Genomic DNA, 54699 nt, shown 5'->3' on the forward strand with positions numbered 1-54699 from the left:
GGAAGGAAATAAGCCAGTTCACGGTTCCAATCTGAGCATGTGCAGATTAAGGTCATTGCAGACCTTCTCTTGAAATTGATTTGCAACTGAGGTATTCAAAACCTATAGATAGGGCCTCATGACAACTGTGTTGTAAATGAACCAGGTGCAAATTTGTATTTATAGGTGATTGTGCATTTTTTCCAGCAACATTAACAGCCATTCATGCAGCATTGACATGTAAATTACCACTTCTGCATGTCTGTTTTCAACTGCTCTTCTTGAAGAGAATTCCATGTATAGCAAAGTCTGTGGTTAGAGAGGTCATTGCAGGCTAGTGCTCACTGTGAACTGGCTTATTGCGGTAGAGTCAGGGTCTCATCTGTATGCAATATAATTATTAAGAAAATATGCGGACTATTGAAAATCCGAAGCTTTAACTTCTAATTTAACCAAAGCTTCTATGGTTTTAGGTTCAATTTATGGTGAATCGATCAACCCAGCCCCCGCGAGCGTACACACACACACACACACTCATCCGGACAAAAGATTTATATGTCAGAAAGGCGCGTTCTGAGAGCGGAGGGCGAAAGAAACAGTATACTAGGCTCGAAACCAAAGAGGTTCCAGAACCTCTTTGGTATTTTAAAGAGTTTGTCTCATCTTGGCCTCGCCGCCAACCCTTGCCGCAAACATGCACCAGAACATTATGTAATTTTGCGGGCACCCGTGTGAAGAACATGCATAAATAATAATTCGATTATACAGAAATAACCACATTTTCTCATGGTCGGCACACAGAGTGGTTCGCCCCAAAACACCAGTCACAATTTGTGCTGGCACAAATGGAGATTAACGACATGCCCACGCTGACCCTGATAAGTTGTGCGCACAGTTTACGGGAATTTCGAAATCTCGTATTCAATGGGTTAAACGTAATATCCTGTAGAGGCCGCACCTCGGCGGGATCGAATGATGACCTTGTTAGTTTGACAGAAACCAAACCCTCACTCTGAAAGTACTCAATAAAACATGAATAAAGTTCCGAGTTTCTCGTAACGGTAGCGACGAATAGTGGTTCTACGTTAGAACAATATTATCAGGCAGCACACCCCCATGCCGACAATACATGTAGGCAGTGCATGCATGGTGCCTGAAAAGATTATCTGCCTCAAAGTATTTCTTTATTTTTTATCTTACTGCGACACGAGTGACATTTATTCGTGGCTTGTTTGTTATCTATCGATTCATTAATATATTCATTAATCTATTCATTAATCTATAGCTTAACCCTAAAAAGACTGGGGGGGGGGGGGGCTAAAAGGCCCCCCCCCTCGACATTTCGCGCGATTACTCAGCAGCACGCAATGCTCTCGCCGCGATGCTCTATGACTTTTTTCTTTCGAGTTTCCCGCACATTTTGACACCAAATTTGTGACGCCCGGGGGTACGGTTCTGAAGTTACATAACTTTTTGTACATGCACGTGAGACCGTAAATGGCTCAAAAATGTGATTTTGTGTACAAAGTCAATACAACAAATTGAGTTTTATCACATGGTTCATATAAATATGCTTATTTTTACTCTCAATGGCTAAAATCAATTTGTTTTAGTAGTATTATGCTTCAAAAAGGGTCTGCCACAAATTTTGCTGAAAAAACAACAAAAACAAAAGGTCAAAAAAACAAAGAAATACATAAGAAATTAATAAAACAATAAAATAAATAAGAAATTAATTTTGATACCGAATTTTTTTTTCAAGTACATTTGCTAAGAATGCTACAAAGAATATCTAGGCCAAATATGAGCACTTTTGGAGGTTTAATTACTGATTTAGATAAAAAAGTATGATTTCTCGCATAAATTAGCATAATTAATCAAAATAAAATAAAAGAAGACTATTTTGGAAAATTTGAATATACGATCTTGTAGATTACATCGCACACTACCATTGTGCAAATTTCCGCGGCGATCGCGCGATCCACGGCCGAGATCTTAAGGGGGGGCCCTTTAGCCCCCCCCCCCCCCCCCAGTCTTTCGAGCTACCAAAATAGCCCAGTCTTTTTAGGGTTAAATCTATTCATTCATTTATATATTCAATTATGTATCTCATTCATTTATCACTATTAAATTTGTCAATGATTCATTCATTACATATCTACTTTACATTTGAACATCTTTTCTCATCATTTTGTGTAATCATGTACTCATTTGTTCTTTCTAAACCTTACAAATGACATTGCAGTTTCTGCAAGAAGAGGAAGTGAACCCGTCGCACTGAAGTCAGGGATACCAAAGTCAGAGATTAGGTATGGTGACATTTTGCGGTGTGTTTGGTGTGGAGCGATGGCAACCAAGTTTGAGAGGATGCTATCCCACTTCCAGCGGTGAGGAGTTTTAGCATTTTTTTATAGAATATACGTCCAAATTCTGCGATCTGGTGCACGCTACCTATGATATTTTCATTGTTCTGATAAAAATAAAAATAAATATCTAAAAAGTGGTGGTTGTAATCCATGTCTGTGTTTTTTTTTTCATACACAATGTCATCGCAAATGTCACTGAAGTCTTGAACAGTATGAAGATTAAGCTTGCATTATGTCACACCTCTGAAGTGCAGTTTATGTTCATATCGACAAATCCTTGTTACACACCATCTCTTCCAATCAGTCATCTTCTTTCTCCTCAATTCATTGAATTCATTCACATGACTGTCGTTACATAACTTTTATGTAATCATCTCTCTCATTTTTCTTTGCATGTGGCAGAATTCATCATTGTAAAATACCAATGAACGGTCAGCAAACATACACACAGACCTGAAAGACAACACACAGGATGATTTCTCAGGCAGAAGAGAACAACGGAATCATGATGAGCACATACATTTTATTTATTCACTGCGGAGCAAGCATTACAATGTGCTTTGACAATCACATGATATGCACAGTGACCCTCAGAGAACAGTGTACAGGTGGTATCTGGTCAAAGTGAAACCATGAAACAAAATTTCATCTATATTGCCTTCAGACGTCTGAGTCTAATCATTGTTTCCCCCTCCCCAAATAAGGAACTTCAGATTGCGACACGGACGTTAAGACAACTGCGTTGGCCATTCTCCACTCCCTCTGCGTGGTGTTGTTGTAAATAGCTTTAGATTACACGGAGAAGCAGCCTATACAAAGTAAAATTGTGCCCAAAATGATCATTGCATCGAGTAGCTCTCTGCGTCGTGAATCGAGTGGGCGTGAAAGTAGCCCAAACGCGTTGTGAAAACTCAAGACAAGATATTGATTTTGATAAGCGATTTTGCGCATGCGCAGAATTTTTTTTTCCTCTGAACATCTGCGTCGCGAAAATCTAAAGCTCCCTTATAACAAAAGAGGAGGAAGAGAAATGTAATTCAAAATTCTTTTATCTCTCAACTTTCAATGTATTGGATGTGATCTTACTTACTATAGACAAACCACACATCAATTACTGTAATCATAATTATGAAAATGATATTGAATCCTATCAGAATAATCTCATACTATTCCTTTTTTTCACATAAGTATACTGTACTTCTCTAATCTGTCATCCAGATTAACTCGTCCATGATGAATATTTACGTTGAAGTTAGCACACAACATGATCACACCTCAAGTGCAGCAGACATCTTCCTTGTGACGGATGATACACAACAGATCACCTGGCAACCACTTGCTGGCCTTACAAATAAGAGGGTTGGCAGCACCATACATTTGCATATCAAGTAACCAAATTCGATCCATACGAATTTAGTCAAATGCCTGATATTCTTATGAAGCACCACTTGCTTATTGACAAAGGTTGTCCACTCCATCTCAAGACAAAAACATGATACCATTTTTTTCCAAGCGTTGCTTTGCTGGACTCTTGTGGGTCTAATGACCGATGGTCCAGATCTACACATATTTAACTCGAGGTCACTTGAATATCGAACGCACCATTACATGTATGTGGATGAAACTTAGCTTCAGAGAAAAGATGTCTTGCCATTATGGCTGGAATTTTCAAAGGTAGTTTTAAATCTAGTCCATGGACTGTGCAATTTCGACTGGTAAAATGTTCATCACAAATTATGTACACCAACAGCCATCCAGTACTAGTAATGAGCAGGCACACATGTAAACTAGGCCAATTTCATGCTTGCTTTAGTCAGTGGACTAAATCTAACAATGGATTTGATGTAAATTACCTTCGTGAACTTGGGCCAATGGGTCTTCATTACTTTTGTCAATAACGAAAAAAAAAAGAGGAAATAACATACACAAAAATAACAAACAAGTTCATCAGACCATTTTTTTTTCAAAATACCAATTCTGACGATCAATTCTACACAAAACATTAATACACATATCAGCACAAATATGTGGCATGGTAGACATGATATAGTTTGAACTGGCCAAAAAGTAATGATGATCCATAAAGTTTGATTCTTAATCATACGGTAACATGTGACCATATAAGTTTCTTCCTCTCTGCTATCTGTATGATAGTATTCTAGAGGTGACATATTCATTTGCATATAAAATACATGATGATCATTTGTTGCTACATCACAAAAATCCTTCAGAAATTCTTGGAAATTCTTGGTTGAAGCAGGCACAAAGTTTGACCACTCTGGTAAAGCTGTATTTCAAATTATGCACAGACAAATTCTGGACCATTCGATTCAAGGTATTGCCAGATATGCCCCTAAAGTATCTCACTTCTATTCAGCCTATTCACTTCAACAAGTCAAACCTGTTTATCTTTGATGCTCTCCACTTGCCTGGTGAAGTTCTGTGAAATCTTCAGCCTCACCTTTGACCTCTGACATTAACCCTATTTTAACTGGCCTATTTGAAACCAAGTTTTTACTGGGGGGGTCAAATTGACCCCCCCCCCCCCCCCCTTCAGATCTCGGCTGCCGATCGCACGATCGCCGCGAAATTTTGCCTAAAGATAGAGCTGCATGTCAGCTACAAGATTACATGGTCATACAATAGAAAACTATTGCCTTTCTATTTTTAATAAATTAATTATGCAAATTTATGCATGAAATCATATTTTCACCTATTAAAAAGACTGAAGGATTGCTAAATTTTTGTGTCAGAATTCCTCAAAACGCATCAATTTTCTTGTAAAAAATAGCACAATCAAAATCAATTTCTTTTGTTTTTATTGTTTTGTTAATTTCTTATGTATTTTATTGTTTTTTTACCTTTGTTTTTGTTTGTTTTTTGGCCAAAATTTGTTGCAGGCACTTTTTCAAGCTTATCTACACTAGAATTGATTAATCTCAATGATTAAAAGTTGAAATAATCTAATTTATATCAATTTAACCAAAAAACACAATTTGCTTTGGATTTGCACATGATATCATGAATTTGAGCTGTTTTCGGGTTGACATGCATATGAAAAACATTACGTAACTTCAGAACGGTGTACGTGGACGTCGCAAATTTGGTCTCAAAATATGCAGGAGACTTCAATGAAAAAAGTCATGAAACGACGCGGTAAAATATTTGCGCGTTGCGGAATCGTGGCGCGAAACGTCGAGGGGGGGGGTCAATTTGACCCCCCCCCCAGTTAAAATAGGGTGAAACCCGTTGAGGACAAGTTCCGAGTATACTCAGGCAAGTGTCTATGGGGAAATACATATTGTAGCAAAATCAGCTCATTCTCAATGGGTTAAGTGACATTTCTGCACCTGATAGGTAAAGTTTCATCAAGTGCTTCAACCTCACCTTTGACCTCTGACATTAAGTCAGAGGTGAATTAATGTCATTTAAATTTTAAGTGACATTTCTGCACTGATACTTTCCTGTCAAGTACTGCCATCTCAGTTTTCATCCTGACATTAAAGTCTACGCAATTCTGCACTTAGACAGGTCAAGTTCTGTCAAATTCTTCACTTTGACCTTTGATCTTTGACCATGAAGACAGCAGGAAATCATTTTAAGATAATATCCTGTGACCATCTCATAGTAGTCAGTTTCATCAATCTTAAGACATCACACTCCTTATTTGGTTTAATGAAATATCCCTTGCTACACATCTTTTCAATTGAAAAACTTGACCTCTCTTCAAAATGCTCTTTGCATGTGGGACTTCAGTCTTTCTGATCTTCTTTTTTTTTTAATGAGAAAATCAACCTTGTCAAACAGCTGACACTTCAGTCAAATGAGAGAGGATGTCTTTCGTCAGACATTAACAAGACCTTATTTTAGACAGTTTATGGGCATCTATAAACCAGTCACCTTTGCTTCACTGCCATCATTACAAAAAGACCTTTTTTTCATGCTGGTAGAGTCCTCATTTTAGCGTCATTCTTTCACACTACCAACATGAGAATGCACAACTGCCTTTGACAGGTATGTATTCTCCTTAAATGGATGCATAGCAGTATGATCACCGAGTTATTTAAAGAGCATCATATGTTTTAGTGAAGGTCACCTGCCGTACATCAGGTAGATCACTACAGCAAAATTGATCCCCAGACTGAAACCAAGGAGGCACGGCAGCAGGAAAGATGTCCAGCCTATCAGGGATGAGGGGGGAGACGGAGATGGGTGAAAAAAAGGAGACAAATGATGAGAATAAATACATCATTAACACAAATTTGTAAGGTAACACAGAACATCCTCAAATTGGCAACATTTACAAAGAACACACATAGCCACAATGCATTGACAGGCATGCCTTGTTACTGGTAGTTCATTGATTCAGCCAAGTCTCATCTACGTGCAACTGTGTGTGCTCAGCTTTTCTGAAACATGCCAGAAATATTTGGAGATGGGTCATTTGTCGCCTGCTTGACCTTGACCTTCTAGTCTTTTAACTCATGTGCCATGGTGTAAACCCCCTACATGCCGCGTTATTCTGAGACAGCAAACATAGTCATGCTTTGAAAAAAAATTCTACATTCTTCTAGATTTTCGAATCTACATGTAAGCCCTATATTACTTCCATAGATTTGAGTTACCATGGACATGTGACAAGCAAAACTAGAGAGGCTGCAAGGCTTTGCATAGATGTAAAGTGCATGACTGTTTTTCTTTCAAATGACCAGTAGCTACGTTACTGTACGGCCACAAAAAACAGTGACAGAAATTTACTCCCAAATCAATTAGGAAATAACACTTGATAGTTAATCACCACATTAAAAAGGCAAACTATATGTGACAGGAATGTAACTGGCACAAACGCTTCAATGTACTGTGGCATTTGGTGATTTAGCAATCAGTTTGGGGGCAGGTTTGTGCGTCTCAGCAGAATATGCAAACTTGGCACGCTGTCGACTTGAGTCGGAGGCGCGAACGTGTCACATAAAGAGTTAAGAGAGCACTGAATATCCAAAGCCAGTCAAAGGTGATGTAATATGATTCTCATCTTGGTACGAATATTGCCACATGAAACAAAATATTGTGTGGCACTTTTTATCTACCAGTATTTACTACAGCCACCTTAAACTTGGAGTGACATTGAACTGTGAAATCCTTTGCCAAAATTGACATGGCATACCACGCCATGCCACTGAAGTATTAATCAAGAAATACTAAAATCCTCTATAGTGTTGGTAAGAGACATTCATTAAATGTTAGTTTGCTCTTTATGTTTAACTCTGTTCTTTCCCACAGTTTCTTCTTTGTGAGGGCTCACAAAATCAAAAAGAAGCTATGAAAACTGGTGAAATACCACATAGAGGCAATAAAATTTGATAGTGTAAACGCACACAAACCTATAGAAGACAAGTACAAATAATTTCAAACCTTAAAAATAATTTCAAACACACTAATGATCATTGACAAGTACTGATACTGCTTTCAGTCTTTCCCCTTTAAAAGATTTTCCTCAGTCACCATTATTAGATTAAACACTCTGTGTGATACATTTTGTCACACATGACCTTTAATTTGCCATGATTAAAGTTCTGTGGTCTTTGCAGCATGAGTTTTTCCACAAAGATGTACAAGAGGGTTTCCACTAAACAGCAGAAGGGGCCTACACTTCTTGATTCGAATCAATCGTACATCCCAAAATCAATCATCTTGAAAAAACTTTGGTCTGAATTGATCGGAGAATTGCAATCGATCACAAGTTATGATCAACTGCAGCTTTCACAAGATTTGAAATAGATTTCTATCGCAAGTTTTATAAGATGGGGCTCAGTGATGCCAATCCTACTAAATAAACAATGGTGCAGTACTCTGAGGGCTGAAAAGGTGATTTTTTTTTCTGTGGAAAAATCAGTATTTTTACCTTTCCTGCAATAGACATGTGTATTGATACACTCTGGGAAAACAGTATTTTCATAAAGCCTTTGTATTTTGGGCAAAAATAAAATAACAACAACAACAAACCTGATAGCACAAAATAGTGCAAAAATTTGACAGTTGGCATCTTTGATACACACATGTCTTGCAAATATCAAAGAAAGCTCATCAAGGAAGGATGACTGGCAAATTTCCATGAGGTCTGCAGGAACAAAGACTACCAGTAAGTTCTTGACCTTACCTTGCACAGGAGACTTTTGTGCCTTGACGGGTGATTGAAGTGAGTTTTCCTGTTTGCAGGCACTCATTCCGAGCGGAAGAGAACTGTCAGAACTATTGTCTCCGAATGTCTGGATGCTGCTCCCTGTAGCAAAAAAAAAAAAAAAAAAAACTCGTATTTAAAACTAAACAAAACAATAACTAACAGCCAAATACCTAAAATTACATTGAGCTGATTTAATGACTTAAAAATAAAAGCTCATATGAACACAAAAATGTTGATCACTCATTCAATAAACTAATTGCAAACAGATCTTCACATGATCCCAATATGACTTAAAAATAAAAGCTCATATGAACACAAAAATGTTGATCACTCATTCAATAAACTAATTGCAAACAGATCTTCACATGATCCCAATATGTCTACAGTACATATTGCTAATGTGAGACAACAATTTCACACGATTGACAAATAATATCTGGTAAACTTATACTTACTTTCATTACAATACTATGAGCCACTTTCAAAATATGGAAAGCAGGTGAAATTTTAGTATATTTACTTGACCTTTGACCCCATGGCCTAAAAACTTTCCCTACATAATTCCTGTGTGGTCAAGCATGTACAAAATTGTATATACCAAGTTTAATTACACTAAGTGTATACATACAATTCATTCAAGGATATGGAGAAAACAGTAAAATTTTCGCATTAATTGGTGTAATTTTACCGAATGAACTTCACTTTTGTATCTTGACCTTTGACCTCTGACCCAAAACTTCCAAAGATAATCCATGTCAGGTTATATGTACTAAGTTTCATGAACATTCCATTATTGTATAGATACAAGTGGAAATACTGAAATTTAAGCCTTTGACCTTGACTTCTGATCTTTGGCCTTTGATCTTTGACCTTGAGCGAGTGTGCCCAAATGTTGAAAGGCACTGTGAAAGCCCCCTATGTTACTGATCTCAGAACCCAGTTACACACCTCTTCCGCTCTCTGCTTGGGGCTCCCTCGAAGACAGAGTCTGGCCTTCTTGTGGCTTCAGCAATGTCATGAAGGCACCGCTGAAAGAGGACGCAAACGACGACTGTGATACGGTTCGCTTCAGACTGGAGGGGTTAAAAGTCGCTGGCGATATGACCGGTCGGAACTGGCGAGAGGAGGGGCGCTCTTCAAAGAGAGGCGTGGTCGGCCGACTGGTGGGAGGGGTGTGAGCTGTCCACACATCTGCAAAATTAAAAGTCAAGTGATATTCACACATGGCACCTCTCTAAATCGATTTAATCAATACAATTTGCACATGAAAGTTAATATTGGTGTCCTTTTTTCCCCATGGGCAGTATATTTGCTAATGGCTATATTGTATGTAGCACTGCTATGTTATTACCTATCCCTTCTGTATGTAATGATAGTGCTAGGAATCACTGTCTGATATTACATATCAATTCGCTGTACATTCTTTATTCTTTTCTACTAATCTGTCACATGAGCAAAGAGCTTAATATCTTGTAAAGGGTCACAGTGAAATTAGCAATGATGCATTACAAATATTGCAACAACAATGAGAGTGAAAAATGAAGCAGAAACTTGAACTACATGATCAATAGCTCTATAATAAGTCATGAAAATCAGATGTCTTTCCAGGACTCAATGAATTGTGAGTCATTGAACTATAAATGAAGAATCCCTTCATCAAGTTAATATACACCAGAAAAAAGATTGAAATCACTTTTTTTTTCCAACCTTCTTTAAGGCATTTACCCTCCTTCTCATTGCAGTAGAATGATTAGGAGACCTGACACAAGCCCGTAAAACATAATTCACTTTGTGACAGGAATGATCATTTCAGCTAAAGGTCTGATACTGGAATCCCACCTCTGTTCCTAGGTTTGGTCATGGGCGGAGGTCCGAGACTCAGTCCCCCAATGTCCTGGTCCAGGAGAATGTGTTTGATCTCTTGGTTCTCAGCCCGCAGACTTTGGGTCGGCGATGCTGAGTCAATCTCGATGGGTGCAGACTCTTCTTGTATTTCTACCGGCTCCTCCTTTATCTCCTTGCGTGGACGGGGTGGGGGCTTCGTCAGGCTCTTGATCCTAAATACAACATTTATAGATATACATCATGTTAATCACTTGTTTGTCTAATAAGATATCAATTTTGTGGGCAAGATGATCACTTAAAGGAACCAAAGCCCAAAGAGAAAGGTGGATTGAGTGAAAGCAGCAACATTAGTAGGACACATCAGTGAAAGTTTGAGGAAAATCGGACAATCGATGCAAAAGTTATGAATTTTTTTAGTTTTTGTGTTGGAACCGCTGGATGAGGAGACTACTAGAGGTTATGATGTCATGTGTGGACAACAATATAAAGAAAATATGAAGGGAATTCCACAAAAATTCACTTTTCTAGCATAATGAAAGAGCACTTGACCAACCACTTTCAGAAAGCAGGGGGAATAATTGCTACCCTTAACATATGTCAGTATCAAATTGATAGAATGTGTAATTTTCATGAAAAATGAATTTTTGTGGAATTCCCTTAATACTTTCTTTATATTGTTGTCCACACATGACGTCATAACCTCCAGTAGTCTCCTCATCCAGCGGTTCCAACACCAAAACTTTAAAAATTCATAACTTTTACATCCATTGTCCAATTTTCTTCAATCTTTCACTGATGTGTTCTACTAATGTTGCTGCTTTAACTCAATCCACATTTCTCTTTGGGTTTTGGTTTCCTTTCAGAGAATTTGAGGAAAATGATCATCACAAAATACATTAAAAACAAAGCAACGTGTGCTGTTTTCTAAACCTCTCCACATCAGTTCAACTGGATTATTTGGGAGTAGGGAGTACATGGGGAGGGCAGCTGGCTGCAAGGATTTTGGCAATTGCTTGACAGGTAACCATGGCTACCTATATATGCATGAGAAGGTTTCATCAATGCAGTGATGAACTTGATTTTCCACATGATATAAATACATAAGAAATGTATTATGACATAATAATAAGCAAATATATTGTGCAAAACCTCATACTTAATGCCTGATATACTTGCACATGTTACTATTTTTCATTTGCAGAGTCATCCAAAAAACACATTTCAAAGGAAAAGGAAACTTTAAAGGGATGGTATAGTTTTGGTTGAGATGGGGAATCAGATTTTAACCTTTTTCAAGATAATTGGAAACCACTAATTCCAAATGTTTGAGAAAATACAATTCTAAGAGGAGTTACATGTTTATTTGATGAAAAATTGGTTTTGAAATGACTGAGATATCAAATAACAAAATAAAACAAAGTCATCCTAATGAAAGGTAGGACCCATCCTGTCTTAGGACCTATGTGTTTGGATATCTCAACCACTTCAAAGCCAATTTTCATAGAATAAACTTTTAATTCCTTTTAGAATTGTATACTCTTTAATATTTCATATAAGTGGGTTTCTAATTATCTTGTGAAAAGTTAAAACCTGAATCAATCCCCATCTCAACCATAACTATCATCCCTTTAAAATAACATTGAATCAATAGGTAGAACAATAATACTGCCTCTTTATTTCAAATGATATCAAACTTATTTCTCATGTAACCACATACACAAGTTATGAAGAGTCCCTCTTTCTTCATGTCTTCCCCCCCCCCCCCCCCCAATATCAACCAACTGGTTGCCAACCAAAGAAGCCTAGAGTCTTAACAAAGTGATTCTAGCAGCAACTTTAGTCTTCAAAATACACCTACACCTGCAAAATATATTTACAGGCAATCAGATTTGATGATAGCTACAGTACCTACGTACCTGTTGGTGACTGCCAACCTGGTTTTTCTTCGCCTGTAGAGGGCAGCATGCTTGACAGAGCTCAGCAGCAGCATGGCAGACAGGAAGCTGGGCAAGGCCTTGGAAGGCATCCAGGCCAGGATGGACCCCAGCATCAGATGGACAGCACTGGATGAGGTTGACGTTTGTGGGGGTGAGATGGAGGACAGTGTTGGGCCAGCTCCCATGTAAACCATCCACAGCAGTGGACACACACAGTCCCAGTGTGTCAACCTGTGATAAAGAAGGGATAATTGTGACTGCAATTGACAAATAGACTGATTCACTAATGCAGTCAAATTTATGAATGTTTCTGCCCTGGGTCATATCAACTTGCTTTTCCATTAACCTGTTCCCGATGAATAAACATCAATACTTGGAATCCACTCTGCTTACTTTAGTTGTTGCTATGTCAGGCAAGCCTCCAGCAAGCTTTCTGGTTAACAGGAACAATTTTTACGTACAAAAATTGCATAAAATCTGGATGTGTCGGTAAACAGGTCTTTTCATTTCACACCAAAAGGCTGAAAGAAATGGTAACACTTTCCGCCATGTTTGACTCATATTGCCAATTTGGCACACATGATGCTAGCCATAGGCTTTGGGCTTTTTTTTCTTATATAAACTCTGTTTTAAGCCAACACACACACAAACTCTCTCTCTCTCTCTCCTTCTCTTTCTCTCCCCGACTTCTAGTGAGATATGTAGTGACCAAGCATAAGAACATTCACTGCATTCTAGTGAAGAGAAAACACACAGATCTTCTTTTATGACGTGAATCTGCCCCTCAATTACACCAGACAATCTATTCATATTCATCATATACAAGACCTCAAAGAATTAGCTTTTTATTTTTTGTCACATCGTGTATGCTAGTTTTTGTGTCAAAGACATTATATTCAAAATGTTATAGGGTTGTAACCAAAGAGACATACTGCACAATTCTATCAAGATATATTTTTCTCACTCACTTGTATTTCCCAGCCAGCAGGGATGAAGAGATACAACACACAAGACCAAAGAGGGCGACATTCAAGGAATTGGCTCCAAAATTGGCAAATAGTTCAGACACTGCAGAAACAAACAGGTTTACATTACACAGTGAATGTATCATACACTTGAACACACTTAGGAAATGCACAGAACATCTAGATGAACCCAGGAGCAAAAGTGAATGCATAGTCTAAACATAGAAGAGGGGTAGGATATAAACAGAACATCAAAACAATATCTTCATTCTTTAGAATACATTTTTCTTTTTCTACTTTTTTCCATCTCAGGTTTCTTTTCTACAGTTTGCAAAAGACGATGAATTGAAATGTCAAATGCTGCAGCAGAAATATGTTCCCTGAAGTCTACAAACAAGTTTTGCTAAACATAACATACCATAAAAGAAACACACTTACCACTGAGAGGACTTGAGCCCTTATTCCATTCACCTGGCATGACATCTTTCAGTTCATTGATGAATATCACAGTTGCAGTGGCCATTGACAGAATTCTCAGCCATAAGACATATTTTGTGTGAGAAGTGTTCATAGGCAGTTCTCCCTGGAAAAACATAAAGGGAAAAGATAAAGGCACAGAATTATGTAAACAACAGAACTTTGATAAAAATGCCTTTCTGAATGAATTCAATGTGAAATTTCTGATAAAGAGAAGAGATTGAAATAGAAGGTCAGCTATAATCTGATTGTATGACAATCTGGATGCTCTTCTACAAATCAAGTCAATCATTTGCAATTTTATTTGCTGTATATTTTTCGTTTCTTTGTGACACAATTTCCAGATGATTACTCACAGGCATGTAACAGCCTGAGAAAGTCGACAGAAAAAAACAACCAACAATTAAATACATCTCTTTATCTTTCTGGGCATCTGTTCCCTTTGGCTCACAGTGTATTTTTGTATATCAAGACAAATATAATACATGTATGTCAATCCTCATTGCAGACGTGATTACCAAAAAAAAAAAAATCTCTGCACAACAGGATGCCGAATCCTGATTCAAGTTACATTACTTGAATACCACCTACGACTGGGATGGGATTGGATGATAATCTGTCAAACATGCACACCAACATTTGCTCACACATACCTTCACATTCCTCATGACAGCCTGATTCAGCCTCTGCCCCAGCTGTTTTGTCATGATCTCTGCATCCTGCCTGTTGAGCTCATTTCTGACATCCCAGTCACAGGCTGGACAGAGTCTATATGCGTCTTCCAAGTAGTTCGCATACTCGCTCACTTCAACATCAAATCTCTCCTGCGAATATGAAATATATGATGATTTGAAATATCACAAATATTTTGTGCCAAGTACTGGTGAAGATACTGATAATCATGTGAATCACAGATGAAGAAATGAGAGGAGAAAAATGGTCATTTTGCCTCTGACAAAAATTCTCCTATGATCTAAAGCTCATGCTCCTTTTGCTCCACTGTACTACACTGGCTTGCTACTGTTGGATAGGCAGTTTTCAGTTTTCTTTTGCTACATCTAGATAAAGAAATCATTGGCACAAAGACTCACATATATTCTGCTAGATAGTGAAGAAGGTCTTAATTGCAAAATCTTAATCAATAGCACAATTCTAAATCAGCAGCCCTCTTTCCTGATTTCTGCTGATATCTGTTTTATTTCATCTAATGGAAGCCTGATGCATCAAATGAGAAACTCATATAATGTCACCAAACTCAGCTAAAATATCTGAAAATGATGATCTTACTAATACAACTGAATTAAAAATCAAAGCATTAGTTGTTGAGCCTGAAAACTGTTATACTTTTCATTTAAAACAAGGAACTATAAAATTCAGAGATTTAAAAAAAATCAAACATCTGGGAGTCTGACAAGATTCTCACCTCACTGGAGGGAACAAATGCAGCAAGCTGTTGAATCTTGAGTTCTTGGTTGGTCTGGCATACACTGCAGAAGCGACTTCCAGTCTGAGCAGCTTCCTGCTCTTCAGCACCTTGGGCCCTGGGCCTACCACTGTTCAACTCCTCACAGAACTGGGCTGGAATGGACTTGTTGTAGCCTCCATCCTGCAAGGTGAGGGAACACAAACAAACCAGTCAACCGGAGATGACACCATCATCAAATCAATAATCCATTCCATCTTTCAAGGCTTGACTTTGTAGACAATATGACACATGACCTTTCACATATATTTCTCTCATTTTTGTTGTTTGTGCCCAGATTCAATTCATTAAAAATATATTCTCATCAGGATGTACTCAACAAAATAAAAGATACGAACAGAAACCTATCATCTCCAGGGAAAGTATTTCTTGTAGCTTAATCCACAACCCTCATAAGTACTGTGAGTTATGTGTCAAAATGGACACCTGGAGATCTATCTATTGTTTTTCTCTCTTTCCATGTATGGGAGGAAAATGATTCATAAATACAAGTCTGTTCATATATATAGCTAAAAACAAATTTGCACTTTTTGGGAATATTTTTAGGTTTGGGCAATAAGACACACTGAGATTGTCAAATAGAAATGAAGTACTAAAAGTTCAGATCATCACTCCTAAAAGGATTTTTATTAAGGATGTACAATTTTTGCTTTTTAAAAGCAACATCAAAATTATTATGCAGTTCAAAGGATACCTTCATGAAAACCTTTTTGGTTGGTGTTGAATAAATGGAAATTACTATTAGATAAATAGTATCCATGTGCAATGTCACACCAGCACTGTCTGTGGTGGATGAGTTGGCCCAGTTTTATTCAGTGAAATATTTTCCTCACAAACAAAATAACTTTGCAAACAAGAAGATCCATCAAAAAATATACAAATTTGTAAATTTCCATGACTTTTCATGACATAATCCTGCATTTTCCATGACTTTTCCCAGTCTGGAAAATCATAAACAAAATTCCATGACTTTTCCAAGTTTTCCATGACCACAGAAATCCTGCTTTACACACCTCAGTGAAGCCATTGTACTGCTCACACTCCAGACAGTCAAAGGAGTCTTTCTCTCCAACAGGTACCCAGAGAGAAGCTTGGCAGAACCAGCATTCCACTTTGGTCAGCACCCCTCTCTGTCGCCTGTAACATACGTGTGAATAAATAAAACAAAAGTAATAATCATACAAAACAAACACAAATTGTAACATGTGTTGCTCTGTAAAAAATAAATAAAGAAAAAAAAGTAATTTCTAACTGGGAGGCTTCAAGTATGCCTAACAAAAGATAATATGCACTGACATAGCAATGCACCTGGCTCATCGCATAACCCACTGAAAGTGCTTTTGTTCTTCTTTGGAAGCCCCCAGTTATACCGGGTAATTATGTTATTTACAGTGCTGTGAAGTCACAGTGGACTCCCGTTATAACGAAGTCCTCGTGACCGGCAGTTTTCCTTCATTATATCAAAACTTCGTTATAACCAAACAAATAAACAGTGAAATACATAGAGTGGATAACGTTGCGGCCCAAATTTTTACTTCGTTGTAACCGGGATTTTGTTATAACCGTGCTCATTATAACGGGAGTACACTGTATACAACTGTAAAAAAATGCTTGAGGCTGTGTTTAAAAGCTTTGTTTACACTCCATAGTTCTCACTACACAGAACACACTTCCACAGGAATTTGTCCAATATACAAACTGTCACACGTTTTGAATACACTGATGTGAAAACAGCAGCACAGTCATGAACTACAGATGTAGTTACTAGTAGTAAGCCTCCAGCAATCCTCATTGTGAATACTACTGACTTAGTGTACTGAGCTCACTCCCAAAATGTGAACTTTAAAGAAGAGATATCATAGCATAGGATCTACAACAGCCCAACACAAGTTAGGATCAGTAAATTAAGTTATTAAAACATAGGCTCTTGTGGATAGGTGAATTATGACTTTCCTCTGTAAAACATGTACCGTACTCAAATACAATGAATGCCATAACCACATACATGTAGCAAGTTGCCCACAATTCGACCAAAATGCCGTCCCAAATTAGACCACATGCTTTTACATACTATATAGTATGTAGAATTGAAACCTATGCTTTTGCGCACGGTCATTCAAACTTTGGCACTGGAGGTTGAACCCTGCTGCGCGTGCGGGTGCTGATATACATCATGTATGTATGTGTAGAAAATAGTCATCATATTCATAATTAATATGAAAGACAGTGCAGGAATGAGGAATGACAAACTTTAAAAAAAAAAAAAGAGCAGAAAGTTTGATTTGTGGAGGGTCACTGCAATGAGAGTAAACTAGTACTAGTTAAGTTGTTAAGCACTCTGAATGATATTTCAACACAAACAGTAACAGTTTCTATTATTGTCCATATCTAGATGAAGACAAGGCCAAGGCCAAGGGAGGGAGTCGACCTTGGACTCTGTCTCTGGAGTAGTAGCCTGACCGACCAGACGCCGTTATAGTCTACAGCGACTGGGCTGTGTATATTTAGGGAGGGAAGGAGTAAAATAACAGTACATAGAGCCTGGAGTGTTAGTGTTAGTGTTGTTAGGATCAGGAGTTCACCTTTTTCTCTGGTGGTTTCGAATCCACCATATCAGCACCACGGGCAACGCAATGAATGCAGGAAATGGTAGTAATGCCGCAAGTCTTCCTTGGCCTTTGTAAAAACCAAGAGTATCGGTATCTTCTTTGGTCATGTCGGTCGACATAGCAGGCTTCATCTATCCGGGCGATGAGGCCTTGTATTAGTCCGTCTCTAGACTAAATTACTAGATCTAACGTTAGAGAGACACGAGGTGATTCTGTGAATCGAAACGATCGAATTGCTGCTGGACATGACAGTCAGTCCCATTCCAAGTCAGTCACGTTGGTCGGAACCCAAAACCGAACCGGGCCGGGCCTTCCAGTTCTGGCTCCCCGACCGACTGCAGCTGCTGACGAGCCGTCGGGACCCCACCGCTCTGGATCCTCGCTGGACGGTGATGGAGGAAGTTACCTTTACCTCACCAATAAAACTGCCATGGAAGTCCGGGAAGTATTCTGAAACTCATTATGGATACCAGTGAACTCGTGCAGTGAAATTCTAGTCACAAAATCTAGAGAAAAGGTGAAAATACAACAGTAAAACTTCATTCGCCGCTGTCCTACACGCACGAACTATACGACGTACTTGCTCGAGCTGGCTCATGCTCGCTCGCGATGATCGCGCTCACACACGTGTAGGGCGGACTCACACTGTGCGATTTTTACTGCGATGAGCTGCGCTGCGACAATGTGCGATATCGCAGCCTGTTGCACTCTGTCGCAGGTGCTGCGATATATACCGCACACTGTGCGATTTGTGGCCTACGATTTTCACCGTGCGCATGCGTACATCGTACATTATGGCACCTGTTCATCATAAAGAACGGTAACCATGAATGAAGTCACTTGTTTTTTTTTTTGTTTTTTTTTTGTTTTTTTTGGCGACGTTGGTTTGAAAAGTACATGTATGTTCAAGCTTGTTTTTTTTTTAATTCTAAAGTAAATACAGAAATTACTAGATGTGAATCGAATAACACTGTATATTCTAAGAAATAAAGTTAATAATGATAGAAAAAAGAAATGCCATATTTTGGTATTAATTTGGATCACTGCCTGGATCAAAGTCCCCCCCCCTTTTTTTTTGGGAGGGGGGGGGGGGGGTTACGTGGTTGTAGGATTCTTGATCATTGGTAATAGTCATTTACAGCATACATGTTGTATTACTCATATTTATGTAATTATTACAATGGGTAGAAATCACAGTAAGGGTGAAAAAGTACTGCTTGGCGGAGGTCTGTATTCTCTGAGTGCTTTTCTAAGGCTTTGATAGTGGAATTCTAACATTGTGGTTTCTCAAACACATAAAATATTGTGCTGACATATTTTTCTGGTTGGCCCTTGAAAAATGCACTCTTGTTTTGTGTATGTAATTACCATCCAGATGTAAGGGAATCACACTTATTTACAATATATATTGATTCACAAATAAAAACGTGACAAGAATAAAGATAATGATATATTCAAGTCATTAAATTAAATCTAAAATATAGACACATTGATCACAATTAAAGTAAATTCAATACAGTAGTTTATTTATTTCCATCATCAAAAAAGAAAAAGATAAGATGGTGCAAAGCGGTTCAAGTTGTCGATTTGTCTTTCTATATCATGACTACAGCTGTATGCTTCAATTAGTTCAATACAATTGTACTGTCAAAAAAGGCAAAAAAATGCAAAACTAGTAGGAAAAGCAATATCATAATTGTGCTGTACAATTCATATATACATACTGCAGTATGGATGTCATAGTTCTTAAAAGTATCACACAAAGTGACAAAGAACATCAACTTCCATTTCTTTTCCACATAAACAATGAATAAATTCAGTCAACTTGAACATCTACAAGAAGTTCAGCTCAACGAGTTACCATTACAATTTGCATGAGACAACTACCTATATGCCACTACAATTTCCCAAATAATGTTGCAAAAACAAACAAACAAACAAAACAAACCTCAGAGACGAAATTGCTGCAATCTAACGTACTCTACAAGCAACGTATACAGTTAGAGTTTGTGTACAAAGGTACATAAACACTTACTGTAAACATACAGTGTATTTTGAAAAATGACAAATTGAAATGATCATACATTGTACCAGCATCCGAAAGGGGTGCTTTGAGATGCACTAAATGTGCTACTGGTCCTAATCCAGATTAATCAGACACTGCATACACTGCAAAATACTGTGGCAAAGCAGTCATTTGAATTGAAATTCCAACTGTGTGTGAACCTTGTCAATTGTATACCTTAATAATGTAATATCATTACAGGAAATCTCATCTTCAACATTGTCCATTTTCTGTCCATCCCAGATTATGTTGGTGCCTACCTTAGGCATTCTTTACAAGAAGAAGATGTGCTGGTTAAAATGTGCGGAAGAAAAAAAAAAGGTTCAAGGCTAGAGTACATGCAATTTTGGTTACACATTTTACTTGCCAGAATAGACTTATAAGCAAGAGATATACAAGTGTGTTACCAATAAATCAGGAAGATACAAATGAATGGACATTGAATTGCTTTGACTGATAAGGGTAAGTGGCAAATTGTAGCCTACAATGTAGCAAATACAACTATAACAATTTGCTGACTCAAACTCTCAGATGTTGAGTCGAGTAATAAATGTTATCCATCGATACAGATAGAGGTATGATAAAAAACAAGCAAACAAACAAACATAATTTTGTGCAGAGGGGGAGATCAGCACTTAAAATATGTATGATTAAAATACCATGCAGCACTTATACGGTAGCATGACTGCATAGGAAAAATAGCTATCTCAGAACGCTGACTGCTGCATTCACATTGCTCTAAATTCAGAATTGCACAGTAGCATGATTTCTTGTTTGCAGCTATAGTACAACTTATTGCATTGATACATGTGCCATTCTCCATTTTTCTAGCTCAAACATTTCTGGCAATACATGTATCATTGTCAGACTCACATTTCAATACGCTTAGACAAGGGCGATGAAAACACACTGTGCAATTCCATCATTGTGCAATGATTAAAGCCTTGTTGATGTAGACTGGCATTATTAGGGTGATTAATAAGTTTACAAAACTAAGTTGTTCAATGGTCAAGTTAAACTAATATTAGAAAACTTGCAATAAGCTCTCACTTCCATAAAGGCCTAAGGTGTTTTTACTCTGCGCAGTCCTGTGAGTGACGAAGAAATATGATGTCATGTCACTACCACTTTTGCAACAGTGCAAGTCATACACAACAACTTCAAGGTAAAACATCTCTTGAACTTCTGAAGTTTTCCATGGATTCAAAAGAAGTTTTGCTTACATGTTCAGCTCACTGCAAAGTGTGTTGCCATGGTAACAGCACTAATTGCCCTCAAAGTTATGTAACGGCTTTAAGAACAGCTTTCTTCCCCAGTTTTCGAGCCATTAAAACAATGTTTGGCACACATGTTGAGTTTAATGTAAAGTTGCACAAAACATACATTTCTAAACAGCAGTGGAAATAGTGTTGCTATTGTCTCTGAACATTGTAATGGCCCTCACAAATCAAACAAAAGCTTGTGGAATTTTTCCATCTCCAGTTTTTCAGTGATACAAACAAAACATGGTACATTTGTTGTACATGATTTAAAGTTGCAGGATACATTTTAGAGAGAAAGGGAAAGTGCATTGTCGGAGTAACAGTGCATAATCGCCTTAAAATCATGACAAAACCTTGCACATTGAAATTCTTCAGCTGTTTGTTGGTATTTCAGGAGAAAAAAAAATGACTCACGGTGATTGCATGTAAATTTGAGTTTTTCGAGAGTAGCTGTGTTTGTAGTTGGTGGGAAAACAGAAATCAAACCATTGTAAGTTAACATAAAATGCATGTAAAGTTCATGGAAACTTGCACTGGTCCAACATAAATGACAGAAACAAGTCAATATGTCAGTTTCTTCAAGTTCCACCTTCCGGACTGCCTGCTGTAGTAGCTACCACTTTCCTGCTTTGAAAAGTCACATTTTGTTTCCAGTAAGTCCCAGAGAGACAGCAATGTCATCCCACACCGATCTTGCAGTTACAGGTGTAAGTGTTGAGGTGAACTACATGTACATGACAAGGGCTAAACAAACACAAAAAAAGAGAGCAAAAGGGAGAAAATAGGGGAAATATTAATTGTTACAAAAATGCATAAGGTTCCCTGTGAAGCAAATATTTGTAGTTTAGGATGCCTCCAACTTTCCGCCCATTTGCTTACAGTGTTTACAGCACTTGAACTACACACATTAGCAACTGACAACCACAGTTGAGTTATCGAGTTGAGTTTTTATGAAGTTCCTCGACCATGGAATTGACTGTGGAATTTTATTTTCTTGAAAAAGTAAAAGTACAATGTGGCATGTTTTTATTTTATACTTAGAGAACTTACGCCTGAATAATCCTTTCGACAGTGATCATAGATCTGAACACCCTGACAAAAAGAAGTATCCCTGGATGATAATTCTTTGAATAAAGTCTACTCAACAATGTTCTTTGAAGTATGTAAATCAAATTTGGGATTTTCAGGTACACCCCAAATACATAAATATGTTGCACTTGTCTGTAGAGAGAGAGAGGAAAAAACAACAACAAGCATGTTTTTGTTTTTCTTTCTCTCTCTATTTTAGAGGTAAAACAAACATTTTCCAGTAGTGCATCAGCAGGGTACCTACTGCTGATAAAATTTTGGTTTCCTTTGCTTCTTGACTCCTCCTTATCTTCTTAGGTTTAGCTTTGACAGGTCCTGCTTCTCCTTCTCCTGCTCCTTATGTGTAGCATTTCAGCCTTTGACGCCTTGCTGGTAGAGTTTTTATCATCTTGTAATTCCTAGTAAATAGGAGAAAAAGAAAAAGAAAAAAACACACAAACATGATTACATATTGTATTGAATTAGAATGATGAAGAGGGATGCATTCCCCCTATATCTTACAATGGATTCATTCTTTCAAAGAAATGATGTTTTCATTTATTTCTAGAAATTGCTTACAATGACTGTATTTGAAGTTCTATGAATAAACTATTCATCACTTTAGGGTAGCATGAATGAAATTTTTATTTTCTTCAAAATAATGTAAAAGACAATTAAATTACACTCTTTGAAATAATATCTTTCTTGCTCTCAACTTAATGTCTTTTTTTTAATTGTCAAGCCACCATAAAAAGAAAAAGAAACTGATGTATTCACACATGCAGTCACATAAACATTTTGGAAAGTATGAAAAAGTGTTTATTTTATCTTCTAACATATATACTGTACCTCAGTCTCCAAAATTGGTTAGGTATCCTCATGGCATGTTTGTCCTCAGAAATTGCAGGTAAGAGAGGGATTCATGTACTTCTGCAGGACAACCATTTGCCAGCTGCTCCTTTTCTGCTCTTCCTTTTCAACATTGAGACAAGCCTCCAGTATGAATTCCTTAGAGATTTCATTTTTATTCAGACCTGTTTAGGGTGACACAAAGGGACAACTATTTTCAGGCATTTATGATAATTACAGTAGACTCTAAATTTACCATTTGGGTAAAAAGGACAACATTTGGGAATGAATCTAGATTTAACAAACACATATAGTGATAAACAAATTTATTCAACTATTCACTATTGTTGATCATTGGACAGGCCTGTACATAATATAAGTGCTGTACTGTACTGTATTGTACTGTATACTACATAGCCTTACCAAGTGCTGTGCACAGCACGTTTGTGACATGCTGAGGCAGCAACGACAAGGCTGTGTTTATTATCGACACAGATTAACAAATGACGTACTGCCGGATAATCAAATACTTTGTAGCACTAGTCTGCAGACCTGAGCATGAACATGTTACAGCCTCATACAGTAACAACTCTCAGTTTGGAGTGCATGATCAATCATCACATAAAAACTCGGACAAACATGGATAAAATGTTAATCACCTAGTAACCTACATGTAGAGAGGGTCACTTCAATGCATTGCATTTGTTTTGTGTGTGTGTGTGTTTCTAGACTACAGTTTCTGTACAAATCTCCAAGAACAACTGATCAATCTAAGTTACCTCAGCTCCACTTGTAGGCCTTATTGTTAAAAATCTAGAGTGCTATACTCCTGGCTTAGTTAGGTAATTTCCATGAGACTAGACACTACATCTACTCAAAAAAAAAGTTTTGGAACAGTTTGTTTATTTTTTGTCTAGGATCTGGATTCATACTGCTTGTAACTATAGCAATGGATCTCAATTACAGTGTAGGTCTAACTCCAACGGTTAGAGTTCTAATTCCTCTAACATTTAATACAAAATAGGTCTAAGCCTACGGTTTTAGCGTTAGACCACAGCCAAGGGCAGGAAAGGCTAGCACAGCTACTGAAAATCTAGATCCAGTAGGTGCCTAGGCCTAAGTAATAATCGACACTGTATTTCTGTAGCCATCACTAGCTTAACCAGAGTAGGCCTACCGTATGATTTTGAAATCCATGAGCACATTTTTGCAAAAAAAAAAAAAAAAAAAAAAAATGTAGAGGACCCATCTAACGTTAGTAGCCCTTACGTTAGATCACCGTAAGGGACTAACATTACTATCGTTTAATGTTGTAGAACAGGTCTAAAACTAAGAAGAAGCCTGCTGACTGTGAGTAGTGCTAACGTTAGTGCATGCTACGACTGCTAGGACCTTAGTGCTAGACTAATTAACTCTTGGATATAGTGCTTAGGGCCGGTCTAGACTGACTAGTTTAGTTAATCTATATAAGACTTTAATAAGAAAATGTAGATTTCTACAGATCTTATCACTAATAATATCAGTTACATCTTGATGGGCTAGACTTTCAATTATCAATATCCTTTCCTATCAACGTGTAAAAAGTATCTGGATCTGTTTCTGTTTCTGTTCCGGTTCCGTCGGTATAGAGGTCTACCGGTACTCAGAATTAACTGTACTCCACCAACGTTTTGTAACTGTGTGTTAGTATGGTCGTGTGTGCAGGGTAGGAAGAATGTTTCACATTTGAAGCCTCTAGACTAGACTAGATCTCTATAAACTGTTGGTTACTCTTTTTCAACGTTATGTCGTTAGACAGAAACCACGTCTAACGTTAGGCCCTATCGTTATGTGTTTACTGTTACTGTTAGTGTTCACGTCCACGTCAGTCGATCCAGTAGCAGTGCAATACTAAGCCATTATGGTCTAGACATAGAGCTAGGGCCTGTCCAGACCAGGGGCCTAGTCCTAGTAGTTTATACAACGTGTAGGGTAACATCCCCAGTATTCGGTCACTTAAGCTTTTTTGCAATATTTTTCAAACTAAAATAATACATACAAACATCATATCTACAGCAATGTATGTGAAATATATCAAATTTCTTTAATCTCAATTTTTATTTTGTTAAATATCACACAGAATTTCGCAAAATCGCAAAATATATCACCTTGAAAATTCCCCAGTATACGGTCACCGGCTCCAGTATTCGGTCACGCGATATGCGCGTTCAAAGTCAATGCGTGTTCAAGGCAGCTGAAAAACGCGCGCGCGCGCTACCTTGTTGGCGCAAAATTGCATCGGGGACGTTGCGGCGCCCGTTGTTGACCGAATACTGGGGACTCGGCACTTGCATTCAACCCTTGTGCATTGATACACTGTATCGGCACGTACGGAAATTTTGTTTTTCCTTTGCGTTTTTGAGGATACCATCACACTCCAAGCTTGCGATAAACAAAAAATCCCGCGAGAGAACGGCCTATTTCTCGATTTTTAGCGCTTTTTCGGCGACCCGTATTCTTAAGACTGGGCCTTATCCGCGCGCGCTTTGGGAAAGTAGCGCCGATTCTGCACTTTTGACGGTAAAATTTGGGATTTTGGATGGATTTCTAGAGGGGGCTAAGGGAGTTTCCTGTTGTGAATGAGTGTGCAAGTCAGAGAAGTGTGATTTGCGTGTGTTGTGACAGTTGAACTTACTGGCTGGTGACTAGTAATAAGTGACCGAATACTGGGGGCTGACCGAATACTGGTGCCCTTACCCTATGTCGATTTAATTCATAAAATTCGACTGGAACACGTAGGGTCTATGTAGGCCCCTACATAGATCTAGGGCAGACCAGGCCTAGAACCACTTCTAGGCCCACACACGTATTTAGACCTAACATGTTAGCTAGATATGGGTCTCGTTTATAGCATACTCAGTAGGGCCTAGGCTTAGTATAATTTAAACATTAGATCTAACACTTAACAGGTTATAGTCCAAGGCTATGCATACAGTACCGGTCCGGCGGTACGCAAACAAAATTTTATTTAAATTTAACCAACCCACAGACTGTTTAATCTGCCGTCGTTCAAACTCTATACATGGGACTACGTATGGACAAAACGGCTGCAATGGACGCGAGAAGCCCATATTCATGGTAGAATTACTCACGATTGCACTCTAAGTCGTTGTAAAACTCCCTCCCCATCTCATCTCCGTCATCATGTTGAGATAGATCAGTAAGCAATTGTGGAATAAAGGAAGCATATCCAGCCAAATCTTGATTAGGACTTCTTCAACCACCCTGCTTCACTGAAAGTTTTCGATCATCGTCGCAAGCGATTGTCGCAGAATTTTGAACATGTTCAAAGTTCTGCGATGGGGCTGCGATCCCTGCGATATCCCCAAATCGCCGGTTGTCGTATCGCAGACATCCTCACACTGTGCGATTTCTCGTCGTGCGACATCGCAAAGGGTAAATCGCAGTAAAAATCGCACAGTGTGAGTCCGCCCTATTTACGCGCGCGAGTATGCGAGTATGCTTTGATTTTACGATGTATGGCCGTCTTGTGACAATGAAACCGCCAGCTCGTTACGAAGTTCGCGCATAATGTCGAGATCCCTGCACAAAGTAGGTTAGGTGAAGCCGTACCGGCTTGAAACGATAAGCTCTCGGAGCGAAAGAAGCCCAATAACAAGGTAAAAATCAACTTTCGTCGCTAGAGCGCGCGTTGTGTGAACCGAATTGTGTCAGGTGATACCCTCGGCTCAGCTGCATCATAGCAGGAGCTAGAGGAGCAGCGTTGCTTATGATGTGAACTCTGGATGCTGGAGCATGAAGTTGGATGCATGGTAAAGAGTTGACCGAAAGATCGGTCTGTATCTGTCCGTCGGGGAATGTTCCGCGGAGACTGCGTCTGGCTTCACGGATCCCCTCCGTATACAGAGGACGGCGTTAATGGCAAAATACAAAAGAGTCCTCCGGACAGACGGATCTTTCTGTCTAGGTAAAGAGCTACCTCAGTTCAGCTTGATTTCTCGAAGTTCTACAACTAGATTTTTCGGCAATGCAATTTATGTTGTTGTTGTTGTTGTTGTTGTTGCTTTAATCATTTACTCATGTATGAACGTGATGAATGGGGAAAGCCTTGAAGCTGTGAAATGAAGGTGAGCTGATTGAAGTTATCATTCGTGAATTGTGTTGACCCTCGCATCGTTCCTGGTATGACCATCCACATCTGGCGTGACTGGTTAAATAGTGGATGACTCGATCCCATGATCCTGCAGTGTGAACTAGTGCAGTGTGTCATGTTACACTGTTAGTGTTACTGTCATTTACTCATTGATGAATCCACCTTCCACATATTTCATTGATTTTCAACAGCACCTGCCAAAGTAGATATTAAACTTCAGTGTTGAATATTAGTAATAGTATTAGTGTGCCCTAACCCCGGCGTGGGGCGCTGTAGTGTAACATATTGGGGTCGCTGCTGTGGTTAAGTAGGCCCCTACTTACTTTTGTCTTTGCAGTAGACAGCATCAAGTGGTTGCAGTGAGCAGTGCTACCAGTCACAGTGAATTGGGTTTGGATAATTGATGTACCGTACAGAAGATGGAGAAACTCGAGGCAAATTCCGACGGACCAAAGTGGCACCCGCTGATGGCGGCTGCAGCCGATGATGACAGCGAGGCGTCATCAAGCGGGATCTTTTCCCAGGAGGAGACCGCGACGAGTCCTGTGAGTGTGAGTGGCACCAGCGGAGGCGACGATGATTACCAAGCGCATCTCCAGCAGAGAATGGAGAAATATATCATGGAAGATGCAGATGAGCAAGACAGCAGATCGACTGAATCCGCTCAAGCCACTGGATCAAAAGCAAAAGTAGGACAGACAGACATGCCAAAAGAAAACAGCAAGAAAGGTGGTGAGCCCGACATGAAGAAAACCCATTCAGCTGGCAGGAATGCAATGCCCCTTGCAGAGGATCAGCCAAAAGAGCCCCTGAATGAGTCCCTCAGCGATGTCGCCAAGTTCGCCTACTCTTCTCTCATCGCTGTCTGCCTGCCAAATCTGTTTGAAAACCAGTGTAACAAGTAAATAATTTTGCTTTTTACCTTTTTATGCAAGGGTAATAATAATGCTTGTTCCAGTCAGTCAATCCAAATCTAACTCAATATTTTGACAGTCAATTTAGCTTTGTTATAGGTTTGTGTGTGTGTGTGTGTGTGTGTGAACAACAATGGAGAAATGATTTAAACCAGTTCGATATCGTATGTCCCTGTTGCAACTTTTTACCATACTTGATATTTATCATGATGATGTTTTGAGAGACATTGGTGCTCCTGATGATAAGAATTACCAGGTATGGGAATTGTATGTTTATATTGTAATCAAGATTCCAGGTTGAACTTTTGCCAGCTTCTTGATGTTTTTATGCAATGCTTTGGTGCTTGAATATTCTTTGATGCAACTCTTCATGCCTGGCACTGGTCCACTGGTCCCTGACCAGTAAAAAAGTACTGTCAGACCAGTAACTTTTTTTTTGTTTTTTTCAGGAATAGACCAGTGAAAAATGGAAAAAACTGGGTACCTGTTGGTCTGATAGACAGGTCCAACCAGGCAGTAGAAAAAATGGGTTAGTGTGCACCCCTGCTTTAATGAAGTCGATGGCCAAAAGGAGTCCCAAAGTTTTCACGTCTTGTACCTGTTTTGTGTTAGATGATTTAATATCTGTGAAATCATCTGCCTGACTGTTTGAATTCAAAGCCAGTAGATGAGATGATGGACCATGCACACACACATGCACACACACAGAAAAAAAAAAATCTGCTCTTCAACCTTTATTCGCCTGATTTTAAGTAAAATATCTTTGCAGAGCATCTCATCAATGGATGTCATGAAAGTTTTAATTTTAATGTGTGACATGTTTCTGTGATGTTTCTGTTTGTATGTTTGTTTGTGTGTTTGTTTGGGTTTTTTGCAGACAGTGGAACTTGAAGATGGTGAAGGAACTGAGCAAGTACCTGAAGCTGCCCAAGCAGTCACAGCAGACTCTAAACATCATGGTTGAAGACCCTTACCACCATGATATGTCCAATGCAGATGTTTTCACAGAGTGCCTTGTAGAGGATCCCTCTCTCTTAAGACCAGATATCATCCCAAAGGTGGGTGGAGTTAAAAATAATTTGCATTATATATCTCATTTACAGGAGGGTTGTACTCCTTTTTGAGAGAAACTTTATTTGAACAAAAAAGAAATCAATGTATTGAACAGATATCATGAGTTCCACTTTGAGAAAAGTTGAAGGAATTATGATTTTCTCTGTAAATTGGAAACCATGGAATTTCATCCTATTTCATCCAGCATTAGACTCTAGGCAATTCCAGTGCCATACTAATCTTATTGTGAATGCATCATAGAAAAGCGAAGAGTCAGTCAAGAGATGTGCTAGCATTAGAGCCAGAATGTGCTGAGTAACTCATTGACATCTAAACAGGAAAGGGGGAAAGAAACAGTCCAAAAGCTAATTATGCAGGTCTGTTTGACACACAAAGGTGAATATAGTGCAATATATATTATAGCATGGTCTGTTACTGCTGATATGATCTGAGGGTGGGGGTATAAATAATACAGTTGTACATTTAGATAACTTTCATACAGGTACTTTAAGTAAGTGAGTAAGTGAGTAAATACTGGTATATTTTTCAGTGACCCATGCACATCAGTATTCAGAGAAAAGGGTTCCTGTAGTAGAATATTGTATTTGCCAAAAATACTACAAACGAAATTCTGGACTCTAATCCTTCATTTTGCCAACATAATTATTTCTCTCAGTATTTGACCTCATTCGAAATTCCCATTTGCTACGTAAGTATCAACATCCTAAAGATGTTATTCTCTTTGTATAATACTTGTGCTTACAATTGTATTCTGGCTTATGTGGATATAGTATATATTTACACTGAAAGTAGTGTGTTGACCTTTTCAGTTTATATGCTGTGGTTATGCAAAATAGTAGTACACAAAATGTAGAGTCAGCCAAATAGTAAGTTGAAGATGAGGCAAGAGAAAAGAAATAAACAGTTTATAATAACAGTAAAATGAAAAAAAGCAACAACAATATCAAAGCTGCATTAGCGTACTCAGACCAACCTTTTTAAAAGAATTTATAAAGGAAATGCATTTTTGTTAACACAATCGTGATCTAGAGCAATTATACAGAATGTTACAATCACTTTCCTTGCTTTGTCAGTGTGCATGCAAATATTTGTATGTGGATGAAATATGTAGGGCTTATGTGTGCATCCTAGTATTCCCTGTGTGCTTGTGTGTAAGTTTGTGCTTACAAGTGCATTTCACCAAGCTCTGTCGGTATTAATTTTAGACAACTTTCCGTACTGTTCTATTCACTTCAGAACTTTGATTTTAGGTGGTCTTAGTATGATATCATGACAGTGTGCATATTGTTTGTATATAATTACTGAAACCAAAACTTCTGATCTGATCATTATCTTTTTTTTTTTTTTTTTCTTGTGGCAAAATGTAATAGCCATCATGGAGCCATCAAAATTTAAGATATTGCCAAATGAGATATCAGATTACCATGAAACTGATTTATGGAGGAAGTACACAATAATAGACCTGGTCATAAACTGGGATTCAATATCCATAAATTATTATCCGTGCTTCAATTGCACTTCACTTGTCTGGTCAATTTATGCAGTCACAAGGTATTCTGTAAGTTCAGGCACTTTGTCTACATCCAATACTGGTCAGAGATCATTCACACACTGGAATGCAATCATGTGACAAATACAGCGAGGATCAAACTCATTATTGTAAGCAGTGACTTCACATCATATGATCAGTTCCAAAATTGACTGGCTGCCAATGGGGCTTGAATTAAATGATGTGCATTAGTAGATCATATGTGACCCTGCATCACAAAACAAACAGAAAGTCGCCAGACATGAAATTTTAGTTAAGAGCATATTCTGAAAGAGCAGACTTTAAACTTTAAAATGATGTATAACTCAAATCGAATGGACTCTCCTAACCTATCTAAATATTGGAAAGAAAGCACACACTCAGGAAAAGTGTGAGCTGAGAAAAGAGGCTCTGAAGTACAGTGTCTATTTAAGCGCTTAATCTTTACCAAGCCGTGCTGGCTGTGGGATGAATGGGACAAAAAACAGGAAGTAAACCACTGGAGTAACAACAATGAAGGGATTATCAGATTAAACTGAAATTGAGCATGCCTTATTAACACATTCTGTCCATAATTAATGCCTACTTTCAAAGCAGTAGCATCATCCTTTTAAAAGTTATTAGAGTTGAAAGTGAAGAGTGTGTACAAGGTTTTTCAGAAATAAAAAGGGGACTCTTAAGACATACCTAATCACACTATTGTACCAAAAATATTCGAGATAAACTGCTAAAAAACACACTTTCCTGCTCATTTTATGATCCCAAATTTTAGCATAATGTAGAAGAAGACTTGCTCTTTCAGAAAATATGAAAAAGTCAAAATCAGCTAGGTTGACCCATTTCACTTATTTTAAGTCCTCACGCAAAATCAGTGTGTGCGACTTTTTGTTCGTTTTGTGATGCACGGTCACATATGATAACAAATATTGCCTTGTCTATTGTTGTGATATAACACTTGACAGTCCCTTGGGAGTTATATTTCCTCTCAAGTCAATATTTTCCCTCAGTGCTTAGCATTTTAGGGATCTAAAATCTCTTGGAGGAACTATAACTCCTTCTTGGCCGTCAAGTCTTTGATTATGAATATTTAATTATGCCTCTTAGAAAGCAATATCTGTATATTATGATATCCCTCCCGCCCCTCCCTCACCCATCACCAGTTTGTGGCTCTGTTTTCTTGTGACATCGAACAGCTCCCTTGACTAATAGAATTGTAGTCAGATATGATACCTTTTAATGATAATCAGCTGTCTTTGATGTAGCCCTTGTGTTTTGGTATTGTAGTCAGATACCTACAAGTTGTATTTGTAATAATCAGCTGTCTTTGATGTAGCCCTTGGTATACAAGTGTATGTTTTAATTATATTTGTGCAGTACGGTAATCTCTGTATTCCAGGGATTGGTTCTCAGTGTGTGTTTCTCTCCTTGACCATTAAGTTTCAGCTCTCTTCTTTTCCCATTGTTTTCTTCTTATCTTCTAGCTGTGTACTATTTGTTTTAGTAATGTTGTTTGTATATTTGCCTTTGTGTGTCCCATATAAGTTGTTGATTTTTTTCCCTTGCAAAGTAAAATGTATACTATATTATTGATAGTTTTGGTCATGATAACTATTGATTGTACATACTGAATTGTATGAGTGGTTCTCCAGACTTAGTGAATAGCAGCCAGGTTGTATCAATACTCTCCAGAATGGTGAAGTAAGTTTGCAGTCAGTGTGGATGAGGTTCTGATTTGTTACTGGGGATATCAGTCTATAGCACCATGATATAGTGGAAAGGCACAAGATAAAGGACAAGTGTAACAGCATTGTCATTCGTATGATTCTTCATCTCTTTCTTTCTTCTTGATATATTTCTATCCTCATGAATGTTTTTAGATTTTTGTTAACTTTATGATTAGTTAATGCATTGTTATAGTATAGTAGTGGTACAGGGTAATAATGATTATCATAATGATTATGATAATAGGAGTATTGTTATTTCATTTGTTATTAAATATTATTGTTATCATTATCATTTCTATCATCATCATCATCATCATCATCATTATCATCGTCATCATCATTATCATAAAAAGTGATGTTTGGTAGATCATAGTTCTTTTGACACCACAATTCAGCGGCCATGCTTTGTATTTTAAAGCATGTTTAACAAGACTGAGATGAAAAAAATTAGACAACTGATTGTTGCTTCATCTTGGCTCTCCTACAGGACATGATTACGCGAGCCCTGCACAACGGGACTTACGATGCCAGGATGCGAGTGCTGGTGAAGGAGGTTGCTAGGCGACTGAAAGTTCCGTGGGAGACGATCAGGGCGTTTGAGAGGGGCATCATCGACATGTATGAGCAGGAGGAGCACCAGCTATCAGAGTAAGCACAAGATCAGAATTTTTCCATCTTTCTTACTTCTGAATGGGATACTGTAAGACCAGAAACGATTATTCTCCGCTTGAAACTTTTGCTACTTGGAGCCAACAGCGTTTTTCACAGCGTGAAAATTTCGCAAATTAGAGACTAGCATTCAGTGCATCGTGTAGACAAAAACTTCCTTGTGTATTTTACTTTTGTTAATCTTGCCTCACAAATTTTACAAAAGTTTTGGACACACAAAAATTTCTGGTTTTACAGTAGTCTGCTAAGTGCTTCCTTTTCGAAACCCTTTGTGGGCCCAGTCACTAAGCTGTATCATGGCAAGCTTTTTCATTCATCAACGTTCATATAACCATCAAAACTTGAACTTAAAGTGAGGAAGCCCACTCAGGGTGTAGCAGCATGCCTCAGGCTGTGGTGACAAGAAAGAGATTAGGGGGATTAGGTAATCTCTATTCATTGACAATTAGCAGTAGTTTCCAGACTTTCTGTGCCAATATGCAAAGAAAGTGTTCCAGCCTGATGAGGGTTAATTGGCCAACAAAGCACAGTGAGGATTAAACTTGTGTACCACTTTATCAGCCAATTCTCTGATTTTGTGTTTGTTTGCTTTTTCCAGGGAAGAGAGGCGGGAGAAAGAAAAGAAGGCAAAGATCCGGAAAGCCAAGAGAGTGCTCATGATTGGAGCAGCAACAATTGGAGGAGGAGCCATCATAGGTACATATTACCCTTTCAGTGCCAGTGCGACAAATGTGTACAAATTTCACACACAAATCTATAGACAGGAAATTGATGTAGCATGCAGAGGGTTAAGCTACAACTCCACCTGTAGCTTAGCACATATCAATAATCTATTCCTCAGTAATTTAATATTCACCCTAGCATAAATGCGTATAACCTGGTATTTCAAGGACTCCACCCATTCACCCTCACACACTGACTCTTAGATATTGCTCGGTCAGGAAGTAACAAGTACTTGTTAGGTTTCGATGCTTCTCTTTTAATGTTAAAGGGCTTGAGTCTATTGAATTCCGATATGTTAATGCCCAAATGCTATTTCAAATGCTATAAAAGTTTGTGTTACTTCACACCCTTGGCATAAAGGGATTAAGTACTCACTGTACTGTGAATGAATGTTGTGAATAGCGTGTCTATACATTGTGTCTCAGACACAAAACTTGGATTCACGTCAATATAACTCAGTGAAATGGTACACCTCACATCCAACTAGATCTCATGGAAGACCCGCTTGTGCAGACACCTCTGAATATGGGCTATCCAGCTGTATTTTCAGATGGAAAAATGAAACAAATAAACATCTTTTAATATACAAATTGTTTTTATGTCGAACAAGAAGGCTTATAATTGTTCCTTGCGGTATGTCTTAGTCTATGATGATTTTGGAACACTCATCTCTCCTTTCTTTGCCCTGTGCACCTGGATTCAGGACTAACGGGAGGACTGGCTGCACCCCTCATAGCCTCTGCCGGTGCTGCCCTGCTGGGGACCAGCATCGGGTTCTTTGGGACAGTGGCTGGAGCCGCCGTCATCGGCTCCATAATCGGGGCGGCTGGAGCTGGACTGTCAGGTGGACATTCTGGCTGACCTATTTGAGACACTTTTAAGTTTGGAACAGCAATTTATTGGAATAGTTTGTTCTCTTTCTCCTTCAAATAACACTGATTACTTATCATTCATATACACTTATTACAAGAAGCTTTGTGTAGTGAGGAAAATGTATGTTTATGTATTCATTCACATATTTATTTTGTTATTTGTGTCATATTATGACATACAATGAGCATCATTGTATGAACTATTGATAAATAGATAAATGGATAGATAGGTATAATATAGAAAGGTAGATATATGGATGGACAAATAGGAACTGCGGTTGTTCGAGGTTAGTGGTAACCCACCCCAATTTTTTTTTTTTTTTTTTTTTTTTTGGAAGAGCTTAAAGTGTGGATCCTCTAGATGACTAGATAGAGTAGCTGGATAGAAAGATAGATATTGTCATACAATCCCCGACACGCCATTAGGAGATTGGAGTAATAAGGAAGAAGATAGTGCAGAGAATGGAACAAACAGGTGTTTGTATTATTCTTAACCTTGACACCACCATCAGCAACCAGATTTCATCAAATGTCGATGGTGCTGTACAACATTGGTAATGAGAAGGTTAAAGGGTGTGTACAGTTCTGGTTGAGGTGAGGATTTAGCTTTTAACGTTTTGCGAGATATTCAGACACCACTCTATGAGATGTTAAAGAGCATGCAATTCTAAGGGGTATCAAAAGTTTATTTGATGAAAATCGGTTTTGAAATGGCTGAGATATCCAAAAACAAGGTGAAACAAAGAGATCCTAATAAGAGGCATGGCCTGTCGCCTTTTATTATTATCACTTTTTTTTTATATCTCAGCCATTTGAAAACCAATTTTCATCAAATAAATGTTGAATCCTTGTTAGAATTACATGTTCTTTCATATTTCATAAGAGGTTTCTCATTATCTCACTTAAGAATGTTCAAAACATGAATCCCCACCTCAACCAGTACTGCACAGTCCCTTTAACTTCAAAATTGAAACTCTCGCTTGTATGTGCTCCTGAGCTCCACCAATCATAAATGGCTGTTTTTGTTTCACTTTGGGACAGGATACAAGATGAATAAGAGGGTTGGTGCTGTGGAGGAGTTTGAATTCATGCCCCTGAACGAGGGAAAAGATCTGCACGTTACCATCGCTGTCTCTGGCTGGCTCACCAAGGATAGACTAGGTCAGTTTCTCTTCTCAATTGGTCTCTATCTGCACATCTTTGTCATAACTTGATTTGGTCACGTGATTGATGCTTGGATTCATTTCCTTGATTCAGATAAAACATTGTTGTCATGTTCTGATAGACCCAACACCTTAATATCATATTGACAGATCCTGACACTGTATTTAGAAAGACAGTAAATCACAAACAGAAACCTATAATTAAAAAGATACTGAAAAATAAAAGAGCACAAAAAAAATGATCTGCATTTCTTGGCATGTCAGAATCACATGGTCATGAGAGCACAATTTTGGGGGTCTTTTTGCTCACTTATGCAGATGTTTTGTTTGCCTCATACATTTTCCTCTGGATTATTTCAGCAGAGGAAAAATTTGATTTATGATTGTTTATTAGTCCTTTCTGCAGGGTGCACACACCCCATCCTCCATGAACTAAGAATTTGCTTGGTTAAGGGTCATTTGGAGACCTGAATCTGGCCTTGTTCTCAGATCAAATAAGATGATGTATTTCATTTACAGTCTTGATAATTTTCGATTTGAATGTGAGAGTTTCTGATGTTCTTGATGTCGTATCGACAGTATGATTTTTTTTTGCAGCTGTTTCATCTCATTTACTGCAGTACATTATCAGTTTAGTTACTTCTATTACGAATGAATTACCTCAGTCAGTAGAGTAATCAGATAGCATCACTCTCAGCTCAAAGGTAGATGTTACCTCTGGAATATCTTCATGGTGTCTCATTTGCATAGATAACTTTTCTTCCCCTTGGTAACATACCTTTGTGGTGTCTCCATTTGCATAGATGTCTTGTCTTCTGTAATCTGGGTAACTACCAATGGATAACCTTCTATGATGATTGTATCTAATTTGCATAAATAACTTCTCTTCTCCTTGGTAACCTACTAAGGATTACCTTCATGGTGTCTCATTTGCATAAATAATTTCTCTTCATCTGGGTACCTGTTACCAATGGATTTCCCTTCTATGATTGTATCTCATTTGCATAGATAATTTCTCGGCTCCCTGGTACTCCCTGGCCAGTTGCCAGGAGATCTACTGTCTGAAGTGGGAGTCTAAATACCTGTTGGACCTGGGCCAGGCCATGGAGTATATCCTGGACTCTGTCATGACCATGGCTGCTAAGGAGGCTCTCAAGTACACAGTCCTTTCAGGTACGGTTGTCTGTTGTGGTATGAGTGTGTGCGTCGCTCATTGACCTGTTCCTTATTGGAACCTATAACCTGACATACCAGGTGCCCGTGGTGGCAACTGATATATGGGAACCTGGTATACCAGGTTCCTGAAATATAGACAAGAGTGTCTACATTTGAGGCCTAAATTCATGTTTATTTGTGTTAAATGTTGCTCAGAAAAATGGCTTTGATAGAAAGATTATAGTTTCTACTTCGGCATATGTTCTCTTTCTGTAGGAAAACGGCGTATACCACAGTATTATTTTCCCCCCCCCCGATGTAGTTTGTGCTTGTTTTGGTATGAAACTCGTAAGAAGTTGTGCATATCAATCAAGGCTGAACTCAGTAGATTTTGACATTCGCTGACTCTATACAGGTGCTCGTTTTGTTTATAACAAAAGAGTCTGTGAGCCCATCAGCACATGCTCTATTCATCCTTCATGCCCGAAAGGTATTTTCATTGTTTGATGACACATGTATTTGACCATGGAAAGGGAAAACATGTAATGTTTGACTGCTCTCGCACAGGTGGATTACCAACCTGTCTGTTTGCTGGTAACAGGCCAGAAGAATCTTGTTTCCGAGCATTGAAGGCTCTCAGAGAATTGCGGGTGAATTCATCTGTATGTGTCAGTACACCATATCGTCCAATATGTGTTCCTTGCACATACATGTACAGGTGACTCTCGTTATGATGAAGTTTTTCGGAACTGGCAGTTTTCTTTTGCTATATCGAAATATAGTTATAGCCAAACATTAAAGGGCATAAAGATATATAGACAATAATTTTGGGTCCTGAACTTTAGAGTTTCATTATAGCCATGCTCCTTATAATGGGAGTACAATGGAGCACATAAGTACATGTACAATTCAGTTCACAAATTTACCCAGAAATGAGCTCTAAACCTCACGCTTTTCTTGACAGAAAATATGTTCTGTATTGTCCAATTTGGTTTTATCAGCTACCATGCCAGCCGATGCTGATGATAGTGTTATTTATAGGGACATCCACTCAGAAGATGACAATATCTCCCTTCAACATGATCTTGAGGTCTTATCCACCTGGTCTAAAGTCTGGGCACTGTCTTCCAATGTGAAGAAATATAAACAGTGCTTACCATTATAAGAAAACGTAGACCCAACTTGTACAAGTATACACTGTGCAATGAATCCATCCGTAGAGTTGACAGTTTCAAATAGCTGGGAATCACAGTAACCAAAGACCTCCGATGGAATGAACACTGCGAGCTAAAGACCAGAAATGCCATCAAGACTCTTGGCCTTCTGCGCAGAACTCTTGCACCATGTCCAAAGACGGTAAAAGAAATTGCATACAAAGCCCTGGTTCTCCCCAAACTTGAATACAGTTCAGAAGCTTGGAATCCCTACACATCACAGTGTGTAGATAACCTTGAATGAATCCAGAGAGCAGCTGCATGTTTTGTTACCCGGGTCTACCGAACAACCACATCATCTTCGAGTCTCGTGAGTCAGCTTAGGTGGGATCTTTTGCACAAACGTCGCCTCCTTGCACAATCCACAACAACTTGTAAATATCTCCTTCCCAGCTTTCATAAAACCAGCCCCATATATCAGCAGAAACGACCACAGCCTCGAGCTTATACAGTACATATGGCCACCATAGACCCCTGCAACTTTTCTTTTTATCATCAAGCCATCCGAATATGGAACTGTCTACCACCTCAAGCAGCAACAGCACAAACCCTTGCTGCTTTCCAAGAGGCTGCCCTTCCTGCTATTAGAAGGATGAAGCCTCCCATTGGTGACAGGATGCTGTAATTCAAGGGCATCTTTTACTTGCACATGCATCACATTTTCATTATACATATCTTGGTGTAACATGTGCAGCATCACATGCTGCCACTGCACCAACCCATCCCAGGCTAGCTGTATGTTCAAGCTGCTATAGGGATTACTTCATCAAGACAAGACTCAATATTCCCAAAACGACTTCACAGTTATGAAACTATCGATGTCCAGCCTGAAATATCATTAAAGGAGACATCCGGATGATTTTCAGATTTTTACATTTGAACAACTATAAATTAGTTATACTGAGGACAGAGTTTCAGAATATTTAATAATCGGGATGAAGAATAAGAATATTTTCAAAATTTAGAACAAATTGGAATGAACAAGGATGAAGAAATGGTAGAATCACCATAAGAATGCATGAGTTTGAGCTCAAGGAAGCAGAACAAAAGAAGAAGGTTGTTGTAGTTATTGTTCTAAAGAAAGAAAGAAGAGAGACAAAAAAATTGGGGCCCTATACAAATAATTTGCCCAGACAACACTAACACTAAAAGAAGGAGGCATGCATAGATTATACACAGGTGAACTCACAAGCAAGCGGTATTGTAATGGAATTACACTGCTACATTTCTGAAATATTTGAACCTCCCATGTCATCATCCTTGTTCAGTGTAATTTGTTGAAAGTGTTTCAAAGTATTGTTACTCTGCTCAAGAACCACAATGAATTCCACAAATCTATACATGGAATTGTTGGTTTATGTACTACATGATGTGAAATTATGAAAATCATCTGGAATATCCCTTTGAGTTCAAATGGTGGCAGAGGAGCTATGAAGAAGGTATTATACTACTTGTAAGACAGCAAAGCTGATTTAGTAGAGTTTCTTTTTGGCTATCCCCCTTTCCAGTCTCAATTCGCTATTTAGTTCATTTTGTTAAGGTTTTTAGGCGGTCCCACATTCCCATTTACCTGTATTTCATTTCTCTGTCACCACCTTCATTCTTTTCCTATTCATGTGTTCATCCATTTGAACCCACACCTAATCCTTTTGTTCAACATTTCATTCTTTAAAGTTCTCACCTCAGCTCGTTGCCACCTTCTTCCAGTTTGTTTTCATTGGTAGTCTTAGTGAATTGGGTTCTTACATTTTTGTTGGTCTCTTCCATTTCTTTTATTTCTATTGGTCCTCTTAGTTAATTTAAATACGTAAATACAGTTTATGCAAAGTATGTTCATCGTGTTGACTTTTGCTGAGGGCAAGTCAGCCTGCAAATAAACAAGTGCTCCTCAGGACTTGAACCTAGCAGTACTCATGTTAAGGTCTGCATCCCACATGCTGTAGCAATCCTACACGAGGCTCTCTGCATTACACTCTTGTGTCAAACTGTTTCTCATCTGCAATTGAAGAAGTGTTACACATAATTATTGTAATATGAACGGAAACTCATTCATAATATTTAGAGAAAGAGATAGTGTGAGACAGATAGACAGCTGTGGTGAGTAAATCATTGACTCGGTTTTCTCACATCTTTCAATATTAATTCCTTCATTTTCCAAATAAATTGCTTCATTTCTCTTTTTCTTTCTCTGCATTGATAGCAGAGACTCCAACCCCAAGCACCTTCTGATCTGGAGATTCTCCCGCCCGAAAACCCCTAGCAAACGGGAGACTCCCAAGTTGGTGTGTGCGAAGCGCGAAGTTCCTAGGGTTCTAGATGTTCTCTGGTGCTATCTAAGGCTTATTTTTCAACATAAGATAGCAATAAGTAAGAAATCCTTTCCAACGGGAGATGTAGAGCCAGGGCAGGAGAAATAAAATTTCTAGCGGGAGAACGGGAGATTTTGCAAAAATGGGCCTTCGGCGGGAGATCTCCCGTCGAAAACGGGAGAGTTGGAGTCTCTGTGATAGACAGCTCTGCTGGGAAAGCATAGCACACTTTGTTATGTCTTGTAGAAAGAGTGTGTTGACATTGTGCCCTCTGTCTTCAATAATAAAAAAAAAATAATAAAATAATAATAATAATAATAATAATAATAATAATAATAATAATAATAATAATAATGATAATAATGATAATAATATAATAATAATAATTATAATAATAATAATAATAATAATAATAATAATAATAATAATGATAATAATGATAATAATATAATAATTATAATAATAATAATAATAATAATAATAATAATAATAATAATAATAATAATAATGATGATGATGATGATGATGATGATGATGATGATAATGATGATAATGATGATGATGATGATGATGATGATAATGATAATAATAATAATAATAATAATTATAATAATAATAATAATAAAGTGACTCTTATAAAGTGCTCATTCTCCCTAAAAAAAAAAATGTTCATGGCGCTGTAGAACAGAATACAAAGCAGAGTACATAGCCGATTACTCAGAAGTCCTCATTGTTTTGGATTCCTTGCAGGTTTGCTAGCTGCCATAGCCCTACCAGCATTTGCCTACACGGCCATTTCGTCAAGCATCGATAACCCCTGGAGTGTGGCTACTAGTAGGGCGGGCGAGGCGGGCAAACAGCTTGCTGAGGTGAGTGAATCATCAGTATTGTTTCTCATGTCTTTTAGTAATGAACTACACTGTATTTAAAATTTTCTTTCATTTTCCAAATAGGTTCTTCCATTTCTCTTCATCTGCATAGATGGGTTTATGGATGACATACAGTCTATCTTAATACTCAGTTCAGAGTATGAATTTATCAGAATTGCTAATGATCAAAAAGTCTGTGGTAAGATAAAGATGGAACTATACTTCCAGCATATGTGTGTGTCCATAAACACACACTCACAGTTTGCGAGAATCTTCAGCAAATTAAAAGAGGCAGACTAGACCAGAAGAAGAAGAAGCTATTGGTATGCATTACTAACATTTTCAATGTTGTTCATTATTCACAGGGTAGTGTAGAAATGACTGTCAGTATGTTGTACATGGGCAGTGCTTGCTGGGCCACAGTCAGATGATGGACAGATACTTTCTGATGATACTGTTTCCTTTGATTGACACTTGACTTATCCCAAGCATGCAAAATAAGGACTTGAGGTGTTTTCTTTCGTGTTTTTTTTTTTTAACATCAACTCTGAAGTGTGGAAGACTGTGAAATGAAATGATTGCATGATGATTGAATATATCGAATATTGAATGAATGAAATGATTGTTTATTGAAATGAATAAGATTAATGTTGTTTTAAATGACTACATCAGTAACCGTGATTAAAATCCAGAAAATGCATGCAATGGATAAATTAACAGGGTTTGGATTCTGTGATTCTACTTGGATGCATATTTTCATAGCTGCAGTGGCAATGCACTGTATGTGCAACTTGTTGCAAACCTTGAATCAAACTAGGGAGGAAGAAATGAGTCTCCACATCATATTTGTAGTCTCAACTTACCTTCATTGTGACCTTTGAACCCCCAAAAGGTCATCCTCTCAAGGCAGCAGGGCAAGCGACCTGTGACCCTGATTGGGTTCAGCATGGGGGCAAGGGTCATCTTCTTTTGCCTGCAAGAACTGGCCCAGCGAAGCGGCTGCGAGGGCATCGTGCAGGACGTCTACCTCCTGGGGGCGCCGGTCACCTCCGTCCCCCAGCGCTGGCAGCCATTTGCAAAAGTGGTGGCTGGAAAGATTGTCAATGGTTTCTGCAGGTATGCCATATGTCAGTTGGCATATTCAACTTTCATGATAGTAGATGTAGAAATATATACAGGTATAAAGATAGATAGATAGATATGCAGTATAGACAGAATTGCACATACTTTGTAGCTATATAACTTGATATTTATCCATATCTTGAATGTCATTGTACATAACACAATTATTTAGTACAATGAAACCTGCATTAGCGGCCACTGAAAAATCCCCTGGAGAGAAAAGCCCTGTTAAAGACCCTGTGTATAGCGGCCACCTGTCTAACATGGCCAGCGGCCACAAAATTTTGTTTCCCTCGGTAGATTTTAACCTGTCTATAGCGGCCACAGAGTCAATAATTTAGCGTGTTTTTCTGCTTTGTAGCCGGACCAGTCATTCATGGGCAACATTCAGTGATCCCCAACGCTGCATTCATCCCTCATTCAGTCATAATAATGCACTAGTGTTAAGCTTTCTTCACGAGTGTACACATGCTATTGTGCAACAATTTCATAAACACCAGCATTGTTCAATGCATGAAACACACGTGTGCATACGTACACACACATACATGTAGACCTACATGTAAGTAAGGCTCTACTTTATAGATGTATACAATGATGATACATGTACATGGAGGCGATGCACACAAAGTTGGATAAGCTGTCTGTAGTGGCCACCTGTCTTTAACGGCCACTTTTTCCGTCTCCCTTGCGTGGCCGCTATAGACAGGTTTGACTGTACTTCATTCAGTATGTGTGACTTTATGTCAAAAACATATATTCGTGGCTACGTAGCACTACCTTTATCATTAGTGAGGTAGGTTTCGATTCATTATCATGCTTCTCCATAAAACAGCCTTTTTGTGTCTCGTGCTGTCATTTGTAGTTTGAATTTTAGCTCAACCAAATGAAATTTGAAAATATGCAGACAAAAAGAAAAAAAATGTAAGGCACGTGTTCTGGTGATTTCTTATTCACAAGATGTATAAAAATACTATTTATGATAATTGATTTTTTTTTTTTTTTTTTTTTTTTTTTGCTGCAGAGGTGACTGGTTGCTCCAGTTTGTGTACCGAACTGCCTCCATGCAGGTCAGCGACATCGCTGGTCTGGAACCAATCCGATGGGACAACCGTCGAATGGTCAACGTGGACCTCACAGAGGTGGTGAGTTATCTCATTCTGGACAAGAGGTGGTGGTGTCTTGAAGGGATGACATATTTCTGCTCATATTTTTCCTTGTACCGGTAATATTCTACATATTACTGTCCAGCTTTATGTAAAAGTGGGTAAACTTTTGAGGGCATACTGTAAACCTCCTCATGGATGGGCCTAGCACATTCTTAGTTGGTGTACGAAGTGTTAGGTAGCAAAATGAGATATTGTAATTGATGAACAAATTGCCAGCATCTATCATTTACTTTTATAATGAAGGGCAATATGTCAATCAGTTGCAATAGTAAAAACTTGATGCAATAATTAGCAACTTGAATAGATAAAATATTGTTCTTTTAGAGACTCGGCTGTTGTCATTTCTGAGTAGCGTATGTTTGACCAATGCAAAACTCAAATTTGAATATTCCATTATCATGGCAAGTTGTAATGAAATTAGGGCACACTTCATTCTCTACCAAGTTTAGTGTTAAATTGACACTGCAACATTAATGATGCATCTATTACAGATTGCAGGTCAGTCATTATTCACCAGTTTATACAGTGTTTGTTGGAAGTGTGATGCCAACAAATTAACATGTTTTGTACATTTAAGTGTGATATGAGACTCATTTATGTGTAGCGGTCACTGTAATACCCATTTCACACTGGACACAACTTTCGCTCGCTTCTGATGCCTGATAACTTTAGCTGGGGCCAAGGCATTTTAGACTGCCATTCTTGACCACTCAGATGTTGCATGCGAGACAAGAGTAGTTGTCATGGTGTCGCATATACAATTTTTGGTTCACGAGTTAAAAATGAGATACCATTTATACTGATGTTAGCTGACTTCAGCTACCTCCCAATAACAGGCTAATTTAGCTTGGCTAAATATTTTTGGACCATTTATACTGAAAGCTAGCTTGTTTCATGTCCAAGGTAATTCCAAATATAAATGGTGTGTAGACCTCCTAATTGGAGCAACTTCCTATTTGGTCAGTGCGTAGTTGGTCTGTAGCAAGAGTGAAGAGCTACAGTTGGAGTTTGACGGTTTAAAGTAACATCAGGCAGTAGTGATGTAATGTCATTGGTAGTAGTGATGTTAAAGTCGATACCCTTCTATTGTGCCAGTATTAGGGCATAAAGAAAGTAAGGAGACAAACAGTTACAGTAGGCTACAAAAGATTGCAGTAATGTGTTGATTATTACCGGTGAATAAATGTATCATATACTTTGAAGCATGTAACTGAAAGTTTGTTAGCGAAAAAAGCTGCTGAAAACTGCTTATCCAATGGTGGCGAGCCAAAAGACTAAAATGGAGTCAAAAGGGGCCTGAGCTTTCAATCCTAGCAGAATCTTGGTCAGATACAAAATGACAAACAGGCAGGGAAAGCAATCACATTAAAGGACTTCACACAACAAGGACAGTCAGGGACCGGCTAGAGACACAGAACAAAGAAAACAAAAGGGAAGGATTGGGAGTCATGGGCAAGGAACCCAACAGGTATAGGGAGGGGGATTAGAGCAGGAGGGTGGACAGACAAAAGGCAGAGGAGGGTCAGTGATGATACGGAGGACCAAGGGGGCAACCTTTGAAGGATAAGGATGAATAGGGAGGCAACATCAAACAAGATAAGGAACAACAGAGGGATAAAGAAAGGAAAAGAGTGAAATAGCAACAGCATGGGGGAGGGGGAACAAAATGAAAGTGAGAGTCAACCAACAAATGCAAGTTATCAAACATATCAAAGTATATACACAACAACAACAACAGCAATAATAATAATAATAATAATAATAATAATGATAATAATAATGATAATATTGATAATAGAAATGAAAATGATAATTAAAAAAAGATATATGAAAAAAAGGGAGAACACAAAATCCAATGGAGAGAAAAATGCATATATTTATATGCAAGCATGAATATGCAAAGTAAGTGCAAACATGTATAAACACAAACAAATAGGGGCAAGCATGGTATTACCGGACGCATGGTATTACCGGACACGCACATTTTTGCGTACTAATGACATTCTGTACGCGCGAGACTTCGTAGATTAGCCTCACAAAACTTTGTGTGGAACGAAATCGCAAAAAACGCCTCATAAAAATGTAAAAACACGAAAAAATTCACATTTTACCTCAAATTTATAGTTGAGTGACCCGCACCTCGTCATAGTTAATATTCATGCATGTTTGAATCACATTTCGCGACTGAAATTCTATGAAATCCCACTCACGTACAGGAAAAATGCTGAAGATTCTATTAGAACCAAAAGTTCACTGATCAATATCGGAAATTTGTAGCTATCGTCCTCAAACGCGAACGATGCGGAATAGTTGTGCGCTGGGGCACGCAACTCATCACCCGCGCGTGCAGCTCCCATAGACAAAGCACGTATAATCTAACCAGTTGTCGATTTCTCACAAGGCTTTATTGCGTGAACTGTTCGAAATGGTCAAGACAGACATTTTACTGTAAAATACTAGATTTGAGCCTCATTTGCCGATTTTTTTTTGTGTGTGTGTCATCCGCTCGGTGAGAATGTGTACGGTAATTTGTGGGATGAATTGTGATTCTGGTGCAAGGATTAGGTGCGAAAGACCTCGATTATTCGATTACGAAAATCGCGTCCGGTAATACAATGCGATTTTGCACCGCGCAAAAAAACACTATTTTTAGAGGGGTATGTTTGAAGCATATTTTCTAAAAACTGGAATGAAGAATTGACATAAGTTGGCTGAATTCGTAATTTCCGTGAGTCTGTGAATAAGTGGTGTTATTTTTAGCCGAAATTTCATTCTATGAGTACGGAATTCAAAGCCACAAAGAAAAGCGTCCGGTAATAGGATGTGCCACCCTACAAGTGTGTGTATGTGTAGATGGAAAAAGGTTGTATGAAAGAGACTCTGACAGGAGGAAGGAATCAATCGGGAATAAAAGGGTTACTATGCAATAGGAAAAAGCGCAAAGAAAGAACAAAAAATAGAATATAAGAAAGTTTGTTAGTTTGACTATATTTCACTCCCATTTGTAGGTCAATGGTCACCTCGACTATTCAGACAAGATGGCCACCATCCTGGAACAGTGCGGCCTGGAGACGAGAGAGCTCCCCAGGTCATCCTCCGACCTCTCCAAGCTTAGGGACACGCGTGAGAAGAAGGATCCTGCGAGAGCGGGACCGACTCCGCCCAAAGATGCCGGTGATGAGGAGGGGTCGGGAGGCATCACAATCGACGCCATGGATCTTCTCATACCCAAGAGTGCATCAGCGATGAACCTGGCCCTCACTAAACAAAAAGAGGAGGGTCCTGCCTTGGCAGACCCAGGCTCTGCTTCTCATATTGCCAAGGTATGTGGGGAGGTGACAAATTACTGTATGTAACCATCAAGGGTTCAGGTTGCTGTTTTGAAGTGGGTGACATCAACAAGCAAGTGATAGATAAAGAAGTCATATGAATCCAGAGACTCCAACCCCAAGCACCTTCTGATCTGGAGATTCTCCCGCCTGAAACCCCTAACAAACGGGAGACTCACATTTGATACATCAAAGCGCACATCACGAGCGCGAAGCGCAAAGTTCCTTGCGGCCGGGGTCCAGCTCTAGGATTCTAGATGCTCTCTCGTGCTATCTAAGGCTTTTTGTCCCCGCCGAACGAGTTCGAGCAGGGGACTATGAAACGGGCTCCGTACGTGTGTGTCCATGTGTCCGTCCGTGTGTCTGTCCGTCCGTGTGTCCGTCTGTGTGTGCGTCCGTGTGTGATCAAAATGTTCAAAATGCTACTCCTTCGCCATTTCTAACCCGATTTTGATTCTGTTTGCTTTATATGATAGCACTACATGGGAGCTTTGAAAATTCTATACAGAATTTCAGTTGTGACCTTTGACCTTGACCTTTGACCTATATTGTACATTTTGCTTCAAAATGCTACTCCTTCGCCATTTCTAACCCGATTTTGATTCCGTTTGCTTTATATGATGGCACTAGGTGAGGGCTTCAAAACTTCTACACAGAATTTTGACCTTTGACTTCTTTGACCTTTGACCTTGATTTTTGACCTACATTGTACATTGCCTACAAAATGCTACTCCTTCGCCATTTCTAACCCGATTTTGATTCTGTTTGCTTTATGTGATGGCACTAGGTGAGGGCTTCAAAACTTCTACACAGAATTTTGACCTTTGACTTCTTTGATCGTTGACCTTGATTTTTGACCTATATTGTACATTTTGCTACAAAATGCTACTCCTTCGCCATTTGTAACCCGATTTCAATTCCGTTTGCTTTAAGTGATGGCACTAGGTGAGGGCTTCAAAACTTCTACACAGAATTTTGACCTTTGACTTCTTTGACCTTTGACCTTGATTTTTGACCTGTATTGTACATTTTGCTACCAAATGCTACTCCTTCGCCATTTCTAACCCGATTTCGATTCCGTTTGCTTTATGTGATTGCACTAGGTGAGGGCTTCAAAACTTCTACACAGAATTTTGACCTTTGACTTCTTTGACCTTTGACCTTGATTTTTTTACCTATATTGTACATTGGCTACAAAATGCTACTCCTTCACCATTTCTAACCCGATTTCGATTCCGTTTGCTTTATGTGATGGCACTAGGTGAGGGCTTCAAAACTTCTACATAGAATTTTGACCTTTGACTTCTTTGACCTTTGACCTTCATCTTTTTACCTATATTGTACATTTTGCTACTAAATGCTACTTCCGGCGGGGACATATATTACGCACCGCGTAATTTCTACTTTTCCTTGTTTTTCAACATATGATGACACTAAGTAAGAAATCATTTCAAAGGGGAGACACAGAGCCAGAGCGGGAGAACGAGAGATTTTGCAAAAGTGGGCTTTCAGCGGGAGATCTGTCGAAAGCGGGAGAGTTGGAGTCTCTGTGATTCATGTAGTTATGTAATTGTGAGTTGTATAACATGTACAATTAACAACTTCTTCATTCAATTATTCACCTGAGTTCTTTGTCTAAGACTTGGTTGTCACTATGCATTTTAGAAGTTAGAGCAACTTGAACTCTCGACAGTGGTCTATAAGGTGAAGTCAGTAAAGAAATCTCATGTCCTGTTGTACAGTTCTGCATTTGAGATTTGCAACCCTTCACAGTGCAGCCAATATCTCACTTTCAGTTTCAAATTTCCAATGGACCACCTGTATCATTTATGAACTCTCTAGAGTGAGCTGCGATACAATAAATCTTCAAACAATATTGAATTGGTATTTCTAAAGTGAGGATACAATGTGGTAAAAAGTACCCACAAAATAGAGCAATTATTGGTGAAAGATTAGATATAATCATAAAATACCTGAATCTTGTTTAAATCCAAGGACTTCATTTCATATTGTGCAGCCACTTATGATATACATGTAGGATTGAAACTTCTTCATATCTGATTTTCATAAAACAAGTACTGTTCTGAAATAAAGTTTCCCTTGAATTCATGTCCTTACAGGCTTATGGCTAAAATATGAATAGAGATACAAATGTACCATTATGAACTAAAATATATAACATGCTAATCATGAAAGATTGTTGAAGTGAGCATAGCCATGAGTGTAGTTGATTCGATGTATTATTCATGTCTTTGTGGAGTGTCACAAGTATGATATGCAGTAATAAAATGCTTGCTGTTCAAAAATGAAGTAAATAAATATTCTTCTAATTTACACTTATTTTCTTTCAATATCATGACCATCTCTGTTTTTTTCTTTTTCTGCACTTAAATCATGCCGACATAGTGATACACAGTATCAAGGTGAAATTTGTTTGCTAGTAGTCATAGATATGTGTCAGTACGTAGATGAAATTTTATTCTTTGTGGTGTTTTGGTCTTTATGTATCCCTAGTGATGAACCCAGAATTAATTCCTTCTACAGTATATTGTCCAAATCCTTGCTGCCCATCCATCAGTGATTTCTGTGATATCTGAGTCCTCTTTAGTTCTTATCTTTTGTGTCATTACCAACAAGTTTCCTTTGGATACTTTGATTGTTCGTAAAAGTAGTACTGTGTGGGGGTATATGTAAATGCAGGCTCCTAATACTGCTTCTGGTCTAGTAGCAGCTGTATTGTCCAATCCTCATTCTGTCTGTTGTGTCATTTTTACTTGTCTTTTACTTTATTCTCATCAAATGTATGATGGCAGGATGAAGTCTTCAACGTACAGTTTATTCCTAATTACAGAAAACATGGAATGTTTTGTTGCTTAGAAATTTTCAGCCTAGGAGGACCCCAGCAACAATATTTTGTGAATTTTGTCAGTGTGAATTGATATCTTTACTTGTAGTTTTTCAGTTGTAAGCAAATATAGGACATGCAAAGTTCATCTTTCTCAACCTCCTGCAGATATCACTTGTACTGAAATATTGTCTGTTACAGGCTCTTTGTGAAAAGCATATCACACATACCTTACCAAGCATGCTGAATGCCTTTTGGAAAATCATCCACAGTTGAAGGAGAGAGAAAAACCATCCGCAGTTGATGGAGAGAGAAAAACAGGATCATATGACTCTTTGGGGGAAAAATAATATGCATTCAATATCATCAAGAAGGCTTCAGTTTTGTATGTTATTTGGAGATTTCAAAACAGATTTTCTTGTGATTGTATTTGCTCTCAGGCTTACTGAGATTGTAAACATTTGAACTATCATAAAATTAGATCCAGGATCACAAGCTTGCAGTAATACAAAAATACAACCCACATTCATTCAATTCGCTGTCTTGAGCGAGGTTTGCATTCCTTTGTGTTATTTCGCCCATGCAGTGATATGCACTTGTATGTGATCTTCTGTCTAATGCATTTGCAGTGGATATATATTTTTTTAATCAGTCTGTCTGTTGAGCCTGTCTTTGTTTGTATGCTTGTCTGTTTCTCTCTATATCTTCCCATCCTGACTCCATCTTTGCTGTTTCCTTCATGATTATTTTAATGCTCATTCTTCCTTTTTACTTTCTGCACCAAAAGGGAGAGAGCTGTGATCGAACTGCACATGCGCATGAAGTTCAAGCGGGGCAAAGTTTGGCGGAGAACTCTCCCGGAGAAGACACCGAGGGCGCCAGAGGTGGAGATGTGTTGGCAAGGTCAGAGAGCGTGGAGGTAGGGAAAGATCCGCTGGAAGCTCTGACGGAGGAGAAGACATAATGATGGAATGCAGTCTTAGAAAGGCTTGGAAGAGTTGCTGGAGTAAGACTACATTAAACCATGCCTTATGCAGCTTTTGATGTGCTCAAATAGTTGTTTATAAAATTAGTCATATGAAGTATTTCTGGCAGGCAGTACATGATCCTGTAGATTATGTTAAAGATATTTCAGATCAGTGTGGTATTGTGTGTTTTTGTAGCATGTATGGGTTACATGTTAACTCAGAACCAAACACTTGGTTTCTTGTGAAGCAAGAATTAGTTTGCATTTGAATATATGTGAAAGGGTGTTTATATGTCTGTGTTTGTGTAGCTTGTCTACAAACCAATACATTCCTAACATTCGATTAGATGAGATCTTTTATTTTTGAATCACATATAAAGATTATTTAGTTTTTATTTGTACCAATGAAAAAGAACACAAATTTTTAGTATTTTCATTTTGTACAGATATATGTTATATGTCATAAATCGTTTCCATCAAATTATATTTTTATTTCAAAAAGTTTACAGAAAAATGAATACTTGTTTGATATGAGACACTATGAATAGTACTATTTCTGCAAGGTGTTTCTGTGTTGAGTCTTTCAATATTTATACACCCGCACACATAGTGTGTAGCGGGGTATTACAAATCACTCTGAGGTCAGTTGGTGGGTCAGTGCATCTGTTGCAAAATCTTGTGGATCAAATTTCTTCCTCAGTTCATCACTTCCGTTCTACCTAGATTTATATAAGAATTCATTCTTTTTTTGAACAGTTATTGAACTGAATCTCATGCTCTTATAAAAGTATGTGATTGCACATTGAGGGCCAACTAGATCCTATATTATGAGGTGTCAAAACATCCAACCCCCAGACTAGGTTTCTGAGCTGATACCACATTAAAGCCAGGATTTAACAATTCCAAAAGACCAGAAATTAGACAGTCTGAACACAACTCCAAACATATTCAGTGTTAAACTAATCGTCATCTCTCTCCCCCCCCCCCCCCCCCCCCCCATCTTCAATTACCGTCATGGTCAAATTTTGAACAACTCACAAGTCTCACATGTCTCTGGTACATCATAATACTCGGCATATCCAGACTGACCCATATGGTCACCTCGTGATGATATAAAACTGATTTACACAAAACAGGAAACTGTATTCCACTGGTTTCCATTTGACAAATTTACATCTTACTCCAACAAAAAAAACAAAAACAAAAAAAAAAAAACCAGTTGAATCCCATTCCCATATCTGGAAGGCAAGTTGCCGGGTCTAAAATAAAGTTATTAATTTGTTTTCAGCTGAAACCATCTTGGAATTCCATGCCCTGCGTCATAAAGCTGTGCATGAGTACCCAAGTTGTGCGTAAAGTCACGTGTAAAGTAACGCACGCCTTTGGTAGTTCCTTTGATCATAGACTGTATTTTTCCTGCAAATACAGAAACAGATATGGAGCACAATGTCTTGAAATTCTGTGATAAAACCATAGTGTCTTTTGCATCAGTTGATTTGGCCTTGGCAGCCTTCCTCACTGCTTGAGACTTTAGGTCTTGCCATTTTCTTTTCAGTTCCTTCGACTCCCTCTTGTGAGTGCCCGACTCCTTAGAAGGACTTTTACTTCCTTTGCTTCCTGTCCTCTGCCCATAAATGAAATTTCTGCTTCAGTTTTCCTGAAAATTGCGTGTTTATGACACATAAAAAAACAAAAATCACTGTGTCGCAGTGCTTGTTTCTGATGATATAAATACTTATTGTGCATTATATGGATTCACAAATGCAGTTTGTAAATATGTTTGCTAAGATTTACAAGATGTATATCCAATCTGCAATTTTGAATTAGAAACTAAATTGTAACCAGTTATATGCCGTAAAAATATCTTTCGGTTCGTCTACTGTTAAGTTTCCTCTAGTTTGTCATTCCATTTCCTGGAAAAGTCTGAAATGCATGACCTTGATATTAAAAAAAATACTTTTTACCATTATTAAACACTATACCTTCACTCCGCAATATCTGGCTTTGCCAAATAACTTAATATGTACATGCTTCGTGTAATCAAGTATAGCAAGTGAAGAAAGACTCTAGATGGGGTTCATTAGGATGTTGGTGCAAGTCGGTGGGTGAGCACGCAGGGGAGGGGATGCCGGGGTGCACAGTGCGCGAGAACTTTCCACAGTCTAATCTAATAGGGTATCTAGGGCCTGTACAATTTCAGGTTTCAAGGAAGCTAAAGTCCTAGAGGGCAGCTCTGTCCCATATCGGCTGCATCACGAAACAGGGAAGTTCTGGGTTGATCAGCTTGAGCCAATGGAGGACTATGAAATTCTCAATGGTGGGTGTTAGCTCCTCGTCTTTGTTCACACGTTTATCTTTGCATGAAATACCAGTATTAGGGGTCAGCAAATTGTCGTCTTTGAATGCTGTGAGGCTGTGGAAAAAGTCTTCAAGACGCTCGTTTGGCTCAAGACTGTATATCACTGATGTCCAGAAAGTGGGCACCTTGCATTTTGGAAGCCATAGTTTAGCCTGCTTTTGCCCCAAATATCATTCAGCGAGATGGATTTTTCACGATGGAATTTCAAGAAATGACAAGTTGGTGATTTGCCCTAGCATTAGGTCTTGTATGCTAGCTTTTTGACAAGCTTATTGTAGGGATGCTGTAGGGACAATGGATGGGTTATAAGTTTAGCCCTCGAGGGATGCAGATTTGGTTTTCTTGGCCCATGAGCAATCATCTCCCTGGAAAGAGGCAAAATTTTGGTCGGGGGTAAGTGTCTAGATTAAGTTCTGTCTCCAATTCTTGAAAGAATTTACAGTTTCATGCTTGAAGAGGCACCTTTGTTTTGGTGCTTTTGGGGACAATGCCACTGTGGAAGTTAATGGGTGGGAATACAGCATATAACAACATAATGTAGTCCATCAGCTAGAGAGATACTTGGCTCAATTTGTCTTTCTGGCACAAGAACTGGAATGAGGATTGAGAGCTGGTTTTTCCACAGGAAGTCATTCAGATCTTCAAAAAACATATAAGTTTTCCTCTCTCTACCACTCCTATCGTTGTCCACAACCTCTGTGTAAATGTGTTCTAGTGACCTTATATCATTCTTGACCTGGCTCGGGCTCCTTGAATACCTCACCCTAGCCATTTTCTTGGACGTGAAGGCATGTACATCGTGTAGATATGCTGGCTGCTTCACGAAATACAGCATCCTCACGCCACAAAGCAGTCATGCATTCTGTCTTGGATATCTCCCAAGTAATGAAGGTTACCATACCTTAAATTTGTCGGCCATTCGTCGTCACTCCATTCCATCATAACAATTGTGTCCCACCAGTGTAAGCTTTTAGGGAAAACCCACTGCCTTCTTGGTTGCCTCTCCCGTGATAGGGTGATGTTCAACATCATTTCAAGTGAAATATGGAGAAGCATACGTCTTCTAAAGTGGTGCATGAATTTAATCGAGCTCTTTGAGCTGCCTCCATGACAAGAAACTGCCGTTGCATTACAGCACGGACAACATACGTAATGACAGTTGTCTCGCTATCTGATGCTTCTGAGGAAATGTAGTATGTCAGAATGAAAGCAATCAAACTTGCTCTAAATCGTATAGTCAATCCCACCATGACTGCCAACTCGACTCTATTCCAGCGTAACGTATTGTCTATAGCGCCCGATGCAGCTATGTACATAGAGCAACTCCACAGATTTCGAATTTTCACGGCAGTTCAGTTCACAATGCACCACTTGCAGTACACACTCACTCGCGCCCATGCGCTATTTTGTGTGGACATATTAGGTCATAGCAATTGCAGCATGCAATAACTTCCT

At 38.5% G+C, this 54699-nt stretch overlaps 2 protein-coding genes across 2 annotated transcripts; one reads left to right on the plus strand and one right to left on the minus strand.

The window, feature by feature from the left end:
* Positions 1-6437: 6437 nt before the first annotated feature.
* On the minus strand, positions 6438-18179 carry LOC139741470 (uncharacterized). Its single transcript, XM_071652054.1, has 11 exons — positions 17816-18179; positions 16247-16370; positions 15174-15356; positions 14404-14574; positions 13712-13856; positions 13277-13376; positions 12288-12539; positions 10366-10583; positions 9475-9717; positions 8503-8625; positions 6438-6526 (listed from the first exon to the last, which is right to left on the minus strand). Exons 1-11 carry the CDS (start codon positions 17971-17973, stop codon positions 6438-6440), a joined length of 1806 nt encoding a protein of 601 aa, XP_071508155.1. The 5' UTR covers positions 17974-18179.
* Positions 18180-27982: 9803 nt separating this feature from the next.
* On the plus strand, positions 27983-50882 carry LOC139741471 (transmembrane and coiled-coil domain-containing protein 4-like). Its single transcript, XM_071652056.1, has 12 exons — positions 27983-28140; positions 29031-29211; positions 32967-33127; positions 33747-33844; positions 34575-34715; positions 35785-35904; positions 36915-37079; positions 41335-41453; positions 42346-42569; positions 43600-43720; positions 46753-47067; positions 50706-50882. The coding sequence occupies exons 1-12, from the start codon at positions 27983-27985 to the stop codon at positions 50880-50882; spliced, it is 1980 nt and encodes a 659-aa protein (XP_071508157.1).
* The last annotated feature ends 3817 nt before the right edge of the window (positions 50883-54699 follow it).

This window comes from Diadema antillarum, unplaced genomic scaffold, assembly GCF_040938485.1.
Source record: "Diadema antillarum isolate AM-2024a unplaced genomic scaffold, OU_Dant_1.0 seq00000931_RagTag, whole genome shotgun sequence".
Lineage (NCBI taxonomy): Eukaryota > Metazoa > Echinodermata > Echinoidea > Diadematoida > Diadematidae > Diadema > Diadema antillarum.

What these genes read in the sequence shown, in the direction of transcription:
- LOC139741470 (XM_071652054.1), bottom strand. Translation starts at nt 17,973, where the DNA reads ATGAAGCCTGCTATGTCGACCGACATGACCAAAGAAGATACCGATACT. An exon ending in CTGCTGGCTGGGAAATACAA is followed by an intron (nt 12,540 to 13,276) that starts GTGAGTGAGAAA and finishes TCTTTATCACAG; the next exon opens with GTTGACACACTGGGACTGTG. An exon ending in ACAAAAGTCTCCTGTGCAAG is followed by an intron (nt 6,527 to 8,502) that starts GTAAGGTCAAGA and finishes CATCCCTGATAG; the next exon opens with GCTGGACATCTTTCCTGCTG.
- LOC139741471 (XM_071652056.1), top strand. Translation starts at nt 27,983, where the DNA reads ATGAAGAAAACCCATTCAGCTGGCAGGAATGCAATGCCCCTTGCAGAG. An exon ending in GACCAGATATCATCCCAAAG is followed by an intron (nt 29,212 to 32,966) that starts GTGGGTGGAGTT and finishes GCTCTCCTACAG; the next exon opens with GACATGATTACGCGAGCCCT. An exon ending in CAAGTACACAGTCCTTTCAG is followed by an intron (nt 37,080 to 41,334) that starts GTACGGTTGTCT and finishes GATTCCTTGCAG; the next exon opens with GTTTGCTAGCTGCCATAGCC.